The sequence below is a fragment of the Pollicipes pollicipes genome, unplaced genomic scaffold, assembly GCF_011947565.3.
Source record: "Pollicipes pollicipes isolate AB1234 unplaced genomic scaffold, Ppol_2.1 Scaffold_4740;HRSCAF=5597_pilon_pilon_pilon, whole genome shotgun sequence".
Taxonomy (NCBI): domain Eukaryota; kingdom Metazoa; phylum Arthropoda; class Thecostraca; order Pollicipedomorpha; family Pollicipedidae; genus Pollicipes; species Pollicipes pollicipes.
The window spans coordinates 8625458-8687198 of NW_023596545.1; the positions used below are offsets into that span (position 1 = coordinate 8625458).

The 61741-nt window shown below is 47.2% G+C and overlaps 1 protein-coding gene across 1 annotated transcript; it reads right to left on the reverse strand.

Moving 5' to 3' along the window:
* Positions 1–8560: 8560 nt before the first annotated feature.
* Positions 8561–37005, reverse strand: LOC119099001 (organic cation transporter protein). The gene is made up of 15 exons (XM_037222048.1): positions 36796–37005; positions 34870–35041; positions 33393–33618; positions 30709–30812; positions 29813–29967; positions 27890–28058; positions 26251–26371; positions 20088–20197; positions 19660–19794; positions 19252–19334; positions 18360–18541; positions 17685–17821; positions 10295–10377; positions 9670–9812; positions 8561–8590 (listed from the first exon to the last, which is right to left on the reverse strand). The coding sequence occupies exons 2-15, from the start codon at positions 35010–35012 to the stop codon at positions 8561–8563; spliced, it is 1821 nt and encodes a 606-aa protein (XP_037077943.1). The 5' UTR covers positions 35013–35041; positions 36796–37005.
* Between the last annotated feature and the right edge of the window lie 24736 nt (positions 37006–61741).

Sequence of the window (61741 nt, forward strand, 5' to 3'; positions counted from 1 at the left end):
AAGAGAGAAGAGAGAGAGAGAGAGAGAGAGAGATAAGAGAGAGAGAGATAGAGAGAGAGAGATAGAGAGAGAAGAGTAGAGAGGAGAGAGAGAGCAGAAAGAGAGATAGAGAGAGAGAGAGAGAGAGAGGAGAAGGAAGAGAGAGAGAAGAGAGGATAGAGAGAGAGAGATAGATGAGAAGAGAGAGAGATAGAGATATAGAGAGAGAGAGAGAGAGAGAGAGAGAGAGAATAGAGAAGAGATGACGCGCGATAGAGAGAGGAGAGAGAGAGAGTACGGACAGACAGATCGACAGTCAGACAGACAAGGGGCATTCAGACAGACAGACAGACAGACAGGACAGACAGACATATCAGACAGGACAGACAGACAGGACACAGACAGACAGACAGACAGACAGACAGACCAGACAGGACAGAACAGATAGATTGAGAAGAGGAGGGAGGAGAGGAGAGAGCGCGTGCGCGCGCGCAGGCGAGCGCGTGGTGTTGTGTATGTGTGTTGGTGTGTGTAGTGTGTTGTAGTGTGTGTGTGTGTGTGTGGTGGTGTGTGTGTGTGTGTGTGTGTGTGTGTGTGGTGTGTGTGTGTGTGTGTGTGTGTGTGTGTGTGTGTGTGTGTGTGTGTGTGTGTGTGTGTGTGTGTGTGTGTGTGTGTGTGTGTGTGTGTGTGTGTGTGTGTGTGTGTGTGTGTGTGTGTGTGTGTGTGTGTGTGCGTGTGTGTGTGCTCGCGCGCGCGTGTGGGGAAAACGTTTCTTTTATAGCAATTTCTTCCTTATACCAACGTTTTATGTACCAAAATGAACATTGTTGCACCGCACAGATGGAGTAGATTGGCTAATGAACAAAAGCCTCATAAGATTTTTAGTGGGTGCTGAACCCAAACATGTTTAAAACCTTGGCAGTTTACAGGGAATGTTCCACAGTTGCATTGAATGTTAAACTGAGATTGGGATCTTCAAGATAATTATCTGTATTTCATTGTCATGCATTCCTAAGGTTTTAGACGATCTTGTTAAAGAGCTTGACGCACGTGATCACGTGTACTCTGCTTTGTACCGTCTTTTTGGACGTCAGTTAGATATGCATGACGTCATGTAAACGTCATGCAAATATACTTATCTCATTGGCGAAATTGTACGCATGGTCAAGAGAAATGCGACCCCCGAAATATGCGTGTTGGCAGTCATTCAGCACCGAGCGTTTCAATGAAGAAATGCAATTGGCTTTCAGTCAGATTGAGCTGCCGTTTGTATGTTTCGACCATTAGCTGCGTTTTGTGAAAATTAACACAGGTATTTAGACCACTACCAGTTATGACAGCCATGAGGTTGAGAATGGCATATTTTCAGAATACCAGCATAACCCAAAATGGAAATGCCATTAAAGAACATGCCTTCACGGAAAAATAGACAGGGGCACCACGAGAAAAGGCCAAAACGCAAACGCATAACACTTTTAACATTAAGTTGCAGCCATAGACCACCAACGCCACCTTAAACCGCGTAGAGGTACTGTGAGTGAGTCACGCCGTGCTCCACGACGCAATTCTCACACGGCCAATCTGACAGTATTGAGCAAAACGAGTGAAAGGTTTACTAATAAACGAAAGATTGTCATTTACAACAGTGTTTTGCACTTAAAGGCATACCAAGAGTTACAAGTGAGCTTTTAGCCACAAATCTGATGCTTGCCTGAGTATCTTCAAATGTGACCAGCATCCCTGTTAAAGAGAGTTATGACATTTGTACATGGCATTGCACTGCAGTAACCATCTTGCAGATCGTGTGGTGTTGTTCACATGGTTGCTTTTTTAAGACCTACGAACTCTAGTTTCTGAGCTAGACGCCTGCGAAGATGTCCATACTTTTTAAGACCTACGCCCTCTGGTTTCTGAACTACACGCCTACGAAGATGTGCATACTTCCTCTTAGAGAAGGCTATTTCCGGGTCACCTAGATATCCATGATGTCGTAATAACGTCATTCAAATCCCTATCTCGCGTTCGTGAGCACAATTTCCGGATATTATTGCCCCAATTGGCTCTCAATCGATGTGGTGCAATGTACCATGACGTAATCAAACATGACGCATTAAGAAACATATTTACTGAACAGAGAAACTGTGTTGTCTATAGCAGCCTTCTCCACTAATAACCATACCAATAGTTATAAGTGAGCTTATTTCATCATATCTGATGATTGCTTTAAGCAGAATGCCCCTTATTTGAAGATATTAAAGCAAACGTCAGATAGGATGAAATAAGCCTACATAGATAAGACAGTATTAGTCTTGTTCCTCGCAGAAAAAAAAAACAGGAGAACTGAGAGATAGATTGGTTGATATTTCGGCACCATGTCTTTATCGAAACAATAGCAGAAGACTATTGTTTTGAAAAACTTGTCACATTGTTTGATGCCGCATTGAAGGCATGTTGCCCAAAATATCAACCAAGCTATTTCTCCATTCTCCTAGTTTTCCTCCGAGGAACAAGGCTTTTACTATTGTCTTATTTATGCGAATAATGTTTCTCGCGAATCCATTTATAGACTTACAGAATAAACTCATTTGCAGCTATAGGTACACTTTTCAGTGAAAAAGACTGTTCTAGAGAGCACAATTCCCCTGCTTAGTTGATGTGATCCTCAACACGTGATTGCTTAATTACTTCATCGCACTGTGCGCTACACCGATTGTGAGCCAATTGATGCCCATTAAATCTCTGGAAGTCGTGCTCCCGGACGCCAGATATGAGCGATCCGGCAATTATATTTTTGGCCTTGATCGTCGCATGGCTAATGGAGTGACAAGATTTAATTGAATGACGTTATTGCGGCGTCATAGATGCCTGGATGACCCTGAAATAGTCTCCCAAAGTGGTCTGCACATCTTCGCAGGTGTATAGCTCAGAAACTAGAGGGGTTTAGGTCTTGGAAGAGAAGGGCAAAGAAGGGCAAGACGGTGAACTGCACCAAATGATCTTCAATATGGCTATTTCAGTTCAAAACCCCATACAAATGTGGAACACTCCCTTTAAGATCTTCGAGGTGAAACATTGCATTAAAGTCGCGTTTTTAATGGATAAACTGCGTTTAAAATGGGATGCACTTGATTCATGTATCAAGTGCATGGAAGACATCGCATAAAGCGGCATCATTTGATGCGGCCGTGTTACTTTTCACGCATCACTCTGGGTATGTGAATCTCCCTACTGCTCGCAGTTTAAGGAGATATCAGTCGTCACACCCGACGGCTCCCGCCTGGTCCAATGGCTGGATTCAGAAGTGATCAATGGGATGGTACAGAATGAGTTCCAGCTGAGCGAGGAGCCACCGCTGGTAGGTGCACAGCGCCGAGTCGAGAGGTCTTCGGCAGGTAAGCAGTGTTTGTAAGCTGGGGTCGTTGTGTACTCGTTGACAGTACGCATTTCCAGTTGATGATATTTACAGTGGGCAGTCATGCGGTTGTAGATAGCAGTCGTCAGTGGTACATATCACATCGCTCTGTGGAAGGAGGCGTGTCATTGGTACACCTGTTGCGTTGTACCAAAAGAAGCATCGTGGTTGTGTGTACGAGTAGAAGCAGTCACAGGTGTACGCGGGATAAAAAAAGCTTCATCAGACTAGCAGCATTCTCATCCTGCCTGTAGCTGTTAATCTGTTCAGAGACAGCCTTAAGGCTATGAAGTTGAAATTAACGTTCCATTAGTATCTTTGAATGGTAACTAGTAATTTCGGAATGCTTTCAGAAGCACTGTCACGACGGTGTTTTTCGCGCGCCCGGCGCACGCCGACTGGTGCTATTTGCGATCAGTATCTGCAGATATCTGGCCGATGCCGCTTGTTATTCCGAAAACTGCAATGCCGGCTATAGCGCTTATTGCTTATGAGGCTGCTCCGTGCATGGATTTTCAGTTGCAGCAGCACAGGTCTAAAACCTTTTAGGTAATTTCTTGAACAAGTCGATTCTGCAAAGAGATGGATGTAGAGTGGATGGACACACTTGGAATGGATGGACGCTCTTAGACAAACATAGGCTAGTCTTCTTAATTTTTTTCTTGGTTTCGATTTGCTCGATCGAACAATTACGAGATTCCTTACCTTCTCTCGGGGAACGGTCGCTGGCTTAACATTAGGTGGCAGTTAACTTCCCGGCCAAGTGCTGAAGAACCATTCCGTCCGGAAGGGGCACTCGGGACCTAACGGGGGCACGTGCCCCTGTGCCCCTTACCTGCACCACTGCCGCGATCTGTTTGTGGCAGACACGTCACCACCGCCCTCCTCGGTGTGTTTCAGGGCGTCACTGCCTCCTGCAGTTAGCCAGCGAAAGCCACTGATCCCAGTCGCACATTTAAAATGCCTCCACTTCCTGCCGTCCGTTTCAGAGTATTACTGCTTCGTTATGTGTAGGGAGTCCACTATGTCCTCCAGTCTGCTCAGAAACTCGCCACCTCCTGGCTTCTGTGTCGGGATGTCTCTTTCACTAGGTCCTGAACCCTGTTTCAAGTCATCAATGTTAGGTCTGAGCCTTCTTCCATCTTGGTTCCGCCTTCTGACATTACTTCGATCTGTGCGTCATTTAATCACCATGAACCCTCCGCCGTACTGGCCGGCCACACGTGAAAACAACACTGCCAGCGGCCCTGCGGGTCGGACCAAGACCGCATGACCGCATGACCGCATGACCGGTGCGTATTCAGCAAAGCATCGGTCCGACTCGGTTCCCCTGGGCGGGCCGCCAAACTATTTCACTAAATCCACCAAACTATTCATGGGATAATTCATGCTGTTACATGCCCGGACATGATGTGGGCCAAGACAATTTAGTCACTTCATTAAATCACTCACTCCAGCTCTCTTCACAGTCTCACGCTGGCATGGCAGGCAGCACAAGTCCAGTTTTCACGTAATCTGGCACTACGTCCCGGCTGGATACTCTGACTAGCAGACATGCATCCTTCTTGGTGCGACAGAAGGCCAATTACGGTTGCCGGACAAGTTGGTCTGGTTTGATAGCCTGCTGTCCTACATGACTGCTGTCCAGCCCTGGATGCTTGCTCATGAACAGCCATCTCTTTTTGTAGGAAGATAAGAAAGTCGCCCATGTTGTTTCCCATCTCCAGTCTTAGCCACTGGCATCTCCAGGTCTCTGGAATCTTATCTAAGGTCGTGGGAATTAGCAGCTGTTTGAACATGTCCGAATTTACACTCACACACTCCAATCCTGGGGCAGCAGCAGTGGGACTATCAACTAGAGCACGTAGTGATAGTAGGCCTCTATGATTTGTTACTGGTGAGATATCCCTCGGCCTCCTCATCAGGGCCTCCCTCCTCCGGTCCTCCTGACAATATCTCTGTGAGTATCTTGATTGCAAGGCTGTAACCTGTCTTGCTCACTGGTATGCCTTCAGTCACTTTCAGTGCACCACCACAAAGCACATCTCTCAAATAAACGAACTTTTCTACACTTAAGTAATTCTTGTTTGTGTGAACCGACACCTCATAAAGCCCCCAAAACTCTGGCCACTTCATGAAGTTCCCATCAAACCTGGGCAGCGTGATGTCAAGCTTAACTTTCCCACCCTGAGCTTCCTTTGACCGTTTCAGGCAAGCCAATACCCGCTTGCTCTTAAATATTGCGGCAACAAATCATCAAGATGACTAGAATACACTTTCCTACATCCTCATCATGTGCACTTAACCGCCGTTGCATATCCTTCCACTCAGCCTCATGGCGCTCTGCATGGGCTACTGCTAGGGCAAAATTATCAACATCACAGTCACCTCTCAGGTGGATAAACTCTTTCAACTTATTGATGAGCTTCGTAGCCTTACCTCTGGCTGAAGTTCTCAGCTTCTCCGAAGCTTCGATGTGTTTTGTATCCTCTTCATGCATCTTCAGTCTTGAAGTGATAGGAAATCCACAGCAAAACACCAAAACTTATGATAAAGTTTGACTTCAACGACAGCAATAAGAGTAATGATGGGCAGCTCTCATATGCGGCCCGGATGACTGCATCACTACAGTCTGCATCACAGCTCTGCAGCATCATGGCAGCAACCACCACCAGACAGGGGTGGTCGCTCTGCAGCAGCATCTCACCAGGCAGCACTTGCTTATGCCGTACCCGCTGGAGCTGAGCCCTCCTATGCTGCTTTTGCTGCCCCTGCTGATGCCCTTACTGAACCCCTGTAGCATGCTTCGCTTGCTTTATACGCAGACCCAGCTCGGCCAGAACAGCTAGTCAGCCCACCTGGCAGTCAGCCAAACTTCGCCTCAGGTTCTCAGCAATGCAATGATGTGACCGCATGCGATAGCCCACGTTTTGTGCAAACGGCTCTGGTGGAGGCGTCTGCACCAAGAGGATCCTGTATGCTGAGGGTTCTGCTGGATGGTTGGTCTGATTCGTCTTGCGTCAGGGCATCAGTGATAAACTTACTTGGGCCACCCGTGGATGAGACGGGGACGTTTACCTGCATGGAGTTTCAAGAAAGAGGTGAGAAGCCACGTGGGTACCAGAAAGTGCTAATGCTTCTCAAGAGTCGTCATGGCGGAGACCCCCATGAGTTCGAATTTTGAAAGACTGACCGTCTGTGCTCTCAACCCACTCCCGCTCGGCCACCTTCAGTGTTCTTTAATCCGCGCCTGCTGCTGGTGGACGACTTCACAGGTGATCCTGTGGATGTGTTGATTGGAGCGGACCAACTCTACAGTGTCTTGTTGTGGGATCAGGTCTCGCTGGCGGTGAATCTCCGGGCCATAGAGACCGTGTTTGGCTACGTCATTCACGGAAAAAAGGGCGGTACCGTCACCCCACAGCCTGTCCGCTATGCCTACCGATGCTGTCGCCAGACGGAAAATGTCGAACAGACGGGGACCTTGGACTCAGTCGGGCTCACCGACCCTGTGCTGAAGGAGACCCCAACCTCCAGGCCGACATGGAACTAGGAGGACCACCGGTAGGAGATGGGCCTGTTGTGGACTTCCGATGAGCGCCCTGTCAGTAACCACCATGCTACGTCCAACCGCACCCGGCGCACGGAGGGCAGACTAAATCCAGGTCAACATTCGGAATATGGCTCTCACATAGACAGTCTGCTGCGGACCTCGGTCATCGGGACCTCTTCAAAGAAATTTACGGCTGGCTTTTACCTACCCCACAGAGGAATATGGCGAAACGGCGAGCTGAGAGTTGTGTATCATGGCTCTGCTAAGGATGCTTCAGGCAAGAGTCTGAATGAGTACCTAGACCCTGGTGTTAATCCGCTGCGACGCCTACCTGCCGTGGTGTTGAACTTTCGACGAGACGATGTGGCCACACAAGCCGACATAAAATCCGCTTTCCACCAGGCGCCTGCCATCGAAGAGGATCGAAAGTATATACAATTCATCTGGGCTAATCAATGTTTCAGGTTCAAACGTGCGCCATTTTGGTTGTCGTGCTTTTCATACATGCTGTTGCAGGCGATCTCCACTCACCTGGCGAAAAATGCGCCCCAGAACCAGAGCTTTGTGAAAAGTTAGATGCTGGTGTTTACACGGATGATGTCTGCACCACCTTCGCCACCAGAGCAGAGGCTGATCACAACATGAAGAAGATGGCAGACATCTTCTCAGAAGCAGGCATGAATCTCGACAAGCTGCGAACCTCTTGTGACAGTTCACCCAATGCAAAAGTTTTAGGACTGCTGTGGAGTGCCAGCACAGGCAGCCACGCAGTCTGCGTGCCCATCATGGACTGCCCAGTCACTAAACGACAGTTGTTAGCGGCGGTGTCGAAGCCGTTCGACCCTTTAGGCGTGCTATCACCATGGCTCGCCGTCGGCAGTTTTATTCCAGAGAAGCTGGAAAGAGACAAAACCAGCCGAGTGAGACGCCAGCCCCCCACAGGCACTTAAGGAGGAAATGAGAATGTGGTGTCGCGACACGCCCGCGCTCCTCTGAGCTCCACGGGTGATCCAACATTCCACGTGTTCCGCGATGCGTCGAGGAGAGCGTGCTGCTGTGCCGTAGTTCGGGTATCAGTGCTACCAAAAAAAGTGGCAGCAATCGCCACACAGACTACTAAAATTCCCTGCGCGGTGAACAACTGCTCAAAACAACGCTCCTATTACAACATACTCTCCACTCGAAATTACTCTAATTTCGAAAACTTTACAAAGTTATAGAAACGAGACAAAATAGTAGCAATACAACGGCATAATTATGCTTATCTTATTACATCGTGCAGAGCCAGAGACCTCGACAGCAAGGCCATACATGGGAATCACACGACGCATCAGATTTTCCGCGCTTCACTCCGGTGATGCCTACAAGCGGTGCGGCTTATTGAGCGGGCGCCGAGTGCGCCTGCCACGCAAGAACATCACAGCGACCCGAGGGTGCCCGGCGGGTCCTCGCAGTAGTGACACGACACGAGCCAACGGCCACCGACCTCGTGGCCCCTCGCCATGGACCAACATTACTTCATTCGGGTTGGGTAGACGGTAGGGTCGCCCCTCGGGGAGCTGCTCCAGCTCCGTAGCGCCTGTGGATATTCAGACCTCCAGCGCTTGATCAGGCGGTCACACACCCTCTTCCAATGCCTCCAGGCTCTATTGACCGGGGTTTCACTTAGCGTCGGACAGAGAACACCATCTATGGTGGTAACACCAAAGAGCAGATGTGCAGGAGTGAGCAAATCTTCACCATCTGCCTGGGTGAGAGGCCTGGGATTAAGGTAGAAGCCGAGCTCGTATAAAGTAGAAGACAGCTCATCATAGCTCAGATGAGACTGTTACAAGGTTAGTCGCAAAGCTGTCCTGGTAACACCAACTAACCATTCCCAAAATCCTCCCCACCATGAGGCAGCCTCGGGAATGAAACGCCGGAACACAGACAGCGGAAGACGGCCCAGGAAGGCGTGAAATGTGCGAGCATTGCCACTGAAAAGCAAGGAGTGCCAAGCAGATTAAAGAACCGCCTCAGAGCAATGATTAGATCAGTGGCAGCCTGAGAATGGACCAGTCCAAGATGGATGGCGCGTGATGTCGCGCACGTGATGAGCAGAACCCACACCTTCTTCGACCCACTGTCCACGTACAGCGGTCCAAAGTAGTCCACGCCGACTTTGGTAAATGGACGGCACGGCTCAGTCCTGAAACTTGGCAGGGCACCCTCTGGGGACCGATACGGTAGTCCTCTATACCGACGACATCGGCGACAGGTTTCGACGGCCCGTCGGACAGCCCGTCTACGTACCCTGCATTCGGCTGAGAGAAGAGACAGCGTGACACGCGTGCTTTGATGGAAGCATCGTCTATGCGCGTCGCCCACAGCCAACGTTGAATGCGCGCCAGGCTTGAAAATACATTATCTGTCGAGATGTGGACCGGGTTACGTGTGCGTGGAGGACGGCTGTCGGTCAGTGCTCGGAAATGAGGCAGCTGAACTTGCGACAGAGTTAATTGAAGTAACATAGTCTTCCGGATCGGGACTGAGACGGCCAGGGGTGAATGACCGGGGTAAAGGAATGCCAGATGCCTCACCGAAGGAATGCGGAGCCTCTTCGCCACGGGCCACATTTCTCCAGCGCGCAGAGTGAAATACCCCTAGTGCCCAGGTCACCTGGGTTGTCTGCTCCTCTGACATGCTGTCATTGTTCAAGACAGGACAGTTGCAGAATGGAGGTCACCCCGTTCAGCACGAAAACCTTCAGCGTCTTCTTGCTCTGTAGCCAGTACAGCACGTCCGTGGAATCTGTCCAGTAGATGATGTGTGGCTCCTTCGGGTGGAAGGCCATCTTGACAAAATTCATGAGTCTACAGCCGAGCACCGCTGCCATCAGCCGAGCCTAGGTATGACAAGGGCGGGATCGCTGGGAGTCAGTCGGACCTTTGCCATCAGAAGAAGCGATTTACTTCCCTCTACAACGTATACGGTACAGCAGCACACTCTCTTCGACGCACCGCAGAACACGTGGAGTGTTGGATCACCCCTGGAGCTCAGAGCAGCGCGGGGAAACCTCACGGATCGGTTTGCCGTGTCGCGACGCCACATTCTCACTTCCTCCTTAAGTGCCTGTGGGAGACTAGCGTCTCTCTCGGCTGACTTTGTCTCTTTCCAGGTTCACTGCAATAAAACTCTGCCGACGACGAACCATGGTGATAACACACCTAAAGTGTCGAACGGCTTCAACACCGCCGGTAACAGCTGTCGTTTGGTGGCTGGGCAGCCCATGATGGACACGCAGACTGCGAGGCCGTCTGTGCGGGTACTCCACAGCAATCCTAACACTTGCGCATGGGGTGAACTGTCACCAGAGGTTCGCAGCTTGTGGAGGTTCATGCCTGCTTCTGGGAAGATGTCTGCCGTCTTTTTCACGTTCTGGTCAGCCTTTGCTCTGGTGGCGAAGGTGAAACAGACATCATCCATGTAAACGCCAGTCTATAGCTTTTCCCAAAGCCCTGGCTCCGAGGCGCGGTATTTCGCCAGGTGAGTGGAGATCGTCTGTAACAGCACGTATGGAGAACACAAGACCCTGGCTCTGCCCTCTGACAGCAGCTTGATCTGTAAGTCATCTAATCACCATGAATTCTCCGCCGCATTGGCCGGCCACACGTGAAAACAACACTGCCTGCGGCCCTGCGGGTCGGACCATGACCGCTACGGTGCGTATTCAGCAAAGCATCGGCCCGACCCGGTTCCCTGGGCCGGGCCGCCGCGGCGTGTATCCATCAAACTATGGGAGCGCGCGCTGGACTCACAACAGCTTAAGGCGGAAAAGAACATTCCCCTCATGCGTTGAAAACAGGCTGAAAATTCTGGTATGGTTTGCATTATGAATGCAATGTTTCTTTTCTTCGTGCCAAACAGCACGCAGACCAAATGTCAAAAATACCGCACAACTGCTGTCGCTCAGAAAAAAATGCATGGGACAGATAAAAAGAAACCCACATCATGACGGAGGTTATAGAGCTCAATGCTCTACAGTTTCTCCATTATTTTGCAGCTTTCTACTAACGCGATCACTCCTAGCATCCTCAACAGACGTGTTACCTAAAACCACAACAGATGGACCCGCATCCGCCTTGACGGGCTCCACTAAATCATTTATGTCGCGCCGGTTGAACAGCTTTATGAAAGGCCTGTTGCGACGGAACATTTTACAGTCACCACGGCACTCACTGACTCGGTCCCCGCACAACAATGACGACATATGGGCTGGCAAAAAATGCACCACACGACCTCGTATTCATTTTAGAGATTTTCACTGGCGCCCGATCGCCGACTTTAAATTCAGCCGGTTTTGCACATGGCCGGCGATCAGACTTCACATTCACCTTCTCCTCGTACTGAAAGTCACTGTCTCGCACGTTTTCCGGATAAGATTCATTGGAACCACCGGTCACCAGACTGCACCGCACGGATGCCGTCTGGCGACCCCCGGCATCTCGGTGCGAACGGTCCTGCTGGACATGAGCTCAGCGGGGCTGACGGCCGTTGCAGGGCACGGCGTGCTGCGATACGCCATCAGGAACGTCCTTAGCACAGCCCACCAATCTCTGCAGTCTCTCCCCTCCGCCACAGCTGCTCGGGTCGTCATTACAAGAGTCCGGCCTTAACATTATGCTCCACCATTTGTCTGACGTGACAAAGGAGTGAACTAGTGATAGCGAATGCCTCCGATTTTACAATATTCCTTGAGGTCATGTGATGTTAAATTTCTGGCGTTGTCAGCAGTAAGTCTTAATGGAAAATCATGACACGCAAACACCCTCTCCGTTCGCTGTATGCTGTTTTCCGTGGTCCCACCTTCGAGCAGCGCTACCTGAACCCACCTGGAGTATTTATCCACGATCACGAAAAGATGCTCGCCAGTCCGAAAAGGCCTACAAGTGACCTGCTAGAGATCTTACCATGGTCTATTTGGTCGGTCTCCGGAAGTGAAGGGCTCCGGCGAGTTCCTTGGTGACACACCTTGACGAGTAAGACACGATTTCACTCGTCTTTTTGCATCAACTTCAATACCAAGCCATCACATTTTACTCGCAAATCTTTGTTTTGCACGGATGATGCCTTGGTGGTCATTATACGCAAGGTTGATAATCTGTATGCGAAGAGTAACTGGGATATCGGTTGTGCTGTCACGCAGAAAGTAGACCGGCACGCTCGCACCTTTCTTATCGAACCTGACTGTATGCTTTTGGACACTGCTGTCAGTTGCTGGCCGCCAAGCAGCTTAGGATTATCTGTATCTCACCATCTCTAGACGTGGCACTCTGGATCTTCTGCTACGACAACGTTGCAGGCACGAAATTCGCAGCGACGACGTGAGCGAACCTGCCTCCGCCGTGCTGCGACACCGGCTCCTGCGTCAATCCGCTGAGAGAGTCAGCAATGTTTTCCTTGCCAGGAACATAGGCCACTCTAAACTTGTACGGCTGGTGATGCAGGAGTTTTCTTTTTCAATTCAGGCTGTAGACTTTGACTCGAGGAATAAACTGCCTGCAGGGGCTTGTGTTCAGGGACCACAGGGGTGAAAACTTCTAACTTATCGTTTATGATCGGTAATAAAAATGGACACATTTGCGAACTAATTGGTGACATTATTGCGCAAATGGAAACAAATTTCAACGGACCGGACCATATCACCACAGTGAATAGACTATCTCAGTCAGACGAAACTCAAACCTTATGATTTGTATTTAATGGCTAAAGTTTGCAGAGTGAGCTTGTGTGGAGCATGTGTCGAGACATTGCTGCTTCTCTGAATGTGGAAGTTGAGCCACGACACGATGCCAAACACAGTAGCTTTAATCAGGATAGCTTTTAGCGGTTCACAGACATCTACTCTAAACAATACTGGATCAATACTAACGTCACAGATGAGTGGTGACACAGTGTTTTTCCGATGGCCCTCAGATCAGTGCCTTTTACAGATGTTTTAGCCAAAATTCACTTAACATATTACGCAGCTTAAAATACCAAATGACTAGGTTTACTACCAGCCGTAAGAATAGTGCCTGGCCGCAGCATCTTGCGGCCAATGTGATCTTTCTGCTACGTGGCATTTTAAAGCCTCGTGCCATTTGAGACAGATAGATTCAAGTGCTACGTGGCTAATCGTCAGTTTCTTTAGGACGCTATGCGGCTCTTTAAAGGATCTTTGTGGAGACGTGTCTGCTATTAGTGTTGAAAAGCCCCCTCCGACCCAGGGGGCTTGTTGTTTGTGGATGCTCACACTGCAGCTTCAGAAATAAACGGAGGACGTTGGAGTGACACATTGCAAGGATTCATCCGGGGCTTCGTGCCGTTAAGAGGAGTAGTGGCTTTGATTTAAGAGGCCGAGTTTCGCCGGTGAAGGCTTCTTGAACTGGTGTTGCACCCGTCGCACCGAAAATTCAGCGTACTGACCGGTTGACAAGCATGTCATAATTTGGTCTTTATTTTCATTTACTGTATTTGGAGCTAGATAAAGGCGCAAAAGCTGTTAAGAAATCGCTTTCGCACCTGCTGATGCCAACAGTACATGGGTGTCGCATTCGCAGGGATGCAATTTTGCAAAGTACATGGGGGTGAGAGAGGGTGCGGGACAAAAACAAATGGATGAGACTGCCCCCGTAATAAAATAAACATACATTATTTCTCAGATTTGACCCAACTTTCCTCTCAGAGTTCGCAGCAGAAGCGTGGTTTTCTCAAAATCAGTTGGGGATGCATGGGCTGGGCCCTAAAAGAAATGACTCGTAAAAAGTGATGAATAAAACAATGATGACTAAAATAGGATTACTACATCTTTGGTAAGGAGACACAAACCCCACCCCGCAAATGAAAAGGAAACTGCACCCTTTAGGCGGGTTTTGTTACATATCCCTGTATCAGATAATTGCCTTACATTAGCGTCGGCTATCATTCAGTATTCGATGAACTGCTTCAGGTCATCCAGTTCAACAGCTACTCTGGAACAAAACCCAAACAACAAGTGATGATTTTGAGAGCAGACTACCATGGACACCTGACAGTGACGACTTTCAAAGAAGCTTAAACCATGGACACGTGGCAGCGTTTGCTTGATGCGAGTCTGTCTACATAGTTACACACACCCATCCCTCAACATCATCCCTCAACGATCAAGTATTTTGTCATCCAACCCAACAGCCTTCCTAATACCAGGTTTATTTACATCGGGATGCAGCAACAATAAACTTTTGACGGCTGTTGGCCAGGATTCATGCCACATCCTGTCGTGTTTTTCAGTGCATTTTCTAAGCCGTTTTCTTAATGATAACATGGATTTATGGACGTATTCTGTATTTACACTCCTTACGTGCATGCATTCAATGGAGGTATTGGAACGTTTCAGAACAGTGAGGTACCCCAATTTTTTAAAGAAACTTTGTTTCGTTTCCACGAAGACGGCAATGAAAAACCATGATTTATCCTTTTCACCACCCCCTCTCTCTCCCTCATTCCCTCTCTCCCCCAATTCCCATCTCTTTCTCTTTTTTCGAGCACATCACAAATGTCTACACGAGCCGCTCGACGCTGCTGGTACCTCAATGGGTACCTCACGCAAACGAACACGCACTTCATCTCGTCGCCAATAACATCGATACCCTACCTCGTAAACGCTTCTCAGCATATTAAAGCCCACAGCACGAGCGGCATCGCTTGAACATGGCCAGATGACCTCACTGACACAATATTAAACAATACTTGGCGCGTCATCGCTGCTCCAACATGGCCGCTTCAATTGCCGCTCCAACATGGCCGCTTGAACCGGCCGCTCCGCCTGCCCCCCGCTGGACGGCCCGGTCGTCCACGCCGAGCGGCGGCTGGCTGCATCCGGCGGCGTCTCCTGCGGCGGCCGGCGCCTGGTGTCCCTCCATCGGCCCGTCGTGACCGGTCAGGGAAGACCGCCGTCGGCGTCGCCGGGTCACTAGACACGGGATTGGCAGCCACGCCTGGTCACTGCGGAGGTACGGTGCGAGCAGCGTCACGACACCGGTCGCCGTGCACGGCAGCCGTCGACCGGTCGCTGGACTGGTTAGTTGGGTTTTCGAGTGCTGGGAGTATATGGTTATACATCAGGTGCGGGTGCAGACCGGTGGGAGTGAGTGGCCGGGCCCTCACTCCACAGTGCGAACAGTGTTAAAAAGTCACAGTCACATAGAGGGACGCGAATTATGCTGCACTCTACCATATCTCGCCCCTTCCCCCCCCCCCCCCCCTCCCCTCCCTCAAGTGTCCATCGCTTGGTGGCGAGAAAGCGACCATTTCACGAACACCGCTGCTCCGCAGGGAGCCAGGGCGAGTGAGGTTCTTCATCGCTCAGTACAAGTTGCCTGTGCTGCCATTCCGTGCCTTGGAGCTAGAGCACAAATACTTTTGGCGAAAACCTGCTGAAAAACTAATTCCCATCTAAACAAGATGAAAAAGACTAGAGACAGTCTATCTTGATTAGTGCGGTAAATTGAGTTACAGACACTCCATCTGGTAGGCAGTTTTCCAATATTTATTCTTACCAAAACCGTACCTCGGAAAGTGACCACATGTGTACCGCTGGCACCACACTAACACCTGGTGGCGTTGTTACAAGTGATTTTCGTAATGTAAATTCGATTGCCGCAAACACTTACCATTAACCATTTCATTGCTACTTTTTGAGGGGTTATCAAGTTACGATCAATATTGGCATATGCATTATACCTGTCTGTATCTGTACCTGTATCTGTGAGATTGACATTTGTATATAAATCAAACGCACCAAAGAGCGGAGCCGGCAAAGACTACCGTGAAATGACGGAAGAACCGAGAAACGTTTGACCTATTCCTTACAATCTTGTTAAATTCATCTGTCAAGCTGTCAATGTAGAATCGCCTGAATATCATTGGAAAGCCCATTATTGATGTTTATGCACTCAAGCCGGTAGCACCTCAGCATAAGCTTCGTGCGATGTCATGCTTCAGATTTCATAAATGATTTTACAGCAACTTCCTGTCATGGCAACACAACTGTCTGCATGTCCAATGCGTGGCTGAACAAGAAGATTGTTGAGCGCACTTACCTGCCTCGAAATCATGAGCAAATCTCTTAAAACGTGTCATCTTACCTCGTATCACTGCTATGTACCAAGACTACGTCACTACTAAGTGAGTTCGCTTGCATCTGTCATCTGCTCCCAAGCTCGTTTCCAGGCGATTGAAACTTTTTGGAGCCCACAATCAAAAGCACAGGCAGGGGGCGAAGGGGGCATTCCCTTTCTCTTTGGTTTCGAGAGGCTCGAAGGGCCCACGGACTTAAAAGGCTGGCCTGAGGTCGCATTGAGGCTCCATTGACTCAGGGCTCCTGGGTCAATGAGGAGCCGCCACCCGTGTTCGTTCGGGATCCACCTTTCCTGACAGGGGGCCCTGTCGTGGCAAGGGGCCCTTAGTCGGCCAGGAGCAGTGTCCGAAGGGGCCCGAGGACGGGCACGAAAGGTCCCTCGGGTGGGGGCGGGGGGGGGGGCAAAGCTCGAAGGGCTAGCTGTAGGTCACAATAAGGATCCTGGCTCTACAATCGATGTTTATTACACAGGGTTTGCAATTACTCTGCTGGGCCCCGACAAAGTCCGGAAAAGGCCTGATTGATGTCGGTTTAGAGGGAGGGCAATGAATCATCGCAAAATGAATAGCGACGGCGACTATCCCATGCAGACATACTATGTCCGGTTCGTTCAGTTCATGGACTTTCTATATGCGAGCAGAATCGCATTCTTCGGTTGCTTCTGGCTTCCATGTCAGTCCAAGACGGAAACAAGCAAAAACTAACCAGCATAGTCGATCTCCTCAAATTCAAGTAGGACGAATCCGGTGATTCCTTGTGTTTTTTTTTACCAACAGGTGGTCTTTCGTCAACCCTGGTGCCCCCCCCCCTCACATACACCAAGACCCTGACTGTGCCCCTCCTGCTGCCACATTCCCTGTTGGACTGAAATATATTCCTGTTGCTCCCATCATCTTGGCCACGGGTAAACATGCTGATGATAGCGATCTTTGACTCATACGACTCATCAGAGGTCGGATACCTATGTGTGTGTGTGACACTTGGTCATCCACTCTCCTTTCACCTGTCATCGAAGATAGTGAAATCTCCCAGCACAGGCGCTACCTTACTCCGTTTAAATGGAATCTGTAGGATTTGGTTCGCGTAGAAGGCATAGACGTGATATGGTCCGATCCGACTTAACTTCCAAATTCAACCGTTTGGATCGCCTTAAAATTAATCGTGTAAGTTGTACGTTACCGACAGTGATCTCTACTACCAGATTGGAGATCACTATGATCTCCAACTGGTGCTTTAGCTCGCTAGTTTGCGGATTGGGCAATGCTTGATAACCTCATGGCGGAGAGGGAGGAGAAGCGATCGAGGCAAGTGGGGGTTTCTTATAGTCACTATCAAATTTAAGAACACTCCGGCTTGATATTAAAAAGCGCATGTCTATCTAAGACTGCACGTAGTGACAACCACATTAGTTCTATGATATAAAATTCATTCTATGACCGCTTGACGTTCTCGTAGACATGAAGGCCGATTTCTATACGATTTTTAGATGTGAGTTTTGAGCCCTGTCACCAGAATGGATAGTTTCCACCCCAGTAGTACGGCGTGCTCGTCCAGGCAGCTCGTTCCACGTGCCCCACACCCCTGCCCGGCGGAGCACCCACCGTCCGAAGTCAGCCGCCTCGGCGACCGTGGTGGGCAGGTCGCGTCCACTCGTCTCCGGCAGGAAGGCCGTCATGCCGCCCGCCAGCAGGCCGCACACCCCGAAAATACAGAGCGGCAGCGTGGCCGTGTCGTCGCCCTGGCCACCCAGGTCAGGTCAGGGCAGGTCAGGCTACACAGCCGTGCCCTCGCCATTCGGCGGGCGCGAGCAAGTGGGTCCCGCCGGCCGCCTCACGGGCTTGTGGCGTGTCTCGTTCTGGTCGCCGCCGGGCGGACGGCGGGCGGGGTAACGACAGCTCTACCCGGCTGCCCGTGGCGTGTCGTGACGGGTGCTGGCAGAGTGTGACCGTAACGCGCGCCGGAAGAACCGATAACTGCGAGTCCACAGCAGCTTGCCTGGCATGGCGATGGGCTACACGCCACCTGCCACCGCGCGGGAAGTCGCGGGGAAAACCTGATACAATATGCCAGTGATGACCGTTCCAAAGATAACGACGACATAGAAGGAAAACCACCTCCAGTTGCCTCGCAAGTCGACAACGTTATACAGCCAGACAGCGTGCTACACGCTCGCAACATCAGCGTTATTATGAGACACTTATTATTTTATATAGAAACACGTTATTATTAGCGTTATTTGTCATCTTGGCTGCTGAACGCCCAGCTTCTGTAGTTACCAGATCGGCGATGACCGGTGCGAGCACGGAGCCGATTCTTCCGCTGGCTGAGGCCACGCCCACGCCCATCACACGCACTCCGTTTGGGTACAGCTCCGCCGTGTACAGGTACAGGAGCGAGAACGCTGACGCCGCGCCGAATTTGCCCAGCAGAGCCAAGGTCGTCGTCAGCCACTCCAGTTCTGAATTGAACCCAAGATAAGATATGTAACACGTTCTCGGGAGCTGACAGACAACACGCACTCGTCTTGATTGCAAGCACCAACGCATCGCGTCCAATGTAAACAGATCTTTCGGCGACTGATATCCGATAAACTGAAGTTGTGTTGTGTCGGGGCAGGCACTCACGGTGTGCGCGAACTGGCCGAGAAGACAGCCGCGCTCGTGTGATTTGTTTGATTTACCGGCCGTCCCGTGTTTGACTCGTGTGGGTACACCGCCTACATTTGACGATGTGACCTTGGAACATACTTTGCAGCATTTGACCGTACAGCAGCATTGCAGGAACTCGTTTACTCAGCCAAAGAGGTGGCGGATGGCAGATCCGACTGGGATGGCACCTTTCTCCACACATAGCACAAATTCAGTCTTCAGTTTCGTTCATTCCCCCACCAATGAGATGAGTCGCCGTTGGGAAAAAGATTCCAATGCATCAGTGAGCATTATGGAAAAAGACCCATGAATCATCGCCGGAAAGAACCAGCTTGTTACTTGATCCATCGCTACGCAAGCAACAATGACACAAAGATCACCGTTTGGGAGGAACGTGCTGTACACAGCATGGGAGATAGGTACCCAACTTATAGCTCCTCTTGTCGGCACATGCCGCACCTTGTCAGGGAAGAACGCTGCGCATGACTCAGTGTTAACAACGGGCCGGCGCATGACTCACCGTTGGCCGGCACGAGTCCTGCGCAGATGGTGCCCAGTCCGCTTAACAGGAAGGCGCCACCTATCACCAGCTTTCGACCCAGTCTGAAATGGTCCAGCCAAGCCGTATTAAAAGCACATGTGTTCCACGGTTGCCGCATCTCCTACTCTGTTTATACTGTTTTACTAAGCGGACGTACCCGGTATAGAGCCTTCCCCAACCGCACGGGAAAATTAACTGATTGGCGCACTTGCCAGCACGTGAAAACACCTCACAAATAGGCACATAGTACTATGCGTGCATGGTCGACACTTCTTTGCTTCTGATGGAGGCACGTTTCTTTCGTAACGTTTCTCAGCTGCATCTCTGGCGTGAAGTTTACGACGTTGCCTAGGAAGAGTTGCCCTAAAACTGCGACATGGGACTTACGGATTAATGGTGAGTGCGCAGAACACGTACGACGGTATTTCGATTAGCATCGTGAGGATGAAGTTGGTGTAAACGTCCCCTCCCAGGTCAGTGGACACCATGCCGATGCCGTAGTAGACCATCGCCACCACCAGCCTGGCGACAGCTTCGAGGCGTCAGGTGCGAACGGCATTGGACCGGGGTCCGCACGTGACGTCGAGAGCAGCGTGTCCGCAGACACAGATACGTAGCCCTTCGTCGACGCGATCATACAGACGCGTAACTCTGTGACGTGGTGCTGATGGCATCCAGGACAGGTGGAAACACTTTGCCATTCACTCAGGAATCGCGTTTTCATTATGACGTCACACAAAATATCCCGGACAGTCACAGAGAGTGCGGTGATCTGAACAGGCGATAAGCGTGGTTCTCTCAGTGTTGATGCTTACCACTGAAAAGCCAGGATGAACGCTCGCTTTAGGAGGACAGGTGACTTAATCACGCTAATGAAGCTTTCATTGATGGCTTGGGGCTCTTGGAGTGACCCACCGCTCCTCTCCTGTAGAAATTGTAGGTGACTGTTACCATGTTAGCCTAACACGCGCCCCGGGTGGCCGGTTGGATACGCTCCCTTCGGGAAGTGGCCAGTTTAACGCCGCTAAGATCTTAAGAACCAGGAGATCTAGATACATCAAATTCACAGGATGTATTGGCCTCCACGTGAACTCACTTGAGTCAAAGTTTGGAGCTTCTAGATCATGATCTTCGGGTTAAATAAAGTCAAACAAATTAAAACTCCAGGTTCGTCTACAAAGTGCCTCCAAAATCTACATATATGTTCTCAACAAAACAAAATCACGTGCTCATTTAAGGTCAGTGACCCTGTTTGACATTTCGAGGGTCACGGTGACAAAAATCATGCAAGATTGCTTTGAGTTTTGCATTTGAATAAGTGATAAATGTTACGCTAAGCATTAGCGTGATTATTTTTTTTTTAAATTTCGACCAGGTTCATTTCAGGTCAGTGGTGTTTTCTGACCTTTTACAAGTCCATGGAAGATGTATAGTGCAGTTTATGTTGTCAATGAATTCAGGATAAGCACAAGAAACCGCCTCATGCAGCAAGCCCAATAATAATAAAACACACTGGCTTTGACCTTGGTCTGACTTTCATACCCGAGCCTAGGCCAATGGAATTTACAGATTCAATTGTGGTGTTGCCTAAAAAAGCATCTCAGAGAGGTATGGCTTCGTCAAAATTCCTTTGTTGCATCAGATAAAGATCAGATATACGATTCCCTAGAAATAAACTTTGCTCAATCTATGACCTGACTTTGATCTGTCGTATGCCACCATGCTTACAAGGTACATCTAAGTTTGGATACCAAACGATCCGCTAATCAATTACCCACAGCTACGAAAAGTTTGGCGCTGTTACGCTCGAAAACCATTCCGGAAAACCTCTGGGGGGTCAAATTTATCCCCTACCCAAGCGCGTGTTCAATGGCATCTACACACCTACAGAGAATATGTCAAAGGACAGCTGATAACACAAGAATACTGGAACAGGCGTAATAACGTAAGCTTGCAGTGCATTTGTGAGGAACGGTATTCAGCTAGAAAAGACAGAAGTAATAGCGTTTTTGTCGGAGAAAAAACCAGGAGAATGGAGATAGACATGGGTTGATATTTCGGCAACATACCTTAATCGAAACAACAGAAGAAGAAAAGAAAGAAACCTTTGCTTATATTTCGATAAATGCATGTTGCCAAAATATAAACCTGACTTTATCTCCATTCTCCTGGTTTTTCTCGGAGGAATAAGGCTGTTACTACTGTCTTCTCTATGCAGACAGGCATAACTCAATTTCCACATTCACCACAATTTTTATAGCAGCATAAAAAATGTTACTTGGAATCCAAATCCTTGCCACGCGACTTTGTGATGTACCAGTGGGCGTACTTGTGAACCAAACTATTGCGGGGTCAGGAGAACAGTGATCGCCTGCTTGGTACAGTAGCAGACTGGAATGTGAAGCCGGAAACTCTGCCATTTGATCAGAATTGGGCAGGATGAAACATCATCACGAATGTAAGGCCAGGAGATAATGAGCCAGCTCGGCGTCCGCAAGACATTATATATATATATATATATATATATATATATATATATATATGTAATGGCGTGGAGAATTTAACGTACTTACCCTTTATTCACCATCACAAGTATCGCACGTATGAATGTTTTCTACCCTGGAGTTAAGTAGACGTTCGTCACGTGGGCTTTGCTACGCCACGTTGAGTGCCGCGCTGCTTCAGTCCTCATCGAATTAGCGAGACCCAAAAGCCCTCTGAGGTTTTCCTCAATGTTTTTAACAAATGGAAGTCTTGAAAAAAGTTGGAGGGGATGTACCGCACTCGAAGATATTCAGGCAAGCGTCAGATAGAAAGAAATAAGCTCACTTCTAACCACTGACTTACCTTAGAGTGTTGAAGACTGCTTTAGACAACAAAATTTTGCTATTTAGTAAACGTGTTGATCAATGCATCATCGCCTGCTGATGTCAAGGAACGCTTCATGGCGTCATTTTGCTGCCAGAATAGTCGTGTCAGAATTGCAGACGGGCTGACTCACTTGTAGTGCTTCAACTTGCCGAGAGGTGACGGTGCGTTACTGAAGTCTGTTTGTAGAACTGAATATCGTTATGTGGTCGTGGTTTGCCTCTCCTTGTGGTGCCCTCGCATATTTGTCCGTGATTCTATATTGCCAACTTGCACTCCCATACACATCTATGATATTTTTCTTAACACGCTCCCGGGTGGCCGGCTAGATGCTCATTTCGCTCCGGTACGGAGTCAACTTGAGCCCCCCCCCTTGAGATCTTGGGAACTAAGAGAGCTAGAGACACCAAATGTACGGGGTTGTTGACCTGTACGTGAACTCACTCAAGTACAAGTTTAAGATCCTTAGGTCTTGACCCTCCTGTCAAATAAGGTCAGACAATGTCAAATTCCAGGTTGGTCTCCAAAGTCTCCCAAGAACCTAGCTGACTGTTTCTAGGCAAAAGGTCACATGCTCAGTCAATGTCAGTGACCTTGTTTGGCCTTTTGAAGATCAAAGTGACCAAAATCATACAAGACTACACTGAGTTTTGCATTTTAATAATCGACACGGGTTACGCTGGGCAGTATGTTTCTAAAAAATTCTGACCTGGGTCATTTCAAGTCAATTACCTATTTTAACCTCTAACAAGCCCACGGAAGATGTAAAATGCACTTCCTGCTATCAATAAAGTTTAAATGGGCACCAGAACCCGCACAGCAAGCCCTAGAGTAATAAAACAGGCTAGTTTTGACCGTGGCCTGACCTTTATTCCTGACATTAGCTCAACGCTATTTGCTCATTCAACATTTGTGTTGCCTAAGAAAGCATCTCAGGGATGTATGGCTTCGTCTAACACTCCGTTGTCGCATCAGATTGAACGATTCCCTAGAAAATACTTCGCCAAAAACCATGGTCTGACTTTGACCTGTCTTAGGTCAACGACCTTACAAGGTACATCTTAGTTGTTGATTACAAACGATCCGCTGTTTAATTGTCTACAGCTAGGCAAAATTTGGGGTGGCTGCGCCGCACCGTTCGGAACCCATTCTGGAAAGCCTTTTGGAGAGGGTGAATTTGACCGCCACCCAAGAGCGTGTTAAGGGGAATGCCCTACTTTTGAAGGCATTGAAGTAAGCATGAAATGCAATGCAGTAAGCTCACATATAACTATTGGCATGCTTAAGTGGAAAAGGCTGCCCGAGACAACATAATTTCTCTGTTTAGTAAATACGCTCCTCAACACGTCATTGTTTGATTATGCTATCATACCAAGCAGAATACTGAATGAGACCCAATTGGAAGCGGCTGTATCTGGAAGTCGGACTCACGAACGCCAGATATGAACGACTCAACCATTCTGTTTGCTTTGGCCTTGACCGCCAAATGGCCAATAGAATGGCATGATTTCAATGACGTTATTATGGCGTCATGAATGCCTGTGCGGCTTTGAAATAGTCTCCCCGAAATAGCCTGCACACATTTGCGGACGTGAGCTCAGAATCTAGAGGGGATTAGGGCTTGATAAGGGCAGGGCTGTGAACTGCACCAAATGATCTTTAACGTGGCCATTTCATTACAAATTTCTACACAAATGTGGAAAACTTCCTTCAAGTTATTCCATTCAAGTTTGATTTCCGTCCTAGGTCGTTCCACTGCCTAACCTCCCGTATCATGCGGCATAAAACGGACTGAGGTTTGATGCTTACGATGAACGCAGTACATTAGTTGAGGGCAAACTGAAGTTGCTAGAAATGGTGCTGGCGCCAGCACCATTTCTGGTGCTCACGCCAGCTCGGATAACTCGATGACCATACCTTGACCTTGAGGACCACATGACCAATTGGGTGGCACTATTCGAGTGACGTTACTATGGCGTCATGCATGCCTGGATGACCTTGAAGTAGTCTGCACGAAATGGTTTTCACAAGTTTGCTGACGTTCTGCTCAGAAACCAGAGGCGGCTTAAATCGTTAAAAGCTGTGAAGTGCATTGCATGGTCTTCAAAAGATCTATTTTAGTCCAGAACCCCATACAGATGTGAAACACTGTAAACAGCCTCTTTAAAATACCAAGTGAAAAGGCTAGAAGACTGAAAAAGCTCTCGGTACCTGGGTTCTCAACATTGGGTGGCAACGTCAAATGAGAACTTGAAAGACTTGCCTTCCATAGGCAACCGTTCAGTCGAAGTCATGCCTGTCACATTTCACGTTCCGCTGTATGATAAGGTAGGCTTTGTCACTGCATCTCACCGAGCCCAAGGTAATGCAAACAGTTACAAACAGTATAAATTTAGCTATGCCGGGTCATTCAAGACCCCATTTGTTCAAATGTGTCACGTAGACTAAGCCAAACAGAAATATTATACAGACCGTGTGCACCACTGACCAATGCATGATGCAGCATCACGATCGGTACCCAGAGCTATTCGTTTTATCGTCGTATCATGCCTACTTCCTGAGATAACGAGATAATCTATAAACACAAAATTTGATATACATGACCTGATCTGGCACATCACGGAACACACCACTTGAAGAGTTCCTGTCTCTATATGGCCTGGTGTAACAAAGGCTATGCAAACCGCACTTTCCACTATGCATAGATGCACAGATCAGAAGTAAGAAAAGGGCTTAAGCTTTCATTGATCAAGTAATTGAGAATGAGTTAAAAGTTCTTAGATTCATTTAGACATTTGATTTACCGAGAGTCGCTGATTAACGGACATTGTAGAGCTAGATAACGATTATATTGACGCTACTCAATGCTTTGAGCTGAGATCATGCTCAATAGTAGGTGATCTCATGTCAAGAGAGGATGATGCTCAAAAAGGGATTATCTCAAGGGGATGATGCTTACCCGATAACGTCCCATCGCTGTTTAGCACAACATCCTGGTACATAAAAGGTCGTTGGCTCAACTTGAGAATTTTAAACTCATAATGCCGAAAACCAGGAGCTGAATTCCTCTCTAGGTTTTATCAGTTGAATAATTGATTTGTTACACCTTGACACTTATTGATTGGCTCAAGAGTACCTTTCTCTAGCATCTTTCAAAGTGACCGGGCGAGGGAACAAAGAAAGTCCGAGGGCTGGAAAAGGTGAGGAAAATGTTCTTCCGATAAAAGATAATCTGCGCAAGGGGCGAAGTTTTGTAAAATGAAATGGTGAGGCTGCGCAGGAAAACATTGCTAAACTAAACGTGAGCCGAAAGGAACTAAACAATGGGTGTTTGTTTTCACGATTCTACCACACCCTTTCAAAACTGCGAGGCTACAACCCTCTCAATAAATAAGGCAACTACACCACCACAGCTGTGCATGAGGTGTCTTGCTTTACTGCCCGACATCGCTATAACGTATTGAGCTCAAAAAAAAATATCCCGCAGTTTTTGGCAACGAACGGCTGTGACCTGTTCAGGATATCGTCCTTTTGGGAACATTACGGCTGTTGCCGTTCACTCATTACGGCTGTTGTATTTTTTCCGCCACGGGCGCAGCAAGAGCTATCCCCCCGCGCTAAGGTCCGCATTTTCACGTCTTCACTGCATAGAAACGACTCCTTGAATCCACTGACATCGAGTGCTTAACATGGGTGTACACGGGGTTTTGTGTTGGAGAGGCCTTAAAGAAAGCTTTTCACTGAAATCCAAGTTCAGCATACCGAAGAGAAGCGAAGTTTATTGCATGACGTTATACAACCTCGAGTGTTCTTGATCTACTTATTTGCACGTGTCTTCTCCAAATGGTTTTGAGGTAAGCATTTAGTCATGCTCATATTGATGCATACCAAGAATTGACCAGGGAGAGGCACGTGCCCCTGTGTTCACTATGCGAGTACGTCCCTGGTGCTCACTGAGCTCCATTCTCTTTGCCCTTAAGAAAATCCTAGCTGCCGCACTGTAGACACTTGCACGCAACAGACGCGGGAAGCCTTCAAAACGTGCACCTTGTCCGTGCACTGAGCAAAACGTACATGCATGAACACCGCTCTTCCAAAGCATATAATTACCTTCATGACCAGCTCTTCAGGAAAAGGTTTTCCATTCCACTTGGCCACGTTTCTTAGCACCTTCTCGGCCTTGTCCTTCCGGCCGACTGCCATCAGCCACCGTGGTGACTCGGGAAGAAAGCTGAAACGTCCAGTTTCACCAGTCAGCTGAGGCATAATCGATGTCTTTGTTGAAAGCTGAGCCCGAGTGCTGGTATCTTGAGGCTGAGTCCGAGTCTGTCGCATGCTTTTGAATCGCATTAGTTTAGTTTTGAGCCGTGGTGAATACGTGCAGTTTGTACCTGAGTCGCAGCTAGTTTAGAAGTGCACTAATTTGAGCCCGGGTCTGAGTACTGGTGTCTCGACTATGAGTTCAATGAGCCCAGAGGTCTGAAGGCACACTAAAACTCCTACTCTATGAGGGGTGTTCTTGGCACGGGTATTGCATTCAAAGAATGGGACGTTGCTCAATTGCACCCCTGATTTTGGAAAATGTCTCACTTAAAGGCAAAACAATTCAAAACCGAACCGACAAATCACCAGAGCTAAAGGAATACAAAATCATCAAAGAGCAATCAACGTAATCGACTTGTGAAGGTCATTGTGTTGATCACCTTATGATTTTCAGTTTGAATCACACAAGGACTGCGTTTCAAGACCTCGTTAGAGAGCCTGAGCGTGACTGAGACTGATATGCTGAGCGATCGATCTTTAGTCGTATGCGTGGAAAGTGGCGGCATTTGCTCCTGATCGGAATCGGGCCACCTTTTCCAGTGGCCAGTCTTTATGCTGCAACATTTCTACGACGACGTACTGCGTACTGTGGCACTTTGGTTTGACCGCGGATCCAGTGAAATCTAGTGTTTACTAACGCCATTTAAGTGCGTTAGGCGTTGGACTAGTGCTTTAAGCGTTATGCCGCAGTGACCCGAAAAAAAGAACATGACAATGTTATATCTCTGCTGTTCTGCACTCTTTAGGGCGAACAACAGCCGGATCATTGGAGCATCAATTTTTATCTTGGTGTCGATAACTAGTATCAATTCACCTTTACACTCGATCCCTTCGACTCGCCCCGGACAGCTCTCCGGCGCCATCCTCGTCAGACCGGGGTGAGATGTGTTCCAGCCCGATCCCCAGGCACCCGCGCAGAGAACGGGCAAAAACAAAAGCAGTCACGGGAAGCTCTTTCCGAAAGATGATGGTAGGAACCAGCGTGCCCTATTTCATATTAATTCTGAGGCCACATACCCCATGAAATGGCAAAATAAATAGATGAATATCCGGATGAAGTCCTGAAGATATATTAAGTAAGTATAAGTGACTTAGTGAGGCGAAATGGTTGCACTATTCAACATCTCTTTTAATCGTGGACGACCTTGTCCATATCAGCGGCCATTTTACCAGTCAGAATCTTAAGATTGGCTGCCTGCGAAGGGCAAGATACGGACTGATTCATCCAGGCCGAGAATTCGGGTACGTTACTCTGAACATGTCCATTGTCCGGCAACAATTTGCGCTTACGTTGCGACGTATGACGTCTAGAACATGTTCCCATCTGTGTACGTGTAAATTCGGTTTAAATGAAATGCTTACAGCCCGACTTCGCCCATCTCTCTAACGCTGGTAGAAACATGAGTAAGTGATAGCAATATCTTACAACCAATAGGGGCAGAAGAGAACAATTGGCACCGAGTAGATCAGCTGCAGCGATTTCCAATCCTTGACGAAGATGGGGAACACTCCAGTCAGCGCCTCTCCGACGGCGAAGAAGGCATTAATGATGATGCCACAGAACGCGCGGGCATCGATGGAAGTCAGCTCCATACCTGTGGGAAACGCACGGCTGTGAAACGGTCACACTACGCGCATGGTACCAACCAGCTGGCATTTAACGTTTAACAGAAACAGCGGCCAGCAAACAACAACTTAACCGTCATGGTTGCATGCCGAAGACGGGGCCGCTCAACTCGCGCCGACGTCCAAGCGTCGCCGAAAATTTTCAGTCCATACAAACAACACGTATAATCCCGGAGAATCTGTTTAATTCTGCATGACAGGTCTCCGGTATTTCTGGAGTACAGTTCATCAAACCCTAGTGCTTAATGGTGGAAGAAAAGGGACCTTGGAGCTATTGATTGGTCTGCCAGATGACCAGACCAGATTCAAGTCGGTCAGGTATATTTTTCCGCCATATCAGGCATGCATGACAAGACATAAGCTTTCACTTCGATGGTGCTGCAGCTACTTGACTAGATTATAACGCGATTAAAATTGCATATAAGTCTGTACAATGAGAGGTTTCAGATGCACTCGGGTGGGGGTCAAATTACCGCCAAAGGGTTTTTCCGGATTGGTTTCCGAGCTTTGCCATATTTTGCCTACCTGTACTTTGCCCAAATTTTGCATAGGTGTAGGAAATTTAATAGGGGATCGTTTGGCATCAAAACAATTAGACGCACCTTGTGAGGTCGCTGGCCTGTGGCTGACCTAAGGTCAGGCCATGGTTTCAGTGAAGGTGATTTTTAGGGATTCGTTCAATATGATCCGACAGCGAATGGCTGGACGAAGTCATGCACCCCCGCGATACTTCCTTAGGCAACAAAACACTTGAATGAACAAATTACGTTGACCTAAGGTCAGGTAAAAAGGTCAGACCTAAGTCCAAATCAACCTGATTTATTGCTCTTGGGCTTCCTGTATGGGGTAGTTTCTGATGTTTCTTCGAATTCATTGACAACAGGAACCGCATTATTCACCTTTCATGGACTTCTTAAAGATCAGAATAGGTCACTAATCTAAAATGACACGGGTCAACATTTTGTTTTAAAAGCATACTGTCTGGCATCATCTTTGTCCTTTATCCAAATGCAAAGCTTAAAGCGATCTTGCATGATTTTGGTCATCATGACCTTTTAAAGGTCAGACGAGGTCACCGACCTTAGTTGGGCGTGACACTTTGTGCTTAGAACAGCTATCAAGGTTCCAGGAGCCCTTTGGAGACCAATCTTGAATATGACTTTGTTTGACGTCATTTGACACAAAGGTCACAACCTAGGAACCTCAAACTTGGACCCAAGTGATTTCACGAACAAGTTAACACACCCTATAAATTTGGTTCTCTAGCTCTTCCACTTCGTGATATCTCGGGAGGGAAGGGTCAAATTGACCCCCACCCGAGCAAAGGGTATTCAACTGGCCAGCCGGGCGCGTTTTAACTAGGACAGACGTATACATAATCAAATGGCCTACTTCCTATTTAGACGTAAATGCACAAATCTATCCAACCTGTGCGGGTTCCCGCGATGTTAACGAGCTCCGCTCCCTGTCCCCCGAATGTGCGGATCGATCAGTTTGCTTGGATCCATTGCAACAGACCCTCTAGCGAGGAACTTTCCAGACAGTAAACATAAGGCGTCCTAGCCCGCAGCAGACTCGATGCTTCAGCCAGGCGCCGGGAGGAGGGGGGGGGGGGGGGGGATCGGCCCGCGCGGCGGGCACATATGTACCCCCCCCCCCCTGCCGTCCTTGCCGGCAGCGCACTCGACGGTCCAGCCAGGCCCCGGGCCCGCGCGGCACCCACACAGCACGAACGGCACGCTGAAGAAGCCGTAGGAGAAGACGGCTGCGGCGAAGCGCAGGCCGGTGTAGACGCCGTAGCTGGGCGCCAAGGCCGCGGCCGTGCCCACGATGGTGGTGAGGACGACGCCGGCCATCAGCGTCACCACCCGGCCCCACCTGTAAGGGATGGCGCCTGACACAACCGTGACCGCAATTCCAACCGCATTCCGCGTGACCGCCTGGGTCACGCGGAATGCTAGTGTGACGTGACATGCATATTGTAGCACGTGATGCAGTTGTTGCACTTTGTTGTTTTTTTTAAAGATGTTATCCCAGTCTTTTAAATGGACGGATTTCTGCGATCGGAGCTCACTTTGAGCAGTGCTTGTGCGCACCCAGATATTTAACATTCGATCGCGCAATTCCAGGTCGGTGGCATAACCTGGTGGCGAAAGCTTAACGTGCAACAATGTTTGACACGGTCCGTTTCGCCCTCCGATGTCCTCTGATTTTTATCGCGGCCGCTACCACCAGCCACAGGCCATTTCCGTCAAGAGCAAAAAGCAGACGCCTAAAGCGACTCAAACCCACCCCTCCACGGTGTGTGGATGGGAATGCCGGCACTAACCAACTGAGCCATCGGGACAGACAAGTTTCAGTCCTGAGTTGACGTTATAGACGGACGAAAAGCAGAGAGGTCAAAGAAGGCGACCGAAATAAGCCCGCACTTTAAAGCTCTCTGAAACTGCAAAACGTTTGAGCAAATCAATCACGTTTTTCTGCAAACGAAAGAGATGTAACGCAAACTGCACTGCCATTGCCGAGAGCCGACAATGTCTATGCCACTGAAGCAAAAAGGCCCCAATCGGGCTCCATTCAGCCCTGCCTCACCCCACCGGCCGTGTAGGTTGTGCTGACCTGTCAGCGACGACTCCTGTCAGTATGGACCCGACAGCCACACCAACGAAAAATAGGCTGGCGCCGAGCGGCCGCAGCGGCTCACTGTCGCATACGAGGTCAAACTGCGCGAGAGAACACCTTGTCATGCGGTGCTACAACGAACATTGCATATGCCCTGTCGGTGCGGTAACAGATGACTTTACATTATGAGCTTCGCAATTTCCCCTATGGTGGCCACACTGATAACATGCTGCTGGCTGATGCCGGCATACAGGCGACAGTGCTTTTTCTTATCGCTTAATAACAAGCATGGCTACAAATACACGCTACAAGTTCGCCCCCTCCCTCATGTCTTCAGAAGTAGCGCATTTGTTTTGTAATTGACGCATTTATTTTGAAGTCAACCTGCTTATTGCTGTAATACTGGGATAACATTTGACATGACGTCATCCAATTTCTGCAACATTGCGCTTTACTTAAACAGCATTGCACAACTCACGCATGCTTGACACAAGCTGTTGTGGCATAACAATTCACCTTTAGAAGAAATGTAAATGAATTTGGCGACTATTTATAACCTTTCTGTCAAGAGATTAGATGAACGTGATGACATATTTCATCGTAGATCCAAGGTGTCGAAAGTACTACGTGCGTGTCCACTCATCATTCCACATGTCAGAGCATTCTTTTATATACTTTCGACAGGAGCCTGAGCCCCACTTCCAATTCTGACTTGAGCCCCTCCCCTCCTCAATTCTACTTCGAGTCTCCTTAATCCATTTCAGGAAAATGAGAATACTGGACCAAAGAAAGGGAGCAAATTTCTATTTTATCTGTTTGTCATCACTACTGTTCAGTTGGACTAAATAGTACCTCGTAGGCACATGACGTCATTGTTAGGCTTACTTCTCGATACGTTAGGTCAGTCTGCAAACATTTGACAAGTTTTCACAGGTTGACACCCGGATTACGATCCAGAACAAATGACTGGCACATGCAGTGGCTTTTAAAAGTACAAGGAGGCCCAGAAAGGAGTTAACCCATGCTTCCCTCAACAGTGACAAGTGTATGTGTTCCAAAATCGTGAGTTTCGTGGCATTCGACTGTCAGTTGAAGGGCAAAACACATGCAGCGATAACAATAGCGAGACAACGAATCGCACGCAGCTTATGCTCTCGGTTAAGGGGCCCTAATCTGTGTCAAGTAGGCCCTTTGCTGGCTTTGAAGGCCTCAGTAATGAACAAGGAGCCCCCTGTTCCAGAAAATGAACACCCTTTTAAATCAGGAAAAGACTATTCTGAAACAGGAGATCCCTTCATGTGTCAAAAGACCGTTACTTCAGATCGGAATCCCTTGTTTCGGAATAATGAGCCCGCTTGTGTCCCTTGGAGGTCCTCTTTGTGACCTCCAAGATATGAATGAGCCGAATAGATCCTGTGCTAAATAAGAAGCCCTTCCACGCATAAGAAGGCCTTTTCTGGAACAGAAGGCCTTATTTTTGGCAGGGCATGTCATTTGCTGGATAGGAAATCTCCCTCAAATAATCAGCAGGTCTCCATTCTGAATTGTTTTCATTGCCAGCATGACATTGCCCGGGAGGCTCAACTGTGATGAGATCCCATTTGTCCAGGAGCCTCCCTGGAAATTTCTACCCGACCTGAAACTCAAAGCCTGCGTCGCCGTCCCTGTGCTGAGCATTTTATGGGTGCTGTCCCAGCTCCTCTCAAGACCTTGCGCCCCTCGCACTCGACACCTTTTCATTTCTCGAGTTGGGTCGAAGTTCATGGTTCGTCACCCCCTGACCCGCAGCCGGCGTTATCTTTAACCACTTGCAGGCATCCACACCTAGCTGTGGTTCAATGTACAGCGAGCAGAGATAGCATAACATTTACGCCATGCATGCTGGGCATGAGGTGTCGCATTTTGTGAGAGGGATGACTGCTAAAATGAATGAAATAAAGTGTTAAACCAGTACATATTCAAGCGCATTTTCAGAAGCATCCCTCCAGCTAAACACGGCCATCTTTAGGTCTTGGCTAGCCGCTGCCATTGCTTCAGCCTTGTAGAAATTGATTGAAGGCCTCTGCAATTGGCGTGTCACATTTCAAATATGTGTGCGCTGATATCGAGATAGTTTTGAGCTTGAACTAAAAATGTGGTGGCATTGCTGCAGGGCAGCACTTGTTGCCGGCAGTGCTGAACAATGACATCTTGCTGTGGTAACGTTCGCTCTTTATACGATGCTTCTTCCAACAACAAAAAACATACAACTACACCGAAATACCTTTGGGAGACTTAGTCGCCTTGGTGTGACATAGCCATGGACAGATAGCAAATGACTGTGTTTGCTTTTCTTGGTGAGAGAGCGTTCATTTGCGTAAAAATTTAACGGCATGTGTAGACAGGTAGATCAACTGTCCCATTTGGCCGGTAAGATCAGTGTTCTAAGATTTCTCCCCAACAGCTGAGATGTTCTATTTGAGTTGGTTATTTCCGAAAAAATTATTTTATTGTACTCCCTGCTCACCAACGTCAAAAACTGTCCTTCCCTCAACCAGCTAATAACAAATCGCGTTTCAGCACAGCTTGAGCAAAAATCGACCCTGCTGCAGGAAATCGGAAAATACTTTGTCCAAGGGCCTTCAATGAGGGAGCGATATAAACAGCGCCTCCCGTGCCCCTATCGCTCGGCGCCTACTCGCCTCTGAGACGATGGTGCTCTCCATGACGGACGTGTCGTACACCCACTGACTGCAGCCGACGCTCTGCCGACCGAAGCCCTCCGGGTGACAACCGGCTGTCACATTATCGCGTTTGTGCACATCACAGCGGCTCCACTGGTGCTCCTCGTCCGGCGGCGTGCTGAACGTCAGGAAGTCGGCGCTGTAGGTGGCGTTGCGGCCGTCCTCACAGCCCTCCACCAGACATCTGCGGCAGCCAGCCCAGGGTCGCTGCATCGGCTCGTAAGAGGCCGATCTCGGCCTTGGAGCCCGATGACCTGGCTTGGTCGTAATGGCTGACAGACATTACCGTTGACTCCCTGCAAGCAGTGCTGGGACTCACAAGTGTTGGAACAAATGGCTTGATATAGCAGACTCCGAGTCTTGTTTCGTATTATGAGTTTGTATCTACGTGGTCCTAAGCTCCAAAGGTATTGTGGCATGCGTTAAGATTATTTTATGTTTCGTAACACACTTGCATCATCCAGTGTGCTCAGGGCTTTTTTAAAATGTTAAAAGGAGTGTTCCACATTTAAATGAGGTTTTGAGCTGAAATAAGCATCTTGAAGACCTTTCGGTGCTGTTCAAAACCCTACTCTTCTTAAGACCTAAGCCCATCCAGTTTTTGAAACCCGCGCCCGTGAAAATGGAGAAAGGTTTGTCGAGGAGAGAAAGTTCAAAGTCACCTTGGCATTCATATTCAAATCCTGCCATTCAATAAGCCATGCGGCAATCAAGGCCAAAAAATATATGTCGAAGCTTACATATTTGACGTTCGTAAGCACGATTTCCAGATAAAAGGTCGTTGATTGGCTATTAATCGTTGTTGTGCAAGGCGCGATGACGTAATCAAACCATGACGGATTGAGAAGCGTAGTTACTCAGAAGAAGACTGTGCCCTCTAGAGTGACCTTTCCTGCTTAAAAAGTATGCTAATTATATGAGCAGCTGGGTTTGTTCATTTAAGTGAGCATGCTTTATCATATCTGATGCTGAATTGGATATTTTCGAATTTTGAGCATCCCTTTAAGTGCAATGGAAAATACTAAGCCCCATTGACCAGATACTTCGCTCACCATTCCGCTTCCTCTACACACTGCCGTCCTAGCCCAGTTCTAGCCCCTACCTAGCCCCATCTCATAGCGCGGCCAGTTCCCTGCATTTTTTTTTGTAGTTTTTTCAACCAAGCGCCACAAATGGAGCAAACCTGAACAGGAATCTGAATGTTGGAAGACGCTGGGGAAATCCATTTTTGAGACTCGTCACATTGCCGGAAATGCTCCCACCTAAAATTGATTGTAAAAAAGCTGATCACGTTGTTACGACTGCACGTTTGAATTGCTCCTCGAACGTCCATAACGACGCGCCTCCCCCACCCGCTCCTCACCACAAGCTGACCAGCATCCGCCAGACTACCATCCCCACCAACTCTGGCCACCCGGCGGCGCACGGCTCGTACCTGTGCTCCATGGGGAAGGCCGTCCACGAGTAGCCGACTGTGATGGTCGCCGCAAAGATGGACGGCAAGCAGGCGAAGAAGTACACCACCTTCTGGTAGCGGCCCCAGCCGTTCACCCGCTCCAGCACCTCCTCCACGTCCATGTCGTGCCGAGCCGCCGCTGTCCACGGCGCTGCCGAACAGGGATGGGGCCGCTGGGATCCGTGCAAGTGCGCGCGCTGCCCCGTGTGAGGCCTATTTCATCCGAAATGAACGGCATTGTTATACATTTCAGCTTGTCAATTTTAGAAACTATACACCCACACGCGAGGCAAATGTTATGTAGCTAAAATATCATGTTATGCACACTTTCTTCATTCATTATTCGGGTCACCGAAAGTGAGACGAATCGGGCGCGACGGAGGAAGGGGGAAGCGTATGCCATGGCACTTAAATCAATGGTTGGCAGGTAGACTGATATCTTGCGGCATGATGTCACAATTCAAACGACATTTCCCCGATTTTTTGCATCATTTTTGGACCATGAAATTGTTGCTGGGTAATATATTCAAAGTTGGCAATTTCCCTCTTGTGCTTCAATTATTTGTGATATGCTTAAAGTGGAAGATTCACTTATACATAACCAGCAAACTGAAGAGGAAGGAGCCTGTTAAAAATCCCCGGATGAAAATTGAAGATGGCTTCCTGAAATTGTCCTTCAATCCGCCTTCGTAACCCATGATCCACCGATGTAGTGTATATCTATATATATATATATATATATATATATATATATATATATATATATATAGATAGATAGATAGATAGATAGATAGATAGATAGATATATATATATATATATATATATATATATATATATATACACACATATGTGTGTGTGTATATGCATGTATGTATGTATGCATGTATGCATGTATGTATGCATGTATGCATGTGTGTATGTATGTGTGTGTGTGTGTGTGTGTGTGTGTGTGTGTGTGTGTGTGTGTGTGTGTGTGTGTGTGTGTGTGTGTGTGTGTGTGTGTGTGTGTGTGGTGTGTGTGTGTGTGTGTGTGTGTGTGTGTGTGTGTGTGTGTGTGTGTGTGTGTGTGTGTGTGTGTGTGTGTGTGTGTGTGTGTGTGTGTGTGTGTGTGTGTGTGTGTTTAGAGGCAAGCACACAGCTGGGAGATCTAGCAGCTAGATATGATAGCCCTATCGAAGAAGCAACCATTTGCTACTTACGGTAGCCCTATCGAAGAAGCAACCATTTGCTACTTACGGCACCAACACCAATGCCGACTCGTGTTCGCACAATCCTCCTCGCGTATATTCTGGATCCCTCTTTGGAAAACGGAAGCATTCAACAAATCTGCTTAATGGTCAACTATGACATATTTAAGGATGACAGAACCTGTGCAGGTCAGACATCGGCTAACATTAGTAAGAAGTAATCTGCCGGGCACATGTCTGTAAAAAAAAACAGACAAAAAAACAGTGATTTGCATTGCCTTGCTTCCCACGATGTCCCAAGACGCACCATCAAGGCGATAGATTATGCGCGGTGCCAGCAAATGAAATAGAGGTAAATGCAGGACTCCAAAATTTTGTGAGAAGATGTTAAGTTGACAATCAGAAAGTTCTCTGAAACTCGGCATTCCAGCTGGAATGGTTCGGGAATGGGATGGAACCATACATAAGCAGCAGTGAATCCACCTCCAGCGTGGAAAGGGTAAGGTTTGACGGGTTTTGTTATTGTATGTCTGAGCGCTTGTCAATGATATACGTCGTATGGTTTTTGTTAGGAATTGATAGACTACATGGACGGCATGCAGTCTCTGACAATTGCAGGTCCATGACTTATTGTGTTTAGGATTTTACACAAACTAGATGATACAACTGTGCCTTTTTATTTCATTGGTTGTATGTTACCATTAACAATAAGCTCACCTGATCGCGTAAAAGTGAAGCTCCCGATGTGTCCTGGTGCTTGAGTGACCGCAGCTCTAACAGGGGCTCACGACGTGTCCTGGTGCTGGGGAGACCGCAGCTCTAACAGGAGCTCCCGACGTGTCCTGGTGCTTGAGTGACCGCAGTTCTAACAGGAGCTCCCGACGTCTTCTGCTGCTCAAGTGACCGTAGCTCTGACAAGAGCTCCTGACGTGTCCTGGTGCTTGAGTGACCGCAGATCTAACAGGAGCTCCCGACGTGTTTTTGTGCTTGAGTGACCGCAGTTCTAACAGGAGCCCCCGACGTGTTCTGCTGCTTGAGAGATCACAGTGCAAACTGATAGGCCCGACGGGCCTGTGAGTCCACCGCACACGGCTTCAGACGATACAGCAGTGGGTCTAGATACGGTATAAGTGGAGCGATTTGAGATGTCAATGTGCGCGGGCATGGTCTAAATGCGTGCCACTCTTGCAGCAAGGTTTCGCCAAGTGGACGTGGGGGGGCGAGTATCCCCGCTCCATTGGCCATGGGACGAGGAAAGCATAAACATAAGTGACAAATTTCAGCGTATGCATATAAGTTTTTCTGGATTAGTATGGACCGAAATATTTATCCTGAACTGTTCATCCCATTCCCTCAGATATGATAACCACTGAATTGCAGCCTCTCTCTCCTAAAATTTTCTTTAAAGACGTTTTCAGCTTAATGTGAAGGTTGGTTGGGTAGATTATCAAACCACAACGTTTTAAGCTGTGTTTATTATCACGAGTGATCAGAAGCGCAGCTCAGGGGCGTAGTCAGGGGTCTGCCCAGGAAAGGGCCAAACGGGTTATAGGGAGTTCATTCAGCCAAGGGGTCATCTTCATCGCTATAGGAGTGCTACTTTCATTGAGACGAACTTTTTATGTCCAGGACTCCATTTGTTGCCTCAGGGGTCCGTTTTAGGTCGTTTTAGAAGCCTCGCGAGCGTTTAAAACTACCAAACGAATGAGCCGTTGGCCGTAAGGGGCCCCTACCACCTTCACGCAGTGACCATTGCCCTAAATGCCCCCAACCCTGCCCTTCCCCTTTTGGATACGCCAATGGCACAGCTTAGAACTTCGGCTATTGAATATTTAGCCAAGGGTTTCTTGATAACATCGTTTGACCAGTGTCTCTTTGCGTATTTAAATTTGATCAATTTCAGCATAAATCCACTGAATTCAAAACGCCGAAAAAACAGTAGTTCATAAATCATCTTATTGTGATTTTCCAAGCTATTCATGCACCAAGACCTGACTTTGCGACGTTATGCTTGACCCTGAATAACAGCTTTCGATTTACATTAGATTGGCTGAAACATCCATATCTATGTCATCATCATATTTGCAAAGATTCACTCAGGACACGTGAGCCAGGTTGACTTTGTACCTTCAGACGGCTGCCTGGCGCGTAATCTCAAGAGCCCGGCGGCCGCAGAGCGCGAGGGGCGTTGGATGCCAGCGTGACGACGTTCAACCTTGTGCGTCCGCCAGCAAATGGTGCTGCATTTAAGCACACTTACATAAACATAGATGAGCTCTGTTCGGACACCCATAATTTTTGTGGACGAATGAAAGCTTTTGGAGACAGAGGGCGTGCCTGTGGCCGGTTTGGTACAGCGTCGGACACTCCCACCGATGCGTGGCAGACATGCGTGTTATATTCCAGAAATCGTGCTTAGGGGGTTCGTCGCAGACGTTCAGAGGGCCGCCGGCTGAAATGATCAAATCGGACAAGGGGCTGCTGTGTCACGATAGTGCCTAGCACTTTGGCCCCGGCCCGACGGAGCCATGTTGACACCATGGCCCGACGTGGGTGCCCGACCTGACCCCGTCCTACTGACCTTTTGATCTAAGGCAGGTAGAGGGTATTGGAGTGGGTAACGTACGGCCCCGTTTCCGGTAGCTCCTGCACTGATAGGCTTAGTGGTGGCGACATGACCGATGCAAAGATCATCGTCTAAGCCCTCCAACCCTCCTTTTCCTGTGTTTTTTGGTCAATCTGTGACGTCTGAGCCCATGCTAGGTCGATTGGGTCACAGGTGCTTTATATCGCTTTATAACGCAAACAGTTCTGCTACATCCATCGGATAAACGTAATTTGAGCTGTTTGACAACACTTCAGGTAGGCATCGCTTGGAATGCATGTAGCTGAATCCGGACAGATCAAGGTGAGTTTTGCTCATAAGGACCAATATCTCCCCTATCTGCCGAATGGTAACCACCCACGTCGCGTTCAGACGATGTCATATTTGGCACAAAATGATAAGCTGTGTCATAGCACATTTAATTGACGAAGCAATATATGCATAGAATGCTACAATATATCACAATAAACACCATAATGCAGATCTCACGCAGTGACGGCTGCACGAGCTGCACTCCATTTGCACTAGACTCATATTGCAATTCCAATCATAGGTCACAGACGATGACAGTGCGGGTTGGATGCTGCGTGCAGACACTAGTGTGTCAAGGTCGTGACCTAGCCTGACCCTTGACAGATCGGTGCCGTTTCCATGCAAGTGTCCATTAGGAAAGCTAATTGAAGCATGCACAATGACCATAAAGATAGTCCACACCAAGTGCCGTGGGAACGACCTGTGCCTAGCGGTACTGATATTAGCCTGTCTAACATTGATATATCCAGCGTGACTGCCACAGACACCTATAACAACTGCTGGCATTCTGTTCGTCAAAATGACGGTGATAAGACGAATCGTGCTAAAACATTCTTACGAGTGTAGGTGCCATGAACTATGTATAAAAGGAGACGTGGTGTGTGTGTGTGGTGGTGTGTGTGTGTGTGTGTGTGTGTGTGTGTGTGTGTGTGTGTGTGTGTGTGTGTGTGTGTGTGTGTGTGTGTGTGTGTGTGTGTGTGTGTGTGTGTGTGTGTGTGTGTGTGTGTGTGTGTGTGTGTGTGTGTGTGTGTGTGTGTGTGTGTGTGTGTGTGGTGTGTGTGTGTGTGTGTGTGTGTGTGTGTGTGTGTGGTGTGTGTGTGTGTGTTGTGTGTGTGTGTGTGTGTGGTGTGTGTGTGGTGTGTGTGTGTGTGTGTGTGTGTGTGTGTGTGTGTGGTGTGTGTGTGTGTGTGTGTGTGTGTGTGTGTGTGTGTGTGTGGTGTGTGTGGTGTGTGTGTGTGTGTGTGTGTGTGTGTGTGTGTGTGTGGTGTGTGTGTGTGTGTGTGTGTGTGTGTGTGTGTGTGTGTGTGTGTGTGTGTGTGTGTGTGTGTGTGTGTGTGTGTGTGTGTGTGTGTGTGTGTGTGTGTGTGTGTGTGGTGTGGTGTGTGTGTGTGTGTGTGTGTGTGTGTGTGTGTGTGTGTGTGTGGTGTGTGTGTGTGTGTGTGTGTGTGTGTGTGTGTGTGTGTGTGTGTGTTCATACGTGACGCAGCCTAACCTCTGATTGCCTGAACCGACATGCTCGGACAAAATTAGACTTCTCATTGCACGCGGTATTCGATTTGCACGCGGTATTCGCGCGGTGTTCGCGCGGTATTGTTGCACGCGGTATTCGCGATGTCGGTATTCGATTATATTTTCAAGACCAACAAGTAATGCGTCTCAATTAGCAACAAGCAAACTGCATGGTCAATTTGTCGAGAAGCCTGGCTGGTATAACCTTAACAGCTGAGTCATAGGACACGACGTGTTTAAACAAAGGCACTAAAAATGGGACAGGATCTCCAAAAATGTCAAAGAATCAATCCACCACCAAACGAAATTAGCAAGATGCCACAATTTATTACCAAGTTATGCAAGAGCACCATCCGGGAGTTTGCGGCCACACACACGCACACACACACACACACACACACAACACACACACACACACACACACACACACACACACACACACACACACACACACACACACACACACACCACACGCACACACACACACACACACACACACACACACACACACACACACGTACACACACACACACACACACACATCATACTCACGCAGCCAGCCATCCCTGATCCAATTGTCAAGTTCTGCCTCGTACTCGGCGCGCGCCTCTGCCAGCACCGGGTACTTATCCACTGCGCTCAGCAGCTCACTCGGCGCGCTGCACCCGGCCCACTTTCACAACATCACTCAGTGCAGCAAAACGGGGTCGAATGTCACGCAGAAGTTCTCCTTTTCAACCCCCCGTTTCCCATTCTGCTGCGGCTCCTCGGCGGCGGCAACACACGCGGCGCCCACTTCTTCGCAGACAAACTGCACGTCAGAGGGCGAGCGGACAGTCACTCCCCCTAGAGCCCGGACAGCGCCCATCCCCATTATCTCACTAAACCCGAGGGGCTTTTCCCTGACCACCAGGGCGCCCACCACCACTGCCCGGCAGCCTGCCACAGCGTGCTGAATGTCCCCAGTGCCCGCACACTCCAGCTGGTGGCCGCTTACAGTCACGACGTGCACTGTTCGCCTCCGCCACCGACGGCACACGGACCCGTGCACTGGTGGCGCACGTACTGGCCGTGGCCGACGACAAGACAGCGGCCTCCGAGCTGCTGCCGGCGCTCCTCAAGCGCGCGCTCCGCGAGAAGGCTGCACTGCACTGGCGGACGGAGCGCGGTCGTCTGGCTGGTGGCGCCGCGCTCGACTGCATGACGATGACGCTGCTGCGCCAGGGTGGTCACGTGATCGACTCGCTCGCTGCCGTCACCTGGCTCGACCGTCAGCGCAACGGGCGCGGCGGATTCGTCTCGACGCAGGACACAGTGGTGGCGCTGGCGGCGCTAGTGGCGGCCGAGACCGAGGCCAGCCGGCGGCTAAAGGCGGCCGCCCTAGAGGTGACCGTCAGGGTGGGCGCCCGACAAACTCCGCGGCGCTTCACCGTGACGTCCGAGAACCGGCTGCTGCACCAGCAGCTGGAGCCGCGGCCGCTGCAGCTGTCTGTCAGCCTGTTCGTCTCCGTCAGCGGCCAGGGCTGCGCGGTGGTGCAGGTCCGTCACGAGGATGGCTCCCGGAGCTCAGCGGGTTGTACAGTTCTTACAGACGTGGAAGCGTATTTATTAATTTTATGTTTCAAAATTTCACTGAAACACCAAGCGAATGCTCAGGAGTGACTCCGCATAGCATGTACAGGGTGTAGACTGCAGTTATGTCCTTGACACGATGATGACAATGACATCTGTGTTGTGATGTCCCATGAAACATGCGGTTTTTTCTCTGACTTAAGGGAGAGTAGAGACAATTGTTTAAGTTTCCACTCTAAGCTCCCTCCTGCTAAAACCAGTGAGAATAGGACTGGGACTCTTATATCCGTAGACAGCTATAACTTTCCGCTTCACGTTGTAGCGGAAAAGATTTGGAGAGCACGTATTCGTGTTTTTGTAAATGACTTTTGAATGATCTCCTTCCAAACGAGACAACTTGCTTCACCCTGGGGTAAATCGTATCACATGGTTGAGGGAGTTGTTTTTTTTTTGTGACAGAGCAAATTGCAATTACGGCACGTGGACCAAATGCGCTTATCTAGGTTATTTTTGTAATTCCTCGTGATTGTGACATGACAATTTTTGCCCGTTTTATTTATAAGTGTCTGTTTTATGACTACTGCCACCTCGGTTTCGGCTGCTAATGTATAATCATTCATCTCCGTAAGCAATGCAAATGTAATCCCTTTTTCTGGATGACAATAAGTCATGTCAAACTTGTCAGTCAGTCATTGGCAGTAAGTCAGTCAATGACACATTGTTGTGCATGTTGTACCACTGATACAGCATGTCCCATGAACAGCGGATACAGCACGTACCGCCCGACATATTGGGAGAAAAGTCACAGCACACCGAAATCCATGGCAGGCAGGCGCCAAATGTTTTGCATTATATATGACACGTGCACTACCCGATCACTCAGTATGGCATTCAGATTAATCTAGATATGCCACAAGCCTCGCACACACATTTACATCGATCTCAATAGCTTTCATGGACGCACAAAAAACAAGTTTCGTAGCGCTCTTCTCAAGACGCGTGCACGCTTGCAGACGAAAGTACACTGGAAGGTAGAGTGAGCTGCCGCAGTCAGCTGAGTGACTCGAGGCTGCCATCCATCGCACAGATTTGACATATATCACCCTGATACTACTTAAAAATGATGCAACTTATCCCACTCTCTCCCACTATGCACAAAATGAATATAATCTGCTGGTAGTGCTGACGAGGCGTAAGTAATCCTCCACGGCTTGCAATAATGATAAGTGCAAGGAATTTGCGAGAATCTAACAGTGCTTTATGTTCACAGACCACAATGAGGTATAGCCTGCAGGAGACCCAGGCCAAACAGGCCTTTAGACTTGAGCATAAGATTAGACATTTGAAAAGGAATTATTGTGAAACGCACATGGCATGTGAATAAGCTATTGTTCGATTATAGCTGGAAACACGTAATTGATGAGTTTTTCTTTTTCGGATTTCAAGACGCTTAATGAGTATCCATAAATATAACTACCCACCCACGTACCACACGCATGGTTACTGCACGATGTCCATGTCAACGTCAGTGATGACATTCACGTATCGGGCCAGTGAGCCAGTCTGTGGAGCTGTCTGTGAGCACGGCATGCGGTCTGCACCTTCACTGCTCTGCCGCAGAACTGTGCACGTCCTACCTGGAGGCAGACGCCGCCTCTAACGTGGCCATCATCGAGATGGAGATGCCGTTTGGCTACGTCATCCTCGACCATGTGGTGCAGTAGCTGGAAAGAAATGGCGGTGGGCTCCGCAAGTGTTGACCTTGTAAATAACACCGAGAAAGGCATGCCGGCAAAAGTGGATTCAGCTGGAGAAGTCTCCCACACCCACACCCCCCCCACCCTTTCACATCTTCCGTCAGCTCTCAGCTTTGGAAAGAATAGTTGGGCTCATCTTATGAGGGAATTCGAACGGTGGTAAAATAAGGGATAGTTTAAGTCATTTTAACCAGGGTCAGACACCCTAAAATCTTACCAAATTGCACGCTTGCTTGCGGGGAACGGACCTCTGGTTTGCTCATGTCCAAACAATTTCTGGCTGTATGAACGGTGCTGGCTGGCATAGTATGCAAGGTGTTGCTTTCTATACGTTTTGAGATCTAACATCCTTTCAAACATTGGTCTCAAGCATTTTGTTTTCCTTCGTACTTCAGGGTGACCGCCCCTCAGCTTTGGAAAAGAATCGGATAGGGTTCCAGAAGAAGCTAAGTTTCACCGTTCCTTCAGTCACATGTTTGCCACTTAGCAATCCAAATGATTGACCAGACTACAGCACTGACTGTACGCTCAGTGGTGGCTACGATGGGTAAGAATGCGTAACACGTTATGCTGTCTGTTCGATATATTCAGGTGATCACATTTTTGTTTAGGTCGGATCAGTGTAGTTTTCCTTGTTCTCGGATTTTTACAGACAATGTTTTTGTAAAAGGGGTTCTCACTGATCCATCGCCAGCGAGCGGCTGTAATGCAGTTAGATCCGATCTGTCGCACGCAGCCTCACTGACGTCCAAGTCATGACAGACGGTTTGACAGCTCCCGACCTGACTTGGGTCGCTGGGAGAAACAGGCGGCTTGACGGCTCACAGTCTGACCCGGCAGTGATCCGACGCTGGCAGTTACAGACGGCTTGAGAGCTCCCGATCTGACCCGGCAGTGATCCCACGCTGGGAGTTACAAACGGCTTGACAGCTCCGCATCTGACCCGGCAGTGATCCCACGCTGGGAGTTACAAACGGCTTGACAGCTCCCGATCTGACCCGGCAGTGATCCCACGCTGGGAGTTACAAACGGCTTGACAGCTCCCGATCTGACCCGGCAGTGATCCCACGCTGGGAGTTACAGAGGGGTTGACAGCTCCCGATCTGGCCCGGCAGTGATCGGACGCTGGGAGTTCCGCAACGCAGTGCTGTCATTATACTTTGACCAGCTGGTGAGGAAGAAGGTCTGCTCCGACGTCTGGATCTGGCGGAAGTCGGTGGTGAAGAGGCTGAAGCCGGCCACCATCACCGTCTTTGATTATTACACTACCGAGTACCGCGTTGAAACGATGAGCAAGCCGTCAAATGTGGAAACGCTGGCCACATGCGATTTTGCGCCTGCCCTGCCGCCTGTGCATGCTGGACTGCCACCTGCGTGTGCTGCGCTGCCGTATGCATGTGCTGCACTACCCCGTGTATGTGCTATCCTGCCGCCTGCGTGTGGTGCACTGCCGTGAGCATGTGCTTCACTGCCGTGTGCGTGTGCTGCCCTACCCCGTGCATGTGCTGCCCTGCCTGCCTGCCCCATTTGCGTATGCTGATCTGTCGTACGCATTTGCTGCATTGCTGGGTACGTGTGGTGCACTGCCACATGCGTTGCCGCATTACTGCCTAAAGAGAGTCAATGCGGAGCATGGGTACGTGTTTACTCCTGTTGATAGGTACAGAGTTCCACATCGTCATTCGAGAAGCATGTTCGGCGTTAGCATGTGTGTGACAAGTATCAACTAAACATTTATGGCCTGTGTCATCGTTTAACATCGGGTTAGAGGTATTTAATCAAGAGGCGAATTCGAAACAAAAGTAAATGGGATTACGGCAACCAATAAGTAGTTAATATGAAACATTGTTTCCTACACGAATGAATCAAAAAGTCACTTCCTCTCTCTCCATTTGTGTTGCATATATCTGGAATGTGCCAGGGTACTTACATGCTAAAATGTTTGCTTTCGTTTCAGGATTACCAGCTGTAGACCGCACGCTTTGATCTTCAACCGTCCTACCAGCACAATATTTGACAACAGATTAGGAAGAGCAGCCATCTATGACGCACTGCACGTCTTGTTAGTAACGCTGATTGTCTTTGGCAGCAACGTTTCCCTGGACAAAGCATGTGAATATAAGAGTATCGTTACACGCTGTATTTGGGGCAGACAGATTTGCAATGCGAGCATTTTAATCAAATAACTCGGCACTTAAATTCTGTTGTAGACCACCGTTGTATCCAAACAGGTTCGCATAATTGATAATACAAAGTTATACCATGCCTGCCAAAACTTTGGCAAGGACTAGTTTTGTGCGTGATGACAGGTTTCATACGGTTTTGAGTTCAGGAGCGACAGGTTCTTTAGGTCGGAGTTTTTTACATCATCTCGTCACGTTTTTTCGTGAAACTGTTGAAATGTTCTCCGTTATGCACGCAATGCAGCAACCGTGATTTTCATTTTACAGCAAATGAGAATTTAACTATTTCATTTAATACCACCCATATCACTTACAGATACGCCTTGAAAGGTATTATTTCTATACATATCCTTCCCTTCAGCTGGGTACGTCGCGTACTTCAGATTTCCCAGGAAACCAATACCTGCCAACCATGTCGGGCGATGGAGAAGTCAACTATGTTGCAATGGACCGAATTCAGTTCGACAAGATAATAACTGAGTGGAACGGGGTGACCCGCTGGAAGAAGAATTGGGGCTTTATCATGAGCCATTACAGGCAGATAAACGAAAACCTCCTGTCGGCAGGCAAGAGCGACAGGTCCGTGATAGAGATTCCCGCCACGGGTGCCGGGCAGTCAGAGCCGCTTAAGCTTCCTGGCAACGTCATGTTCTGGCGAAAGATTGGTACGCAGTTGACATGAAGTCGGTGTGCCCAGCACGTGGCTGTGAAACGCTGGAAGCTTCAGACACGGAATTTTTCGAAACTGTACTTCGAATAGTTGTTTTACGGAATTCAACCAAGTGGCTTGAATGGTAAAGAATGCGTTGCAGATAAGTGGGCCGTCAGTTGTCCAACAATTTTGGGGAATATGGTTGCAGATAAAGAAATACCAAGTTCAACTAGAGCTTGATGGAAGTTACGAGGACGTGAAGGGGGGGGGGGGGGGGCAAAGGCAGCAAACCAAAGTATAAACAAGCTAACATCAGCAAGACACGTGGAAAATACTATCTCGACGATGATAAAATGGTGTCTATGTTTGTAGACCGGCCGATCGCTTCATTTACTGGGAATGGCAATACACGTTTGGTAGATACTTGCATACCATATTGATCTTCCCTAACGGGATCAGTCGTTCCCACACAAGAATTCGCTGCTCGACATCTTCAGTATTACAAACGTGCCTCTTTGCAAACTGCATGCTCGAGGAAATACCCGTTTCAAAATTGCTGCGACCTGGTCTAACAATCCGTGAGGTGTTTATTTGATAACCACCCAATGGCATCTGAGGAAACAATAAAGTTAACACGCGCTCGGGTGCGGGTCTATTTAGTCCACCCCCCCCCCCCCCCTCTCCCTAAGGTTTTTCCGGAACAATTTCCAAAGGGCGTTGCGCAGCCGCGCTAAATTTTGCAAAGCTGTAGACAATTTAATTGTGGATCGTTTGGCGCCAAAGATATAGACCTGCCCTGTAAGGTCGCTGACCTATGGTAGGTACGAGTCAGACCATGGTCTCAGCGAATACAATTTCAAGGGAATCGTTCAATCTGATCCAGCAACAGAATGTAGGGCGAAGCCATACATCTCTGAGACACTTTGTTAGGTAACACAACAATTTAATAAACAAATTACATTGACCAAGGGTCAGGTATGAATGTCAGACCAAGGTCAAAACCAACCCGTTTATGACTCTAGGCCTGCTGTATGTGTAGTATCTGGTGTTCATTTCTAATTTATTGATAACAGGAACCGCATTACACGCCTTCCAAGGACTTCCTTTAGGCCAGAATAGGTCACTGACCTAAAACGACCCAGGTCAACATTTTGTTTTTAGGAACATACCTCCTGGCGTGATCTTTGTCGCTTATTGAAACAGCTGGTCACCATGAGCTTCAAAAGGTCAAACAAGATCACTGACCGTAGGTGAGCATGTGACCTTTTACTAAGGAGAGTTATCTAGGTTCTAGGGTCCCTTTTTGAGACCAGCTTGGAATTGAACCTTGTTTGACCTTATTTGCTCTCAAGGTCATGTCCTAAGAACCTCAAACTTTGACGTAAGTGAGTTCACGTACAGTTCAACACACCGGTGTTTCCGGCTTTCTTAGTTCCTGAGATCTCAACGGGTCAAATTGACCCCTATCCGAGCAAAGGGTATTCAACCGGCCACCCGGGCGCGTGTTAACTATGAATTAACCTGGTTGCTTCAAGACAGAATCGAAGGGAACCTCACTTGATCAACTCGTCACGCTACTCCATTTTTTCCATTGACTGATCTAATTTTCGTTGCGGGATTTCCATATGGCATCTGCACATGCCTACGTCATGTAAGGCAGGAAGGTTAAAGCACTTGGTAGGTGAAACTACCACGTACTGGATAACCGTATTTAATAGACCTCTACAGAAACGTGTAGAAAATAAATCACAAAAATTAAAAGGATTTGGAAAAAATGAGAAACGCCCGTAATTACACTGCACCATGCGTTTAATGGTGCTAAAGGCAAGAACCTTGTGAAACGCAGCAATGCTATAGATAGCAATGATTTACAGCCGTGCATTTTCATCAGTTTAAGTGTGGGCTATTAACAACAGAGGTAAATATTGTCGATGCATGCGTGAAACAACGGAAATGCAAATACCTAAAGCCAGTCTCTCAAAACGAAAATTGCTGAATTTTTGCTATCTGTCGTATTTTGTTGGGTATATTCGAAGAGTGCGGTTTCTGAAAGCAAATATGTACGACCAACAACTACGGTATATCACACCCAAAAAACTTCACGGCAAATGTACAGTCTACGATAAAAATATACGTAAGCAATCTTCCATGAGTTTTTCAAAGCCAATAACTAATATACGATAGATCTCAACTTGAACGAATCCTTTATGAATTTGGCAATGCAATCAATTCAAGCATTTGTGTCGAAGATTATAATGTTGACCTTAGGAAGGTTACTCATTGAAAGGCAAACTGCTAAAGTGGAGGGCTTCAGCAGCATGTAACAGTTGTAAAAGGCAATAGAGGATAGCAGTGACGTGCGAGCAAGAAATGGTGACTGTTCCAGTCAGTCAGGCAAGAAGCCTTGGGTGAGGTATACCAAGACCAAAAGAACAGGCAGAACTGCCTAGTCAAGCAACTTTCTTTACAAAAAACCTCAAAATGAATCTCACTTGAGGAGAATTTGTGTGACTATCACAACACTTCTTATAACTATTTATTGGACGCATAATCGCACCGCAAATACGATAGTGTAACTTAACATTTTAACACTTGTAATGTTTTTAAAATATTTCAAAAATCACCAATAAGCCGCGCTTGCCGCAGATTTTGCAATTTCTGTAGAAACTGTGTACATTCACTGAAACTCATGCCGCTTCATACACACACCAAGAAGACCATGCCCATTCATTGTAAAAATAAAAAGCTCGCGTTTTTAGTTCTTTTTAACTTTTTTAACAAAATGGTCACGCCTAAGTTGTTTCCTCATCACACGGTGAATTAAAATGTAGTTAACAACTCGTAACATCGTTTTACATCGTTTGGGAATAAAAGCTGGCCATTTCGTGCTAGTGTTTCTGTACACGTGAATAGTTTCTAAAGCAAGTGCAACATCTACAGCATGCGCTGTAGTGTTTTTGAGTGTTTGTTTGAGTTTGAGTGTTTTTTGAGTTTGACCTTGTGAGTGTTTTTTAAATAACTTCAAAAACATTTGTGTTAAAAGTTTAAGCCACACAATCGCATTTGCCGTGCGAATACGCGTCTAATGACCTCAAATAATAAGATTCCACCACTTGGAACATGCACCAGTCCTCATGCGCACAAATGTTCATGGTTTTGTTTCTGCAATCATCTCCGTTTGAAAGCAGATTGCACGTGCAAACGATGCACAAGTGGCCATTTTTCAACATAATTCCACCTTGGTTGTACCGAACTGAAAACCTTGCGGTATTCGACAGTTAATTTCACACCGTAGCATGGGAACGCAGTTCAGCGTCAACACAGGTGCATCGCAACACATGTGCAGAATTTGAAGTCTTACGCCCGTTTGTGATAGTAAGACGTTCCAAGCTGATATCTCTCCAACCAGTGAAAACACAAGCACCTTGTGCTTGTAAACGTGTAAAGCGATGTTACAAATTTTTGACTACATTCATGCCCACCGGGTGATGATGAAAAAGTTTCGGCGTGACCATTTATGTCCAAAAAAGTAAAGATATTGAAAATCTTATGCTTTAATTGTGAAATGGAAGGGCATGGACCATTCGTTTTTGTATGAAGCGGAAAGTGTTTCTGTGCACGTAAACAGTTTCTACGGCGATTGCCAAGTCTACAGCAACCGCAGCTTCTGAGTATTTTTTCCACCAACTTCAAAACTATACAAGTGTACCAATTTTAATAGACATCATCGTTTTCTCCGTCCGATTACGCGTCTCATGTCTTATAATACAATAAGATTCAACCATTTAGAACATGCACCAGTCCTGATGCTCGAAAATTTCTATGGTTTTGTTTTAAGGAGTTCTCACAACAATTGCAAAGTCTACAGCTAGGACCGCCTGTGCGAGATTTTTTGAAATTAGTTTAAACTATACAATTGTAAAACTTATAGGTTACACCATCTTATTCGCCATACGATTGCGTGTTTAATGACTCACAGTACAGTAAGCTTCCATCGTTTGAAATATACACCATAATTGATGCGCGGAATATTCCATGGTTTTTTTTTCTGAAACGCGCCCCGCTTGGAGGCTTATTGCACATCCAAACGATGCACAATTATTTAATAAACATTCATTGCCGTTGTTGTCAAAATGCAGGTAAATACAAGTCTTGCCACTTTGTTTCGAAGAGTCAAAATTCAGAAACGGATGTTTTTTTTTGTCTAAAATGAGGGCCAATAGTAAATCGAGCGCGTGTACGAAGCGGATGCATGTTATGTGCCCGTCGTCGTCTTTTGCACGTAATGGCCACTTTTCAAAATAATTTCATGACTGCGGTATCTGACTTAAAACTTATCGGCATTGGACAGTTTATGTCCCACCATAACATGGCGAGCCAGTTCAGCGCCAAAACAGGTGTAGCACAACAAGCGTGCAGAATTTAAAAACGGCCGTATTTGTGGTAATAAAAGGTTCCAAGCTCATATCCCTCGAACCAATAAAAACACAAGACTGCTTTTACTTGCAAGCAATGTAAAACAATGTGACAAATTGTTGACTACATTCTTGATCGCCGGTTGATGAGGAAAAAGCTTGGGCGCGACAATTTTTCCAAAACAAGTAAAACTTTTGAAAACGTCAATGTTTTAATATAACAAAAGGGTATGGTACATTTAATGTGTGTATGAAGCGGCAATTGTTTCTGTGCATGTAAACGTGCTCTACAGCAAGTGCAAAAAAAAACAGGAAGCGCGGCTTCCGTGTGTTTCTATAAAATAATTTCCAAGCTAAACAAGTGTTAAAACCTTACGTCGCGTCATCGTATTAGCCGTGCGATTACGCGTCTAATGACCTATCATACAAGATTCCTTCACTTGGAACATGCATCATTTTTGATGCGTGCGAGCTTCCATGGAATCTTTTCGGAATTCCGCTCCGTTTGAGAGCAGATTGGACGTGCAAACGATGCCCAGCGATGGAACAAACGTTCAATGCCGCTGTTGTCAATAGGCAAGTGAACATAAATGTTGCCACTGCCCCTTTTTCAAGCATTAAAAATTCAGAAACAGATGTTCTTTCGTCTCAAATGAGGGCCAATCGTTAACTTACCGCGTGTACGAAGCGGATGCATGTTCGGTGCCGGTTGACACGTTTTGCACGAAATGGCCATTTTTCAAGTTAACTCCACGCTGGTTGTGCCTAACTAAAAACCTATCGGTATTGGACAGTTTATGTCACACAATAGCTTGGAAAAGCAGCTCTGCGGCAAAAGAGGTGCAACGCATCACATGTGCAGAATTTGAAAACGGGCGTTTTTTGGGTAGTAAAAAGTTCCACGCTCACATCTCTCCAACCAATGAAATTACAAAACTGCTTTAGTTGCAAACGAGGTAAAACGATATTACCATTTGGTGAATACATTCTTGATCACCGGGCGATGAGGAAACAAATTGGTCGTGACTGTTTTTTTCCAAAAACATAATTTTGAAAACGCGTTTGTTATTATAAAATGAAGGGGTAAAGTCCATTTAGAGCGCGTATGAAGCGAAAACAGTTTCTGTGCATGTAAGCAGTTGCTACAGCAATTGCATAATCTCCAGCAAAGGCGACTTGTGAGTTTTTTTATTTGACTTCACAACTATTCATGTTTTAAAACTTTAAGTTACACCATCGTATTTGTAGTGCGATTACGCGTCTAATGACCTATAATACAATAAGATTCCACCACTTGGAACATGCACCATACTTGATGCTCGCAGGTTCCAAGGTTTTGTTTTTTAAACCCGGTCCGTATGAAAGCTGATTGCACGTGCAAACGATGTACAATGGTGGGACAAGCATTCAGTGCCGATGTTGTCAACATACAAGTAAACACAACTTTTGCCACGGTCACTTTGTTCCAAAAATTCAAAATTCAGAAACAGATGTTTTTTTGTTTTTAAATGAGAGCCAATAGTAACTTGAGCGCGTGTGCGAAGCGGATGCATGTTCTGTGCCAGTTGAAGCGTTTTGCACGAAATGACGATTTTTAACATAATTCCACGTTGGTTGTACCTATCTACACACCTACCGGCATTGGACAGTTGATGTCACACCATAGCATGGGAAGGCAATTCTGCGTCAAGACAGGTGTAACGCAACACATGCGCAAAGCTTGAAAACGGCCGCATTTTGGTAGTGAAAAGTTCCAAGCTCATTTCTCCCGAACCAATGAAAATACAAGGCTGCTTTCAATTGCAGGCAATGTAAAACAATGTTACAAGTTGTTCACTACGTTATTGATCGCCGGGTGATGAGGGAGCAAATTGGGCGTGACGATTCTCTGTTCGAAAAGGCGATGCTTCTGAAAACTCGATTCTTTATTAAAAAGTCAATGGGCAAGGACCATTTAGCGTGTGTACGAAGCGGCAGGTTGTTCTGTGCTTGTAAACAGTTCCTAGAGCAATTGCAAAATCTACAGCAAGCACAGATTGTGAGTGTTTTTTGAAGTAACTTTAAAACTGTTAAAGTGTATAAGTTTTATGTTACACCATCGTATTTGCCGTACGATAACGCGTCTAATGACCTATAAAAAAAGAAGATTGCACCACTTGGATAACGCACCATTGTTGTTGCGCGAAAACTTCTATGGTTTTGTTGCTGAAACCCGCTCGTTGGTAAGCAGATTGCATTTGCAAACGATTACCACCGGTGGAACATCCAGTGCCGTTGTTGTCAACATGCCAGTGAACACAAGTCTTGCCAAAAGACAAGTTTGTTGCAAAAAAGTCTGAGTTCAGAAACGGATGTTTTTCTTATCAATTGAGAGCCAATATGAGATAAAAATGAGAGCCAATATTCCTATCAAGTGAGAGTAAATTTAGCGAGAGCATGAAGAGGATGCATGTTCTTTTCCGGTTGACGCGTTTTTCACGAAATGGCCACTTTTCAACATAAATCCACGTTGGCTGTACGTATACTGAGAACCTAGTGGCATTGGACAATTGATGTCACACCATTGCATGGGAAGGCAGTTCTCCGTCAAAACAGGTGTAACGCAGCACATGTGAAGAATTTGAAAGCGGCCGTTTTTGGAAAGGAAAACGTTCCAAGGTCATATTCCTGGATCCAATGAAAATACCAGGCGCCTTTTATTTCCAAACGCTGTAAAAGGATGATACGAGTTGTTCACTACGTTCTTGATGACCAGGTCATGAGGAAAAAACGGGGCGTGGCCATCTTTGTCGGAACAAGTGAAATGTTTGAAAACGCGAAATTTTTATCATAAAATGAAAGGGCATGGTCCATTTAGTGTGTGTATGAAGCGGAAAGGGGTTCTGTGCATGTAAACAGTTTCTACAGCAATTGCAAAATATAAACATTCGCGGCTTGTGAGTGTTTTTTCTGAAATTACTATAAAACTACTCAAGTGTTAAAATTATATGTTACACGACCGTATTCGCCTTACGATTACGCGTCTAATAAACTATCATACAAAAAGGTACCACCACTTGGAAGATGCACCATTGTTGATGCGGGCAAATTTCCATAGTTTTTTTTCTGAAACCCTCTGTTTGCAAGCAGACTGCACATGCAACAGATGCACATTTATGGAGCAAACATTCAGTGCTGTTGTGGTCAGCATGCAAGTTAACATAATTTACGCCACGGCCACTTTTTCCAACAAAGTAAAAATTCAGAAACGGATGTTTTGTTTTGTCTCAGTTGAAGGCCAATTGTAAATTCAGCGCGTGTGCGAAGCGGATACATGTTCTTTGCGGGTTGACGCGTTTGGACGAAATGGGCATTTTTCAACATAATTCTACGTTGATTTTCCCTTACTGAATATCTTTCGGTATTCTACAATTTGTTTCACGCCATAGCATAGAAACGCAGTTCAGCGTCAACACGTGTGTAACGCAACACATGTGCAGAATTTGGAAACGCCCATTTTGAGTAGTAAAACGTTCCAAGCTCATATCTCTCTAACTATTTAAGATACAAAGCGACTTAACATAATTCTACGTTGATTTTCCCTTACTGAAAATATTTCGGTATTCTACAGTTTGTTTCACGCCAAAGCATGGAGACGCGGTTCAGCGTCAACACAGGTGTAACGCAACACATGTGCAGAATTTTAAGGTGCCCATTTTTGGGTAGTTAAACGTTCCAAGCTCATATCTCTCTAACTGTTTAAAGTACAAAGCGCCTTGCACTTGCTAACAATGTGAAAGGATGCTATACATTTTGGCTACATTCTTAATGACCGGGTGATGAGAAAAAAATTTAGGCGTGACCACTCTTTAAAAAAAGTTTAGATTTTGAAGACGCAATCTTTGGACTGTGAAATGAAAGGGCATGGTCCATTCAGTGTGTGTATGCAGCGGCAAGTGTTTCTGTGCATGTAAACAGTTTCTACAGCAATTGCAAAGTCTACAGCAACCGCAGTTTGTGAGGCTTTTTTTAAATAACTTCATAGCTATACAGGTGCTAAAATTTTTAGTTACACAGTCGTACTCCCGGCACGAGTACGCGTCTCACAACTTGTAATGCAATCAGTTTCCACCTCTTGAAATATGCACCAAACTTGATGCGCGGAGATTTCCATGGATTATTTCTGAAAACCGCTCCGTTTGAAGGCCGATTGCACATGCAAACGATTCATAATGATTGAAAAAAAAAACATTTAGTGTCGTTGTTGTCAAAATGAAAGTGAACGCAAGTCTTTCCGCGGCCACTTTGTTTCGAGTAGAGTCAAAATTCGTACACGGATGTTTTTTTGCCTCAAATGAGGGCCAATAGTAAATTAAGTGCGTGCACGAAGAGGATGCATGTTATGTGGCCGTTGACGTTTTTTGCACGTAATGGCCATGTTTCAACATAATTCCACGTTGGTTGTGCAAAACTAAATACCTACCAGCATTGGACACTTTATGCGCCGCCATAGCATGGGATGGCAGTTCTGCGCCAAAACAGGTGCAACGAAACACATGCGCAGAAGTTATAGACGGACGCTTTTTGGATAGTAAAACGTTCCAAGCACATGTATCTCACCCCATTGAAAATACAAGGCGCCTTTTACTGCAAACGATGTAAGACGATGTTTTTGTTTGGTTAGTTCTTGACTACATTCTTGACCACTGGCTGATTAGGGAAAACTTCGCGTGACCATTTTTTTTAAAAACTGATAATTTTGAGAACGCAATCTGTTGATTATAACTTGAAAGTGCATGGTCCATTTAGTGTGCGTTTGAAGCAGAGGTGTTTCTGTGCATGTTAACAGTTTCTACAGCAACTGAAAAATCTACAGCCAGCGCGGCTTGTGAGTGTATTTTTAATCTTCACAACTATTTAAGTGTTAAAGCTTTAAGTTACACCATCGTATTCGCGTGTGCGATTACGCGTTTAATCACTATCATGCAAAAAGGTTGCCCCATTTGGAACACGCACCATTCTTGATGCGCGCAAATTTCCATGTTCTTTTTCCGAAACGCGCTCGGTTTGAAAGCAGAGTGCATGTGCAAACGATGCACAATGCTGGAACAAACATTCGATGCCGCTGTTGTCAACAGGCAAGTGGACGGAAGTCTCGCCACGGCCACTTTGTTGGAGAAATTAAATATTCAGAAACGGATGTTTAACGTCTTAAATGAGAGTATAGTAAATTCAGCGCGTATCCGAAGCGGATGCATGTTCTGAACCAGTTTACGCGTTGTGCACGAATTGAGCATTTTTCAACATAAATCCACGTTGGTTGCAACTAACTGAAAGCCCATCGGCATTGGACAATATATGTCACACCATAGTATGGGAAGGCAGTTCTACGCTAAAGCAAGTGTAAGGGAACACTTGTGCAGTTTGGAAACAGCCGGGTTTTTTTTGGTAGCAAAGCATTTTAAGCTATTATCTCTAGAACCATTGAAAATACAAAGCGCCTGTTACTTGTAAACGACATAAAACAATGTTGCAAATTGTTAACTCTGTTTTAATCACCCGGATAATGAGAACAAGTTTGAGCGTGACCATTTATTTCGAAAAAAGTGAATATTTTGAAAACGAGATTTTTGGACGATAAAATGAACGGGCATGGTCCATTTAGTGTGTGTACAGTTTCTACAGCAATTGCAAAATCTACAGAAGCGCAGCTTGTGAATGTTTTTTTAAAAAAATATCTTTCAAACCATACAATTGTTAAAATCTTAAGTTGCACTATCGTATTTGCGGTGTGATTACGCGCCTAATGATCTATAATATAACATCATTCCACAACTTGGAACATGCAGCATTCTTGATGCGCGCAATTTTCTATGGTTTTGTTTCTGAAACCCATTCCGTTTAAAGGCAGATTGCACGTTCAAACGATGCGCAACGATGAAACAAACATTTAGGGGCGTTGTTGTTAACAGGCGAATGAATGCAAATCTTGCCACCGCCAAGTTGTTGCATCAATTTAAAATTCAGAAACACATGTTTTTTGTCTCAAATAAGGGCCAATAGTAAATTTAGCGCGTATACGAAGCAGATCCATGTTTTGTGTCGATTGACGCGTTTTTGCACGAAATGGCCACCTTTCAAGATAACCCAACGTTGGTTGTACCTAACTGAAAACATATCGGCACACGACAGCCTATGTCACACCATGACATGGAAAGGCGGTTTTGCGCCAAAAGGTGTAACGCACCACATGTGCAGAATTTGAAAACGGCCGATTTTTTGCATAGTAAAAAGTTCCACCCTGAAATCTCCCAAACCAATGAAAATACCAGAATGCTCTTAGTAATAAACCATGTAAAACGATTATACAGGTTGGTGACTACGTTCTTGATCACCGGGTGATGAGCAAAAAATTTGGGCGTGACCATATTTTTCGAAAAGTGACAGTTATGAAAACGCCATTTTTCCTTGTAAAGTAAAAGGGTAAGGTCCATTTAGTATGTGTATGAAGCGACAACAGTTTCTGGCAGGCAAGCACGGCTTGTGAGTGTTTATTTGAAATAAATTCAAACTATACAAGTGAGAAAACGTTCGGTTACACCACCGTATTTGCCTGCGATTACGCGTCTAATCACTTATCATACAAGATTTCACCTCTCGGAACATGCACCATTCTTTATTTTCCATGGTGTTGTTTCTGAAACCCCCTTTGTTTTAAAGCAAATTGAACGTAGAAACGATGTACAATGATGAAAGAATCATTTGTGCCGTTTTTGGTCAACATGGGAGTCAATACAAGTCTTGCCAAGGCCACATTGTTGCGAAAAAAGTCAAAATTCAGAAACGGATGTTAAACGTCTCAAATGAGAGCCAACAGTAAATTCAGCGCGTATCCGAAGCGGATGCATGTTCTGTGCCGGTTGACGCGTCGTGCACGAAATGGCCACGTTTCAAACATAATTCGACGTTGGTTGTAACTAACTAAAAATATTTCGGCATTGGATCAGTATATGTCACACCATAGCATTGGAGGCCATTCTGCGCTAAAACAGGCGTAATGCAACACATGAGCAGAATGCAAAAACAGCCGTGTTTGAAGTAGTAAAACGTTCCAAGGTCATATCTCTGGAACCATTGAAAATACAAAGCATCTTTATTTGCATACGACGTAAATCGATGTGAATATTGTTGCCTGAAATCTTAGATCACCGGATGATGAGGAAAGAATTTTGGCGCAACCATTCGAAAAAATAAAAATTTGAAAAGCAAGATTTTTGGACGATAAATGGAAGAGAGCATGGTCCATTTAGTGTGTGTATAAAGCGGCAAGCGTTTCTGTTCATATCATCAGTTTCTATAGTAGTTGCAAAATCTGCAGCAAGCGGCGGCTGTGAGTCTTTTTTGAAATATCTTTGAAACTATACAAGTATTAAAAAGTTAAATACACAATGATATTTCCCGTGTAATTATGCATCTAATGACATATAATACAATAACGTTCCACCACTTGGAACATGCAGCATTCTTTATGCGGCTAAATCTCCATGGCTTCTTTTCGAAAACCCTCTCCGTTTGAGAGCAGATTGCACGTGCAAACGATGATCAATGATGGACCAAAATTGGTGCCGATGTTGCTAACGTGCAAGTGAACACAAATCTTGCCACGGGGCACTTTGTTCGAAATGGTTAAAAATTCAGAAACGGATTTTTTTTCGTCTCAAATCATGACCATTAGTCAATTCAGCGTGTCTACGAAGCGGATGTTTTTCTTTCCCGGTAAACGCGTTTTGCACGAAATTGCCATTTTTTCAACATAAATCCCGCTAGATGTACCTAAACAAAAAGCTAGCGGCATTAGACAGTTGATATCACACCATAGCATGAGAAGGGCAGTTCTCCGTCAAAACAGGTGGAACGTTACACATGTGCCGAGTTTGAAAACGGCCGAGTACGTTTTCGTTGTTCTGTGACCGCACTTTCTGCAATCCTGCCAACCGAATAACAGCGCCATCTCTGCCATCTGCGGTGGCGACATCTACACCGAGCGTCTCTCCACGGCGGCCACGTTCACACCGTCGTCCGTCACGTGCCTGGTGGGCGCGCACGCCGCGCACGCCGCGCTGCGCAGTTTTTCCTCGGAGCACGCGGCACTGCCGGTCTTCTGCGGTGTCTTCCTGGCGTGCTGCCTGCACCAACTGGTGGCGTTCCGGTGCCTAGTGACGGTGCGGCCAGGTCTGGTGACGCTGGCGCTGCTCGGTGGCCTGCTGCCCGGAATCGGCAGCTTGCACTTGTTTCGCTGCCGCTGGTCTGACCTGCTCGCCGGGTACCTGCTCGGAGTAGCCGTAACCTTCTTCTTGGTGAGGAGAAGTGAATCCGCCGTTGAAGAATGATATACATCAGTGTACGACTTGTGGGACCATCCTGGTAACTCATGAGGAACTCTGCGGCTTGGGGTGCCCACGGACACGTATAGCGACTTAGTGTGTTTAAGATGGACCTCAAGGCTGAAGGTTCTCTGGGGAAAGATGCGTGCATAACATCAAGTAATGATTGTGCGTGAAGCTTTGTGTGTCATATGGTATAACAGTTCATATGAGCCAAAGCTAACCTGTAACACAGAGTTGTACGCTTATTTTCGAAGCCATTACCTCGGTCCGGTGCAAACAAATATATGTAAATATTCGTTCATATCCAATCGAAAGCGACCTTCGAAGGGCGAAAGAACTTTTTCATGAATTTTGAAACATGTCCGTATTGTTGAAAAGAATGTATACGCAAGTCTCTTGGTAAAAACTTACATACGCCAATTCATCTGGTTCCTTGTGCACTAAAATTCATTCGACGGTACGGAAGTGCTTGCCAAAATCCCGCAACGTTCCTGCCGGAATTGTGAAGGTGCTTTTTTCTATGTCCGGTAGACGGAGATCACTCTGCGCCCGTTCGCAGCGGCAGAGCGTTCCCAGCCGCCGGCCACCCTGCTCAGCCTGTCGCAGCCGCTGAGCTCTGGCGTGGCCAGGAGCGGTATTAGCGACGACCCGGAGGAGAGGCTGTTGCAGTCGGCGGCGCTCGGAAGCGGAGGGCCGCCTGGTATCCCGCGCGCCCGGCAGTCAGCCAGGGTGAGGCCGACGCGGGTCACGAGCGCGCTGCGGCCAACCAGCGTACTGGGAAGCAAACCTCCGAGGAATTCATGTGTAACTGATTTGGATATTTTTACACCGCTTAAGACCAATTTCGAAACATTCACTTCGCTTCTTTTGTTGCAGCACTAGTTTCAATGTTTTGTCACTAGCTGGGATTACTAGTTGGGGAAAACCCTTCGTTTCTAGCTCGTCGTAGGTGTCAAAAACGGCATTGTTGCGGGCTTGAAATGGTTCAGCATGATTCATCAATTGTGGGAAAGACTGAAATGAAATACACCAAGTCTGTGGTAGCTCTCCTTCGATATTCTAGGCTCCCAAAAAATGTTTTCTTTTAGTATGAGCGATCCCTGCACCGCTCATCGATATATTGGCGACACAAGTGGTTTATAAGACTGCGGTGTTAGGCAATGAGTGAGAAAATGTTTTCAGCGCGGCTGTCGCCAGTTTGTCAAAATTAGGTATTGTAAGGGGAAATGATTTCTATTGCGAATGATTCTGTGGCCCGGTTTTGGTTTATTTTCGCAATTTTGGGCCTTTCAATACGGACATCTTAAACTTGCTGATTTCGGTCTCTGTCGGGGGTTACGCGAAGACACTTTGGTCTCCACGGCACGTTTCACTAAGGTAATTTCGACACACTGACCAACTCTGAACACCACATCACGTGGAGCTGTCTGCAGGAAGCTTCGTGGAATGATTGAAACATGATCCCAGACAGATTTGGACAGCACTGGAAATCACAGATTGAATCCAGAAATGTTTAGGATAGACACAAACTGGATGCAGCGGAGACAGAGCAAATTAACGTACATAAATAACACCCCTTCCAACATTTGGTCATCGGTACAGCAGAACATTGCCATTAATTGCAACGCCTCTGCGAAACCACCCTCACGTACTGGTAAGGAGTCTGGTTTGCACATGACAAATGCATGACATATTATTTTCGCACATGACATGGTAGGTCAATTTGATTCATGCCGGACGGAAGGACCGGATAGCTCTGCCTCAAGCTGCGTGCCTGCCAACCATGAAGAAACCGGCAAGCGACGACGCCGTGAAATGTTGCATGGAATGCGGCGTGACCTATTGCAATGCCGCCTCCGTCTGACTGCGATCATTATTTAATAGGGTAGAACAGAAGTAGTGAGCGTCATTACACTGTTGCAATCTGCGCACGTGTCGGGAAGGCATATGGCCTCATTTCACTTCAGGTTTTTGAGCTATGACATGGTTTCTGAAGCCTTTAAGGGCCGTTTGCACGACGTCTGTCACTTGTGTGCTGTACAGTCGTGGCGAATAATAGCGTCATGCATTATGCTAATATGTACGTATATTTCTCAGACATGTAGGTCATTTAAGGTCTCGTAAACTTGAGCCGACCGTCGACCACATCGTTGCATAACTTGACTGAGACACGACTGTGAACGTCGTTGGCTTGAAGCGTTCTTTACTTCGGAAAACCATGATTTCTCTTATTGCCAGTTCCAAAGCATCCTCAATTTTCCCAAGCATTAGGTTTCGCCTGACCAAGAAGGACATCCCTTGGAGTTAACTTGTCAAATCGAACATTGTTGGACACCTTGGACGCCAGGCCAGCCCTCCTCACTGTTTAGTCCCTGTTCAGGGACCACACAGTGAGGAGGGGCTGCCGCCACCGTTTGCCGGACGCGAGCGTGGAGATGGAGGCCTGGACTGTCCGGCTTCTTATGATATGCCTTATGTAATCCAATATTTACACACACACACACACACACACACACACACCACACCACACACACACACACACACACCCACACAACACCACCACACAACACA

Excerpts from the sequence above, each read along its gene's own strand:
- LOC119099001 (XM_037222048.1), bottom strand. The coding sequence starts at position 35,012 with ATGGACGTGGAGGAGGTGCTGGAGCGGGTGAACGGCTGGGGCCGCTAC. Across the intron at positions 33,619-34,869 it reads GCCTTCCCCATGGAGCACAG|ATGTCTGGTGGAGGGCTGTG; the intron begins GTACGAGCCGTG and ends TGGCTGCCGCAG. Across the intron at positions 29,968-30,708 it reads ACAGGAGTCGTCGCTGACAG|GTGGGGCCGGGTGGTGACGC; the intron begins GTCAGCACAACC and ends CATCCCTTACAG.